This window comes from Plecotus auritus, assembly GCF_963455305.1.
Source record: "Plecotus auritus genome assembly, chromosome: 6".
In the NCBI taxonomy this organism is placed as follows: domain Eukaryota; kingdom Metazoa; phylum Chordata; class Mammalia; order Chiroptera; family Vespertilionidae; genus Plecotus; species Plecotus auritus.
Genome location: NC_137773.1, coordinates 111,489,732 through 111,561,820, shown reverse-complemented (window position 1 = coordinate 111,561,820; position 72,089 = coordinate 111,489,732).

Here is a 72,089-nt window from a genome sequence, read left to right as displayed (position 1 = left end):
GCACACTTGACTTGTGGCCTACTTGTTGCCTTTAAATAAATGGACTCACACTACCCATGTTCCTCTGTCTTGCTCTTTTCATTCATAATTGTGTTTTGTATGTTCCACATCACTTGGCATAGTCATAGTTGTCTATTTTCACTGAACATGCAACAATTTATTAATCAAGTTTATTGCTGGTGAATATTTGTGAGTTGCAATTACTCCACATTTTCACCAACTCTTGGAATTGTTACACTTAATTTTTTTTTTGCCAAAATGGTAGATTAGAAAGATATATCATTGTGTTTTTAATTAGGATTTCCTTCATCACTAGTGAAGTTAGCATTTTTCACAACTTTATTGCTCATCTTGGGTTTAGATTTGCCATCTGTCCTATTTTACTGCTTTTTATTTTCATATTTTGTAACATATATGATATCTTCTGGATATTAATCCTTTGTAAGTAATATGTTTTATTAATATTTTCTCCCAGTTATGGCTTGCCTTTCTACTATCTTTATTGAAACCTAAGTTTCCATAAGTTCTTTATAATAAGAAATTCTTAAAATGAATAGAGTCTAATTTATCAATATTTTTAATGCATGACTTTTATTTTGTGCTCTGTTTAAGAAGTTTACTTCAAAGTTACAACAATATTCTCCTATAGTTTCTTCTAACATTTTAAAATTATTCATCTATCTAAAAAGAGTTTTGGTCTCCCGGAGCTGCGGGCTTGGACTCGGAGTCTGCGCCATCTTGTACGGGAAAGTAGAGCTTATCGGAAGCCTGAGAATCCACAACTGCGGCACCCACGGAACAGCTGCGAGCCCCAGAACACCGCTCCCCAATTGGCGCAAACACACGGGTTCAGAGGAGCTCTGCTCTCCACCACGGAAAGGTCAGATTTCGCCTGGGATAAGGTGAGGTCTCTGGTCCCGGCAGGAGAGAGGAACGTGCGTTTTGCGGGAGCTGGAGGACCAGGGAAGTCTGTGCCTAGAAAAATCCGTGGCTGTTGGGGCTGGTGTGATCTGTGAATGTGGAAGGGGGTCCTCAGAGCTGCTAACAGAAGGGCTCTCTAAAAAGCAACCCATTCTAATCTGACGTGCAGGGACAGCCTAAGAATTTCAAAGGTGTGCCGGCTGCCTAGACTTACGCGCAGCCCCGGAGTTCGCACACTTGGGCTTTTTCCTCTTCAAATCCTTGCTTCTTATTACTAAGCCCAATACATAGGATCACCCAGTTGGGGACACCCTGAGAGACTGCAGGGGAAAGTGTTTTTCTGGAACCTGGGGATCGGAGCAGGGAGTGACCATCAGAGAGCCAGCTCTGAGGCAGCCCACTCCCACAAACCGGTAGTGAGTGCCACAGGGAAAGAAGGCTCTAACACTGCCTAGAGAGGCCACCAATCCAGAAACACTGCCAGCCAGGGGCTGAATCACAAATTGACTCTTGTGTAATCAAAAATAAGGGAATACGAGAAATTAAGACACATCGCCTGCTTAAAATCAGGACTGGCTTACAACACTGAAGAGCAGTGGAATGCAGGGAACTGCAATACTGTCTGGACTGAGAAACAGGAGTGCCAAACAGAACAACAGAGGAAGTGAATGACCTTCACTACTCCACATTTTATTTTTATTTTTTATTTTTTTATTTTCATTTTTTGCATCTTTTACTCAAGAAACCAATTTTTTTTCTTTTTTCCTCACTTGATTTTACCTTTTTAATTATTACATTTTTATTTTCAATCGATATTATTACTACTGCTATTTTATCTTTTTTTTTAAGTGTCATTTTATTTTCTCTTCATTTTATTTTGGGATTAGTGTTCTACATTCTATTTTTATCTTTCCTTTAGCATCGTTTTACTCTATCTCAACTCTACCTTTATGCCATCACTTTCTTCCTAACCTTCCCCTTTTCGGTGTCCTGTTTATCTTCCCCTTTCCTGCTTTAGATTTTCCCTATTCTTTCTGTTTACCCCTTGTTAAAGTTTCACCCTACTTACATATCTAATCTCCAATCCCCTGCTCCAAGTCCTTACACACCTCTCTCTTTGCTGTCTTAACTATCCAAAAAATTGTTTTTCTCTCTGTCCTTTTGTTGTTGTTCGCTTCAATGTAGATTATATCGAATTTTATGCTTTTTTGTGAGATTGCTTTGCTTATTCTTCTTTTGTTTATTTTTTTGTTTGTTTTGTGCTTCTGTTTTCCCTTGCCTCACTCAATATTATTTGGTGTTGTAGTTTGTATTAATCCCCAGGTACTTGTTGCTGGCATTTGCTGGGATTAGTGATTGTTCTATTGGAGTTTTATCCCCAATATATATAGTTTGTTCCCCTTTCTCTCTTAGTCTCTTTCTTGTCTCTCTTACTTTTTTTTCCCCTTTTCCCAATTTCATTTTGACACTCCTTTTTTTTTCCTTTCTTTCTTTTCCTCTTCTTCTATCTCTCCTATCCCCTAATTTGCCTTTCTCTGGTGGTCACCATTATTGGAGGTTATTAATATTGTGAATACATTTCTGTTCAGTGCCTTGTGTGTTGTACCTGGTAGTGCTGTATTTTGTGCCTTTAAATCAACGCAGGAGAGAGAGAACTACATAACCAGACACCCAGAGAAGAGAGACCATGGGGAGACAAAGAAACAGCCCATATGAAAGAAAAGAAAAGCAGGCATCACCAGAAAAGGAAGTAAACGAAATGGAGGCAAGCAACCTTCCAGAAAAAGAATTCAGAGAAATGGTCATAAGCTGGCTGAAAAGAATGGAAGACAAATTCGACAATATGAACAAGAACCAAGAGGAAATGAAGAAGAACCAAGAAGAAATGAAAAATGACATCACTGCTGTAAAGAACTCAATAGAAAGCATCAAGAGTAGACTAGAAGAAGCAGAGGACCGCATCAGTGAGCTAGAAGACAAGATGGGAAAAAATACCCAAGTAGAGCAACTTCTAGAAAAAAAAAAATTAAAAGGCAAGAGGAGAGCCTAAGGGAACTTTGGGACAATGCAAAACAAAACAACATCCGCATAATAGGGGTTCCAGAAGGAAAGGAAACTGAGCAAGGAATAGAAAACCTGTTTGAAGAAATAATGACAGAAAATTTCCCTGATATAGGGAAGAAAAAACCCACACAAATCCAAGAAGCTCACAGAGTCCCAAGAAAAATGAACCCCAAAAGACCGACGTCAAGGCACACCATAATTAAATTGGCAAACACCAACGACAAAGTAAGAATCTTAAAAGTGGCAAGAGAGAGACAGAAAGTTACATACAAAAGAACCCCCATCAGACTAGCAACTGATTTCTCAACAGAAACTCATCAGGCCAGAAGGGAATGGAATGAAATATACAAAGTCATACAAAGGAAGGGTCTGAATCCAAGAATACTGTTCCCAGCAAGGCTATCAATCAAAATTGAAGGTGAAATCAGGAGCTTCACAGACAAAAAAGGACTAAGGGAATTTATTACCACCAAACCAGCAATGCAAGAAATGCTAAAGCGTCTGCTGTAAAAAAAAAAAAAAAAAAAAAAAAAAAAAAAAAAAAAAAAAAAAAAAAAAAAGAAAGAAAAGTAAAAAGAAAAGAAATAGGAAGCGAAGAAGGAACACAGGGGTAAAGAATAAAAATGTCGACAAATAAGTACCTATCAATAATAACTTTAAATGTAAATGGATTAAATGCCCCAATTAAAAGACATAGGGTAACGGATTGGATAAGAAAACACGACCCATATATCTGCTGTCTACAAGAAACCCACCTCAGAAAAAAAAGACGCACACAGACTGAGGGTGAAGGGATGGAAAAAGGTTTTCCAGGCAAATGGAACTGAAAAAAAAGCTGGGATAGCAATACTTATATCTGACAAATTAGATCTCAAAGTGAAGGACATAACAAGAGATAAGGAAGGCCACTTCATAATACTAAAGGGAGCAATCCAACAAGAAGAAATAACTCTGGTAAACATATATGCACCTAATACAGGAGCACCCAAATACATTAAAATATCTCCTGGAGGATATCAAGGGAGAGATTGACAGCAATACAATCATAGTAGGAGACTTTAATACCCCACTATCACCATTGGACAAATCCTCTAAACAAAAAATCAGCAAAGAAACATCAATCCTAAATGACTCACTAGACCAGATGGAATTAATTGACATCTTCAGAACATTTCACCCCAAAGCCACAGAATATACATTCTTCTCAAGTGCACATGGGTCATTTTCAAAGATAGACCATATGTTGGGACATAGGCAAAGTCTCTTAAATTCAAGAAGATAGAAATCATATCAAGCATCTTCTCAGACCACAGTGGCATAAAACTGGAAATCAACTACAATAAAAACAATCCAAAGAAATCAAACACATGGAGACTAAACAGCATGCTATTAAACCATGACTGGGTTACCAGAGAGATCAAGGAAGAAATAAAAAACATCATGGCAACAAATGACAATGAAAACACTACAATCCAAAATCTATGGGACACAGCGAAAGCAGTCTTGAGAGGGAAGTTCATAGCTTTACAAGCCTACTGCAAAAAACAAGAAACGATGGTAATAAATTACCTAACCATACAACTCAAAGAGTTAGAAAAAGAGCAACAAGAAAAGCCCAGTGTAAGCAGAAGGAAGGAAATAATAAAGATCAGAGCAGAGATAAATGACATAGAGACCAAAGAAACAATACAAAAGATCAACAAAACCAAGAGCTGGTTCTTTGAAAGGATAAACAAGATTGATGAACCTCTAGCCAGGCTCACCAAGAAGCAGAGTGAGGACCCAAATAAACAAAATCAGAAATGAAAGAGGTAAATAACAACAGATCCCACCGAAATACAAAGGATTGTTAAAAAATACTACGAACAACTCTATTCCAACAAACTGGACAACCTGGAGGAAATGGACATATTCCTAGAAAAAATATAACCTTCCAAAACTCAATCAGGAAGAATCTAAACAGCTCAATATGCCAGTAACTATGGAAGAAATTGAAGCAGTCATCAAAGAGCTTCCGGCAAACAAAAGCCTGGGGCCAGACGGCTTCACAGGAGAGTTTTACCAAACATTCAAGGAAGAACTAAAACCTATCCTCCTCAGACTATTCCAAAAAATTCAAGAGGAAGGAACACTTCCAAGCTCCTTCTATGAAGCCAGCATCACCCTAATACCAAAACCAGATAAAGACAACACAATGAAGGAGAATTACAGGCCAATATCTCTCATGAATGTAGATGCCAAAATCCTCAACAAAATTCTAGCAAATCGGATCCAACAGTACATCAGAAAGATCATACACCATGACCAAGTAGGGTTTATCCCAGGAATGCAAGGATGGTACAATATCTGCAAATCAATAAATGTGATACATCACATAAACAAATTGAGAGATAAAAATCACATAGTCATATCAATTGATGCAGAAAAAGCATTTGACAAAATCCAACACCCTTTCTTGATAAAAACTCTCAACAAGGTGGGAATAGAAGGATCATACCTCAACATAATAAAAGCTATATATGATAAACCCACAGCTAACATCATACTCAATGGGCAAAAACTAAAACCATTTCCCCTAAGAACAGGAACAAGACAGGGATGCTCACTCTCACCACTCCTGTTCGACATAGTACTGGAAGTATTAGCCATTGCAATTAGACAAGAAGAAGAAATAAAAGGCATCCAAATTGGAAAAGAAGTAAAGCTGTCCTTATTTGCAGATGACATGATATTGTACATAAAAAACCCGAAAGACTCCATCAAAAAACTAACAGACTTAATAAATGAATTCGGCAATGTAGCAGGATACAAAATTAACGCCAATAAATCTATGGCATTTCTATACACCAACAGTGAACTTACAGAAAGAGAGACTAAAAAAGCAATCCCATTTACCATCGCACCAAAAAAATTAAGATACTTAGGAATAAACCTAACCAAGGAGGTAAAAGACCTATATGCGGAAAACTACAGGACACTGAAAAAAGAGATAGAGGAAGATGTAAACAGATGGAAGAACATACCATGTTCATGGATTGGTAGAATCAACATCATTAAAATGTCCATACTACCCAAAGCAATCTATAGATTCAATGCACTCCCCATTAAAATACCAACGGCATATTTAACAGACCTAGAAAGAACTCTCCAAAAATTCATCTGGAATAAAAAAAGACCCCGAATAGCCACAGCAATCCTGAGAAAGAAGAATAAAATAGGAGGGATCTCAATACCAGATTTCAAGCTGTATTACAAAGCCACTGTCCTCAAAACAGCCTGGTACTGGCACAAGAACAGACATATGGATCAATGGAATAGAATAGAGAATCCAGATATCGACCCTAACCACTATGCCCAATTAATATTTGACAAAGGAGGCATGAGCATACAATGGAGTCAAGACAGTCTCTTCAATAAATGGTGTTGGCCTATGGATGAGGACAGTGGGGGGGAGGTAAGGGCAGAAGGTGTGGTGGGAACTGGGTGGAGGGGAGTTATGGGGGGAAAAAGGAGAAACAATTGTAATAATCTGAATAAAGATTTATTAAAATTAAAAAAAAATAAAATAAATGGTGTTGGGAAAATTGGACAGATACATGCAAAAAAATGAAACTAGATCACCAACTTACACCATACACAAAAATAAACTCAAAATGGATACAGGACTTAAACATAAGACGGGAAACCATAAAAATACTAGAGGAATCCACAGGCAGCAAAATCTCAGACATATGCCGAAAGAACTTTTTCACTGATACTGCCCCTAGGGCAACGGAAGCCAAAGAGAAAATGAACAAATGGGACTACATCAAAATAAAAAGCTTTTGCACAGCAAAAGCAACCATCAACAAAACAACAAGAAAACCCACTGTATGGGAGAACACATTTGCGAATGTTATCACTGATAAAGGTTTAATGTCCAACATCTACAGGCAGCTTATACAACTTAATAAAAGGAAGATAAATGATCCAATAAAAAAATGGGCAATGGACCTAAATAGAATCTTTTCGAAAGAAGACAGAAGGAAGGCCAAGAGACACATGAAAACATGCTCAAAGTCACTAATTATCCGAGAGATGCAAATCAAAACGACAATGCGATACCATCTCACACCTGTCAGAATGGCTATCATCAACAAATCAACAAACGACAAGTGTTGGCGAGGATTCGGAGAAAAAGGAACCCTCGTGCACTGCTGGTGGGAATGCAGACTGGTGCAGCCACTGTGGAGAACAGTAGGGAGTTTCCTCAAAAAAACTGAAAATGGAACTCCCATTTGACCCAGAAATCCCACTCCTAGGAATATATCCTAAGAAACCAGAAACACCAATCAGAAAGGATATATGCACCCCTATGTTCATAGCAGCACAATTTACAATAGCTAAGATTTGGAAACAGCCTAGGTGCGCATCAGCAGATGACTGGATCAGAAAATTATGGTACATCTACACAATGGAATACTATGCTGCCATAAAAAGAAAGAATTACTACCATTTGTAGGCACCTGGATGGAATTAGAGAACATTATGCTAAGTGAAATAAGCCAGTCAATGAAAGAAAAATACCACATGATCTCACTCATTTGGGGATAATGAAAAACATTATAAACTGATGAACAAAAAGATAGATACAGAGGCAGTAAAGCATCAAAAAGACTGTCAAATTACAGCGGTAAGGTTAGGGAGAGGTGGGGGAAATAAGAGATCAACCAAAGGACTTATATGCATGCATATAAGAGTAACCAACGGATGCAAAACATTGGGGGGTGAGGGCATGTATGGGAGTAGGGTGGGGGGCAATGGTAAGATATGTACACATATAATACCTTAATAAATAAATAAATAAATAAATAAATAAATAAATAAATAAATAAATAAATAAATAAAAAGAGTTTTGGTGTGGGTTGCTTTGTAGGGAATCACCGTACCTATATAGACCCAGATGTTGAAGTACTAATTGATGAAATAGTCCATTTTTCTCCAGTGCTCTGTACCGCCAGTCCACCACATCCCTGCCTTCTCCTTGCACCCTGTGAGAGAGGACCCCAATTCAGTGTCGAATCAAAATGTTGATAGCTTTCAGTGGTTCATCAGACACCTTACACTGTAGTTCCTTTTTAGACAACTCATATGTTTAGAAAGTTTTCTTTTATTTCTGGTTTGCTAAAAGTTTGTGTGTTTTGTTTTGTTTTTTTGTTTTGTTTTGTTTTTTACTAAGCTCCTTTTCTATGCCTATTTTCTGTACATTCATAGGTTTTACAATGTTAACTTACCTTGTGGTTCTGGGATAAACTTAATCGTGGTTTTACCCATTTTGTGTATAGCAAGATTCAGTTGGCTAGTGATGGTTAGAACATGGGATCTGCATTCATGAATGAGATTGCTCTGCCTCCATTTCTTTTGTACCTTCTAGCTTTGCGCCTCCAGAACTGAGGCGGGCAGTATTTCCACCTCTTCTCTTTCCTGGAAGAAGTTACCTGGGACCAACATTATGCTTTCAGTTTCTGAATTCTGAATGCCTGGTAGGCCTACCAGTGAAGCCACCTGAGCCTGACCTTGGTTGCATTTGTAACTTCGGATCTATCTGCCAGCTCACTAATTCCGTCTTGGGCACATATGTGCAAAGGTGGCTAATGAGTGTTAAATTTTAGTTGTGATTGATTTAGTTACTTCTCAAATATTTTTACAGTTTTCTGTTTTCCACGGGTATTTTCATTTGTTGTTTCTTTCTCTAAACATGGCCAGCACATTTGTTTTCATGTTGTGTTGATAGTCCTCATACCAGGTGCACCTGCAGATCTGCTTCTGCGCGTTTTCCCTCGGGTGTCTTCCATCTTGTCTTACTTCTCTGTGAGCTCTGTCATCCAGCTGTGTGCTAGTCATTGTCCACAGAAAATTATTCGCGGGTCCATCAAGGTCAAAGATAGGTGCGGCCTCCTCCACAGAGCATCTGCCTTCGCTTCTTCCAGTTTCCTGGGGATGTTAAGAGTTGAGGCAAGTTCAAATCATTTGCACAATTTCAGGTTGTGTGTGGTCCAACCAGAATTAGTAACCTTACTGGACAAAGTCATGTAACAGCAATGTGTTGTCACAACTATGCAGGAATATTTGCCCCTTCTCTTTCTTTTTGTTTTTCCTTACCACCTGTGCTCAATTTGAAGACAGTTTTATATGCCATTTCTGGGTGTTGGGGGTACAAAGAGAGTTTTGATTATATGTTACCCTTTGGAGTCCAAAGTTAATTTCGGGAAGGTATTTATAATATTTCCCTAGCATGATGCTATGCATCTTAAAGCATGGGAGTGTTAAAAAGCATCATTATGCAGATAATCCTCAATAAACATCTGTTAAGCATGCAGTGAGTCACAGTGCTTTACCGGGGGCTATAATGAACATTTTTCAATAGCTTTTTATTATTTTAATATATTTTTATTGATTTCAAGAGGGAGGGAGAGGGAGAGAGATAGAAACATCAATGATGAGAGAGAATCATCAATTGGCTGCCTCTTGCACACCCCCTACCAGGGATCAAGCCTGCAACCAGCAACCAGGGCATGTGCCCTTGACCGGAATTGAACTCAGGACCCTTCAGTGCAAAGGCCGATGCTCTATCCACTGAGCCAAACCAGCTAGGGCCAGATTGCAAACCCAAAATATGTTTCTACTATGCACAAGGCAAGGGGTTAAAATGTTTGGATTCAAAGATCTTTAAGAACAAACTCTTGAGAGACTGTTTTGTAGAGGGCTGTCTGGGAAGGCACATGGGCATTTCTTTAAATTGTTGTCAGCTGGGGGGGCGTTATCAGTACTGACTTTTTACCTTTGTCCAGGTGCCGGGGAGCAGGCTTTGATATGTAAATCCAGGCAAGCACCAGGAATACTAGGGCCTACTCGAGAATGCAAATAAGCTCCTTTGATCCTAAATTTTGGTGATACTTCCTGGTATTTGGGGGTATAAAATAAATGTGCTGTGTGGGCTCCGGGGTCCCTGCCTCTCCATCAGAGAGGATGGCGTCCCACCTGGCTCCCAGCTTTGTTTCTTTCTATCTGGTCTCTTTCTTTCTTTTATTTCTTAATCCCCAGCTCCTCCACTCAGGAACCGGACCTGTTCTTTTTCCGTGCTGGACTCGGAAAAGAGAGAACACCTCTACACTGTTTTATTCATCTGAGGTGGGGGAGGGCTATTTTGGAGTAAGGGCAGCAGTGAGACGTTGAAAGAGTTAGGCAGCTTGATGAGCTGCATGGAGATCTGGGGAAAAGTCTCAGAGAGCCAAGCTCCAAGGCCGACAGAATAGTTCTGGTCGTTTTGTAAAAACGCAGCACTTTTCCAGTGAGGAATGATTATTTCTTACTGCTGGCAATGTAGTAATTCTTTCTATCTATAATTAATGAGTAGAAATTGAATTGCATGTGGGAGTCTAATTTTTATTATAGGATGCTCTTCCTGTTTTAAAAAATAATTGTCTAATTTTACCTCCAAGGATTCACAATTAAGAGGTAATTTTCAACACTGCTGTGTTCGTATCTCCTGAGATCACTGGGTGTGAATAACTTCTAATAAACAGACTTCTCTGGGGTAGAATTTCTCATCCTTTGCAGCTCCATGGAACATCATGTCCCAGGAGAGCTGTGAATCTGGGGATGGCAAGAGCCGAGCCCAGACTTGTTCACCTGGAAGTGTTTGTCTACTGTTGGTGGCGACTTACCCCTCCCGTTGACCTTCCTGGGATGGGCCAGTCTGAGCCTGGTGATTCCATCCTGTAAGAGTTGCTACCATTTTAGGGGAAGCATTACAAATGAAAAAGGTGGCACAATCTTTTATTATTTTCTCTACTTGCAATACAGTGAGTCGTTAACAGAACAAAGCAAATTGGGAGGGGGTGACGTTCAGAGTGCCTTCTCCATCTTCACTGGATAGATAGCCTGTGATAGGAATTCAATCACATTATGATCTTTAATTCTGAGCACGTGAATTCCAAAACATGTGTTCTAGCTAGTGACTGCGGAGTTGCATTTAATTGAAATCACTGGTGGTAAAGCCTTCCTTCTTCTGTGCTCACCTCGTAACAGGTGGGCTTGATGGGTCAGTGGGTTAGCGCTGTCCCTGCCCAAACTGTGCACCATTAGGAAGTAGTGAGGTCACAGCTGGATCACTGTTGACCCCTTTTCTCTCTGCAGATGTTTTCAAAGCTTCAAACTACGTCTCTGTAATAGAAAGAGCATATAAGCTGAAGAACAACTTGTTTCTTTCCGTTGTTTCTAGGATTTATGCTTCATTGTGGAAGCAGGGTACAGCCATTTGAAGAGCATTATTACTTAGCCAATTTAGTCTGCAATTGGCTGGAACACACTCTGAGTTCTTGGGATAGGGTCCAGTTGGTGTGCAAATGTAGATCCCTGCCTTGTTGAGGAGAATATGTGCAAAACGGGGACAGCAGCTGCTCAGATGAAATAAGAATTTAACTGGATTTGAACCCTACTGCAGGCCAGGCAAGTTTAGGCAAAAGCCTGCTAATGAGCTCTTTCTGTCTAAAAACTTAAGAAACACATAGATGTCTTCTCGCGGACCTCAAAGCTTCACAAAGCCCATACTACAGTTCCAAACGGGGCTGGTTGAAGTCAGAGAAAGACAAGTACCATATGACTTCACTCACATGTGGAATCTAATGAACAAAATAAACTAACAAACAAAATAGAAACAGACTCTTAGCTACAGAGAACATACCGACAGCTGTCAAAGGGGAGGGGTTGGGGGACTGGGTGAAAAAGGTGAAGAGATTAAACAAAGGAAAAAGATGCTCATAGACAAAGACAACTGTATGGTGATTGCCACAGGGAAAGGGGCTGGGTTAGGTAGGAGAGGGTAAAGGGGAGTAGATGGTGATGGAAGGAGACTTGACTTGGGGTGGCGGACACAATACAATACACAGATGATGCATTATAGAATTGTACGCCTGAAACCTATATCATTTTAGTGACCAATGTCACCTCAATAAATTCAATAAAAATTTAAAAAACAAACAAATGGGGCTGGTTGACAATAAGTCAAAATAAGTAAACAAGATTTCTTGATTGCATTATAAATTGAGGGGAAAATAACCTGAAATGGCTTATTAACTAAAACAACAGCAGAACCAAAGTTAATTATTTTAAAGACAGTAGCAGGTGTCCCGTTAAAAAGGTTACTTCTTTGTCTATATGTCTTTCATTTGAGATTTTCAAAGATGTTTCACACCCAAAGAGAGAGTCAGGATAGTCTCCATTGTTTCTGTCCAAAGTGTCATTGGAGAGTTCAACAACGGTCCTGTGATGCTTCTCATTGATGGCAAAGATGGAAGCAAAACATAAACTGCAGAGACTGGCTACTCATATGGCCCCATCGAGAATCAGAAAGATTCCCAAAATTCTGCCTGGGGTCACGCCCTACCTGATCAAAGCAAGAATTCTTTGTTTGTGACTTTGAATTCGTCTCTCCCAGTGGTCGGCAAACTGCGGCTCTGTTGACTAATGAGTTTGCCGACCACTGGATAGGGGCTTAATCACAAGGAACAACAACAGCCTGTAATTATTGGAATTGAGAGTCTAGGTCAGTGGTCAGCAAACTCATTAGTCAACAGAGCGGCAAACCGCAGCTCGCAAGCTGCATGTGGCTCGCAAGCCGCAGTTTGCCGACCACTGGTCTAGCCTTAGAAAACCTTTGAAGCTGCATTCAGAAAAAAGGGACATTTTGGATTTGGAGACTTGAATCCAATTTGATAACATTTGTTGGGACCACGTCCACTGCTGGGTGCCCAGTAGATGTGATAAAAGCAAGTGTTGTGTGAAATGACAGCAGTGGGGCCCGGTCCGAAAAGCTGTGTGATGTTAGAAAAGGTTAGAAAAGCTGTGTGATGTCCCTGACAGGCACCCATGTCTCATTAGGAAGTAATTGTGGTTATTCAAGGATGTAAGAAAAACGTCATCAAAACCCAGATTGTGATCATCTCTCACACTCCAGAAGGTTTCTCATGCCCTTTGTAATCGCCCTCTGATTCCTCCCCACCTTCCCAGTCTCCCTGGCAGCCACTAACCTGCCTTGTGGCATCCAGAGTGGGTGCACTGTCTAGCACAGCGATTTTCAACCTTTCCCATGTCATGGCACATAAATTAGTTACTCAAATTCTACAGCACACCAAAAACATATTTTTAATCAATCTGACACACACAAAAAAAGGTGTGATTTTGATTCATTCACACTGGATGGCTATTGCTGTGTCAGCTGTTTTCATGTTTGTAGTTGACGATCTAAGGGAAGAGAGGCCTGTGTTCCTGACTAAACAGTCAGGCGTTGCATGTTTTAGAAATTCTGGCAGTGCACAGATTGAAAATAGCTGGTCTAGACATTTCTGTAAGTGGAATCACATGTACATGCCCCCTTTTGTCTGGCATCTTTCACTCGGCACAGTTATTCTAAATTCCTCCAGGTTTTCTGCATGGATGGGCCATATTTGTTGTTACTAAGTGGTACCCCATTGTATGGAGAGGCCACCATTTCTTTATCCTGTCACCCGTTGATGGATAAACAGGTGCTTCTGGCTTGAGACTCGTACAAATAAACGTACACTAAACACTCACGGACATGTGCTTTCACTGAGTACATAGGGGTGGGATGGTTTGGAGGAGTATGCTTAATTTTTAAGAGACTGTCAAAATGTTTGCTAAGAGGCTGCATCATTTTCTGCCCCTGCCAGTGCTATGTGAGCACCCCACATCCTTGCCAAGCTGGGTATGCCATCTTTTTGTATGTTAGGCTTTTTCATACGTGAGCAGTAGTGCTTACTGGTGGTTTCCGTGGTGCCTAGTGATGCTTAGCATCTTTTTATGTGCTTATGTGCCACCTGTATCTCTTTTTTGATCAAGTGTTCTAATTTTTTATTTTAATATTTTGCTCCATTTTTTTGTTTAGGTTATTATTTTCTTATTAAGTTTTAATGGCTTTTAAAGTATATTCTGGATACAAATCCCTTATTATACACGTGGTTTGTGAATATTTTCTCCCTGTCCATGCTTTTCTTTTTCATTCTCTTAATATATCCTTTGAATAGCAGAAATTCTTAATTTTGATAAGGTCCAATTTATCAATTATCCTATGTAATAAAAGGCTAATATGCAAATTGTTTCCTCAGGAGTTAGACTGACCGGGAGTTTGACCACTCTCTATGACGTGTGCTGACCACCAGGGCATGGTGTGGAACGAAGGAAGGCCTGGCTGGCAGCTGGGGGAAGGAAGGCCCCAATCGGCCCTGATTGCCGGTCAGGCCTAGGAACCCTACCCAGGCATGAATTTCATGCACTGGGCTTCTAGTTTTTATATGTTGTACTTTTGGTATTTTATCAAAGAAACCTTTGATTAACTGAAGATTACAGAGATTTCCTTCTATATTTTCTTTTATAAATTAGCTGTGAACCCAGGCTGGTTCCAGAGGTTTTTAGTAAGGTCACCAGGACATTGTCTATCTCTTTCTCATAACACTTTTCCTTTGTTTTGGCATCATGTTCTCCTTGTTAAAATGACTTTCTATCTCTATGCAGCCAGAAGACAATGCTGCAAATGGCCCCCAAGCATGGGTCAGAATAAGCATCTTTTCTGATGAGTGCAGGAGGGAAGATCTTTGATTATGTGCCCACCTTCAAATCAAGCCTAGCGCCTAAGCAGAGGGTCCTATGCCAGAGCTGGGTACTGGTGGCTTAAACTATTCCCAGAAAACCCAACAAAACATAAAAACCAGCAGTCCCCCATGGAATTATGGGTGGAAGTATCTCAGGACCACCAAGCCAGTTCTCAGAGTAGATGCTTGGCTCCGTGAATTCAGCCCGAGGGTTAGCTCTCTGTGCCTACGTAGGACACTGCCTGGCCATCCCTGAGGATATGGGTGGACACAGTCATATGCCTCTTAGGGACTCTCACAACCAGCAGATAATTTAGGTGTTTTTGTAGCTGTCAACAGGCTCCTGATAAATGGAATCAAATTAATTTATGAATTCAGAAGCCGGTCAGGATGGCCCAGATCAGCCTTCTCATCCATTCATCCCTGAAGTCAGAGGAGCAGATTAGACATGTTAGCAATAGCAAGGTTAGCTCTGCTCAGTTGGAAAGGCTCGGACCTCACAGCCCGGGAACCGTTCTCTGCGTTAGAAGCTGGACTTGCATGCCCTGGGCCTCCGCGGTCTGGGGCCGGTCTCTGTCCCACATCACACTCCCTGGCTCCCTGCTCCACTGCCTCCACTGCCTCTGCTTCCCTTGTTCTCAGTGCACACTCTCTGTGGGCCCTCCATCAATGGTTTATTCAAGGGGCTTCTGCCACTTGAGATAGATCAATTTATGAAGAAAAATATAAAAACAGTAGTTTTAAGATCAAGTACAGGTTCAAGTAACTTTATAAACCAACAAATCGTTGTTCATGTACATCTGGCTTTGAGCTGACTCTGCCCGTCACTGACTCTCCGTGTAACGCAGAGCAGGTCAAGCTCACAGTCCCATACCTTCATCTTCACATGGGAGGGTCACATCCCAGCGTCTCAAATGCAGATGAAGTCACACAAGTAAAATGTTTCCCAGTGATCCTGGCTGTTAACACAAATAGAGTAGACAAGCACATTATTACTATTTGTATAACTATTTGTTAACTAGAGGCCCGGTGCTCAAATTCGTGCACCAGTGGGGTCCCTTGGCCTGGCCTGTGGGATCGGGCCAAAACCGGTTCTCTGACATCCCTGAGGAGTCCTGGATTGCAAGAGGGTGCAGGCCAGGCCAAGTGACCCCACCAGTGCATGACTGGGGGCTGGGGAGGGATGCAGGAGGTTGGCCAGCCGGGGAGGGACTTCGGGAGGGCTCCAGGGCATGTCCAGCCCGTCTTGCTCAGTCCCGATTTGCCAGACCCCAGCAGTAAGCTAACCTACCAGTCAATTGTCTGCCCCCTGGTCGTAGCAAGCAGTTGAGTGGCCTTAGCATATCATTAGCATATTATGCTTTGATTGCTTGAACAGACAACTGGATGACCAGACACTTAGCATATTAGGCTTTTATTATATAGGATGAATTTATTATACTTTAGTGTCTAGCCATGTAGGATGCTTTGTGGTAAGCTGCACTATCATCCCCAGATAGTTGAAGCTGCATCCAGAAGGAGGATTATATTTTTCTGACCCACTGACCTCAGACGTGGCCATGTGACTTGCTTTGGCCAATGAAAATGAACAGAAGTAATAAGTATCACTTCTGAGCATGAACCCTAGGAGCCAATGTGTGGGCTCACTATCTCTTCTCTCTGTGCCATGAGAATCAGAAATATGTAGACAGAGTTGTCTCCTTGGCCTGGGTCATGGTGTAAAGACAGGGGTTAATATGCAGTTCATCTTAAGTTCCAAGAACAAGAATTAACTCTTTCACTAAGCAAGTGAGATTTTGAGAATTGTTATGAAAACACAACCTGTATTTTATTTTTTATGTATTTATTCTTTCACAACCTGTATTTTAAAACATTTCGGTTGTATACATTAATATCAACATTCCCCAATTCTAATGTTTCCCCCACCCTGAAAAAATTCTTTTCCTTCGGGCCCAGTGACTAAGCCATTCCCAAAACAAACACAGAGAAGTTTGGTTCTTGTGCTGGTATCTGCCTTTTCCAGTGGAAGGAATGGCATTTCCCAGAGCCTGGGCTTGGGTTGGTACCGGGCTGAAAGCCATCTGTGGGCTCTAGGCCTTCACTTCCAAGCGCGTTGCAATGGTGGGTACTGATCCTTCACACCTCTGCAGAGCAGGGATTACCACCGTGTTTCTCAAATGGTCCCTTTCCAAAAACAACCTATGAATATAAAAATCAAAAGCTAAAGTCTCATTGTTCTGGACTTGGACTCCGTCCCAGACAACTGCCTTGAATTTATTCGTAATACATGAAAAGAACAGGCTTAAGGAAACCTCTGTGGGAGTGGGAAGAGAAGGTGGGACACTGGCATGATCATGAGAGGGAAACTTTTCATGCTCATAAAGCGAAGGAGAGGCCAGGTTGGGCCTTATTTCATTAGAAATTTTATACCTTTGAAAATTAGCCTTGTTTACTGATAGCATTCCATGTGTTGGACCAGTCAATGTCTGTTTGAGTTCCAAAATGTTAATTTCAAGGATGTCAGCTCCCAACTGTGCTTGGGAGCCTTCCTTAGTTTTAGCTCAGGGCTGTCCATGGGCTGGATGCATGGTGAGGTCCTTCTGGCACAGGTTATGAAGGGTCAGAGACCTGAACTGGTCAGTTTGCATGAAAAGTGATCAGAAGTATCAAGGAAATGAGCTGGTGAATGTTTCTTCTTGGAGAGGTCATAAGGATGGTGTTAGTAACGAACCTAACCACTGCCTCGCTCCTTGGGCTTTGGCTGCCATTACAAAATACTTCACCAACAGAAATGGATTTTCTCACAGTTCTGGCGGCTGGAAGTCCAGGATCAGGGTGCCAGTGTGGTTGCGTTTTGGGGAGGGCTCTCTCCCCAGCTTGCAGATGGCCACCTTCTTGCTGAGTCCTCACATGGCAGAGCCAGAGCTCCAGGGCCTGTCCTCCTCTCCTAAGGGCATCAGTGCTATTTAATCTGTTCCCACTCTCATGACCAGGGGTCCTCAAACTTTTTAAACAGGGGCCAGTTCACTGTCCCTCAGACTGTTGGAGAGCCGGACTATAGTTTAAAAAATAAACTATGAACAAATTACTATGCACACTGCACATATCTTATTTTGAAATAAAAAAACAAAACAGGAACAAATACAATATTTAAAATGAAGAACAAGTAAAGTTAAATCAACAAAGTTACCAGTATTTCAATGGGAACTATGGGCCTGCTTTTGGCTAATGAGATGGTCAATGTCCAGTTCCATATTTGTCACTGCTAGTCATAACAAGTGATGCAAGTGTGCATCAGTTAGTCTAGATCTGGTTGGAGATTTCAGATGTTTCATTCTGGAAAAAGTCTGTTCACAGACATAAGTGCTGCCAAAGATGGTTGCCATTTTGAGTGCATGGTTCCTGAGATTAGGATATGTCTCAGAGGGGAGAGATGCATAGAAATTAGGAAGGCTGCTTGACTTGAATGCATCTTTCAGAGAGTCACAATTCTGCAGTTCAGCCAGTTCCATTTGGTAAATTGTATCCATATTTTCAATGTCAATAGAAAATGGGTTACGGAAAAGCTGTATGTCCTGTTCATGGGGATGAAGCTCTTTAAATCTAAATTGGAATTCCTTTTGCAACTTTTCCAGTGAATCCACACATGTTTTGTTTGGGAATGCAACCAATGGTTTTTCCGCTAACAGATTTTGAGTTGTGGGGAGATGGCAGAAATTTTCCTCCTTCACTTGTTTGATGAGGAGGCCTAATTTTACTTCAAATGCTTTCACATGTGATTGCATATCACAGATGAGCTTCCCCTTTCTTTGAAGTTGCACATTGAAACTGTTGAGTAGCTCTGTTACATCTGTCAGAAAGGCACGGTGCCATTTCCATTCTGCACCATTGAGCTCTGGTACTTCTTTGTTTTTTGAAAGCAGAAAAGCTGTAATCTGTGGAAGTAAGTCATAGAAATGTTTCAAAACTCTCCCTCGACTCAGCCAACAGACTTCTGTGTGGTACAGAACATCTTCATGGGCAACATTTAGCTCAGACAGAAATTCCTGAAATTGTCTGTGGTTTAGTGCATTAGCTCTAATGAAGTTAACACAAGATACCACAATTTTCATAACAGAGTCCCACTTCAGTGATTTACTACACAGCGCTTGTTGGTGGATGAGGCAGTGTATGGCTATTGGATGAGAATGGTTATGTTTGTCCATCTCTTGGTTAATGCGAGCAATTACTCCTTCCTTAGACCCACCATGCTAGGAGCACCATCAGTTGTCACACTGGCTAGTTTAGCCCAGTCCAGCTCCAAACCATTCACAGTTTGGCAAACCTTTTCATAGATATCCTCTCCTGTAGTTGTTCCTTTGATGCTTTGCAGTACAGCAAGCTCTTCTGTGACTTCGAAATAGTCATTCATCCCACGAATAAAAATTAGAAGTTGAGCAGAATCACGAACATCATTACTTTTGTCGAGTGCCAAGGAAAAATAGGAAAGTTTTTTTGCGGAGTTTTGCAAATGCTGATGCAAATTGTCTCCCATTTCTTCAATCCTTCGTGTAATTGTAGGTCCTGAAAGACTGACTGTACTAAATAAATCGGCCTTCTCTGGACACATCTCTTTGGCAACAGAAAGAAGGCATTCTTTAACAAATTCTCCCTCCACGAATGGTCTGCCAGTGCATGCTATTAGCTTGGCAACTTGAAAACTTGCTCTCAGTGATGAAATATTTAGCTGCTTCTGCTTCACAAAAGTATTTTGCTGAGTTGTCAATGTATTTTTCAGTTTTAATATTTTATCTTTTCTCACTTCTTCGACCAAACAATCATATTTATCTTTATGTTGAGTTTGATAGTGTCGACACAAATTGTATTCTTTGAGCACAGACACTATATTCTGGCATATCAAACACACAGCTCTTTCCTTGCACTGCATGAAAAAGTAATCATAAGTCCACTGTTCTTTCAATATCCTACACTCCGAGTCAATTTTTCTCTTTCTTGATTTCATTGTTTCCTAGGGATTCCAAATTGCTATTAGTAAAATACCAATATATATATACAGTGCTACAAAAACAATATACCAGCAATAACTTTGCCCATACAGAGACATATAGACTGCACTGCCCATCAATGCAGTCTGATCAGTGTCCATCAATGCAGCCTTGCCAGTCCACATCATTTCAGCCTCACCAGTGCCCATATTGGTGGAACTCCGCTTTTACCTCAGGCTCACACTGGTGCGGTGTGGGAACCGGCACGATTACAGAGCCAGTTCCTCCACCACCTTTCCAGTTCACACTACCCTGTGCGAACCGCACTGCGATCTGTGAACTTGCACAGGAATCTGATCGCATGGGTGAGAAGACCCATGCAATCAGATTCCACTGCAGGAAAAAAGAAGGCACGTATGCCTCAGCTCTTCCTGAAGGCCTGCATATTAAAATGTGCCTCCCATCTTTGCTCGCTCTCTGACAAACAATCCTCCATTGAGTATGAAACAGATTCATTCTGGTCTTTTCTTTTCCTCACAGCTCATGCTACAAGGGTCAGTGCTATGTCATGGTCAGGGATATTTTCATATTCATGGTCAACGTTTCTTATAACAAACTTGTGAGCACACGCACAACATTCAGAGGATTTTATTAGCAAATATAAGGGAAGACTATGAGCACTGGGCAGATTAAAGTCTGTAAATTCGGCTGATCTCAGTTAGTCACGTGGCCTCTTTAAGGACAGAATGGAGACGAGAGGGGCCTCACTCACTGTGGGGCTGCCTGTGTGTTTCCTTAGCACGTCTCATTCCAGGCTGACTTCTGAATTAACCTGCCTCTCCTGCCCTCTCCAACTCGGGCCTCCAAAATTCCTAGGGCAACACATCATGAAGTTAGAGGGCAGAATATCAACCACGAAACCACGAGGGCCGGATGGAGATGCTGTTCTCACCACAAATGACAGATGCAGAGTCCCGGCCCCAGTCTGTGGAGCACCAGGGCCCAGGGTTTCAGTGGAATATCCGTCAGCCACTAGTTTGATGCTAAATGGGGGATTTTGTTTCGGCTCTAAACTTATTTATCTAGCCTAAAACGCAGCCATTGTGCAAATTAGTGGGCACAGGCAAGTAGTATGTGATTTAAGTACAAGTGCTCTTTTCCTTTCTCATTTTGGGGACATAAAAGGAGAATGGAGGGCAGAACAAATAACCCTTTTTATTTGCAGGTGGAGGGCTGGGGCTGGGATGGGAAAGAGAGAGGCGGTTTCCTCTTAGGTTTATTCAGACATCACAGAAACCCATGCATTGCTGAACTACAGAACAGCACCAGGTAACATTAACTCACTCTTTATTCAAAACTGGAAGATAGTACACATATATTCTTGAATTTGTTCTTTTTCTTCTGGAGTTTCCTAAGTAGGAAATGAGCTGGAGAAACAGTACTAGCAGAAAACTAAAAGACTAGTGCCCGGGACCCCTTGATGCCCAGTAAAATATGTGGGATTAATATGTAAACTTTTCACGGATTTTCAGCCCTTCTATCTTCCATTAATTTTACGAGACCTTAGTAATTCTATTCTATTCTATTCTATTCTATTCTATTCTATTCTATTCTATTCTATTCTATTCTAAACATTATTTTATTTTAAGCCGAGAACCTTAGGATAAATATACAGGCTTTGGAATAAAGAAATCTATATTCTAGGATTACCCGTTCACTTACTGGCCAGATAACCATCAAAGGCAAGTATCTTATACTCTCCAAGCCTCAATGTTCTCACCTACAAATAGAATAAGTGCAGGATTATACTCACAGGATTATACTGAGGATCAGAAAAGGCCATGTATATAAAATGCTTTGAAAAATGTAAAATAATAAATAAATATTAGTTGTTCTTATTTATTACCCCAAAATGGTCATGCAAAGCCACCTGAGGTTTGGGGTCATTGAATGTACTCTGGGAGAATAGGGATGATTGGGGGATTCCATTCCAGGAGGATTGTTTATTTGGAGACTTCAGATTTCAGAGAGAAGTCATTTGAATTATTTAACACATTCTTCAGCGCAAAAAGGTAGTCATTAATTCCTCATTCAACAAATATATGCTGGGTGTCTACTTTGTGCTTGATAACATGGCAAATGAGACAGACACAGGGGCGCCACGTGCCCGCCTCTGGGAGGCCACCTGGTCACAGGATGTGTTTCTTCTTCTTAGACCAACAGCTCCGCTGGGGAGAGACAGAGATCAGATATCAGCAGCTAAGAAAGATGACAGATGCATACCTGGGAGAGGCAGAAAGGACAGGTCTGCTGTGTGGCCACAGGGCCGAGTGGGGTGTTAGACGAGAGGGTCTGAGAAGGCTCGTGAGTCAACACACCAAAGAAGGGACCGATGGGGCAACATCGCAGCGGAGGGTAAGAGACTACCGTGTTTTCCCGAAAATAAGACAGTGTCTTATATTAATTTTTGCCCCCAAAGACACGCTAGGTCTTATTTTCAGGGGATGTCTTATTTTTCCATGAAGAAGAATACGGTACACATTTATTGTTAAATGAAAATAAAGGAAATTTATTACCTGTATACGGTACGGTAGTACGGTAGTTGTTAACACAAACCAGACAAACTGTGAATCCTACAGTATCAAGAATTTACTCATTTATTCAATGACAATCATGTCATCATCTTCTGGAACATCATCATAACAATCCAATTCCTGAATTTCCTGGTGAATTTCTTGTGACTCCATTTCTTTCAGAATCAGTGGACCAAATCTCTCATGTTTAGCAATAGCACTGTCTTTAAATGAGTACTTCTTGTCAAGGTAGCCTGCTCGCAGTGCATTTGCAATGCAACTGTCAGTGATTTTCTCCCATGAATTCTTCACCCAAGTCACAACTTCTTGCAGTTTAGGTTTCACAAAGTTTCCACGCTGATTTCTCTCCATTCTATTTTCAATGTAGTCATTAATTTCCATGCACAAATTGTCTTTGAATGGCTTGTTTATTGCAATATCAAGAGTCTGGAGATAGGCCGTCATTCCTGCGGGAATCATTATCTGATCTATTTTTCTTTCGTGAAGAAATGTCTTCATGTCTTTAGTGCGGTGAGTGCTGGCTGCATCCCAGACTAGCAGACCTCTTTGGCTCCCTCGCATAACAAGCGGCAGCATTAAATCGACCCACTTCCTTATAACTGCTTGTGTGGCCCAGGCTTTTTCAGTTTCAAGAATAAAAACGCCCAAAACACGTTCAATCTTTTCCTTCTTGCCCTTAGAAATGATTAAAGGTGGGATTTTAGTGCCATCCAGACGAATTGCCAAAATACAGGAAACACGTGCACTTTCGTAAGCAGTGGAGGGAATGTACGCCAAGGAGGCACCCTGCTGTTCAATTGTTGTTTGAGATGATTGGCCCATAAACACTGTAGTTTCATCCATAGCAATCATGTTGGAAAGATTGTATTTAGAGAAGTCAGTATCATCAATAAAGGACTTGAATGCAAGTGCTCGCTTAATAACTTGAGTATCTTCCAACCTAAACAATGTTGTAGATCTTCTTAAAGACAGTTCACTTTGCTGAAGGAAATTATCCAGCCAGTGTTGTGATGCTTTGAAGTCTTCGGGGGCTATGTCAAACTGTGGTGCCATTGCAAGGGCAAATTCTTGAATCTGAGCCCTACTCACAACCAAAGCCTTTGCTCTCCTGTCAACAACCCATTCACAGATCAGGTCTTCCAGCTCGGAAAATAATGGTTGCCGACCTGATCCACACTTGCGCTTTTTAGAATTTCCCTTGTCCACTTGTTCAATGAGGTTACCATACTCTGCTTGCCATTTTCGGACATATCGGATACTCAATATCTTCTCTTTTCGGAAAGCAGTAAGATTTTGGCCCCAAGAGTCTTCCACGATTCCTTTCTTGTACTCCACGGAGTAGCTTTTTCTTTTTGCGCTCATTTCTAGGGGTTAAAAAAAGGAATTGGGGTATCAAGGTGGGGGGAGGGGGATCACTCAAAATGACACAGGGGGGATCAGAGGGGGAAATCAAAATGGCACAGGAGAATCAGAGGGAGGATTACCATTTTAGTAACCCCTTTTGATCCTCCTGTGTCATTTTGATTGCCCCCTCTGATTCTCCTGTGTCATTTTAAGTGATCCCCCTCCCCCCACCCCTGTGCCACTGAACACCTTCACCAGACATCCCCTACCCCTTTATCAGACATTTACCCCCTGGGGCCTGCCTGGGGACTGTCACTGGGCTTGCTGGGGCTTGGATCTGGGCTGGAGCAGGGTCTGCCACTGACTGAGAACCTTCAGTCATCATGAAGGCGGCCGCGAGCATCAGGTAGTGTCACCAGAGACAGACCAGCACTCACCACCTTTGCCGCGTCCCGTCCGCTCTAATCCTCCTGTTCTTCTACATGCATCTGCGAAAGTCTTCTCCTCTCTCCCGCCCCACGCTCACTGCTCACTCCGACCTCCGCTTCGCCTCCACACAGCAGTGACGTCAGGACTCCGCGTAACGTCACCGGTTGCTAGACGCCAGTCAGGGCGGCCCTAGCGACCAGTTTATGGTAAATTAATTTTCATTCTGAGACAGAGCCTGGGGGCCTTATTTTCGGGGGATGCCTTATACTTCACTCAGAAGGAAACCTGTAAGTAGGTCTTATTTTCAGGGAAACACGGTAGCACTGTCAGCACAGCCCCAAGGCCACGTGGAGAGGCGCCTGTCCCGTGCACACTCTGGAGACACGCGGGACAGGTGGTCACTGACAGTGCTGGGTGGAAGCTCATGTAGAACAACAGTCAAAGCAAAGCCTGTGCAGCTCCGAGAGGTGAAGGCAGGTGTGAAAGGCCACGGCCAGCGTGGCTTTCGGGTTCAAAGGCTTGGAGAAAGAGCTGACGTACAAATGATACACACAAGACGAGATTAATTTTAATTATTATAGGGGGAGGCCAGGGCGAACTCAACTAGAGCAGTCAAGTTCCACTGAGTCTCCTTTACCCAGCTGCTTTTATTTACTAGAATACACAATTGCCTTTTAGGAATGCAAACAGACATATCAATGGTAATGCTTATAGTAAACAGTAAGATTATCAGGTTTTGGGGGTGTTTGCTTTAGGCCATTGAGTCAGCAGTAGGTCATAAAATGGAAATTCACCTTGTGAATTTCAAAGGAGCCACTCAGCCTTCTGGTGCACTCCTCGCATTCATATTAATTACTGTTGATCTTGGTTTCCAGCAGGCAGGACTGGGGGCCAATCTTGGGGACAGGCACAAGAGGGGCGGGGCAGGTCTGCTCCCCACAGATGGAGATCCAGGGGGAAGTGAACAACAGGATTGAGTCCACTGAGAGTCTGATATGTGCCAGGTCCTGTGAGGGAGCTTTAGGCTCCATACACATGTTCTTGCAGAATATGGAGAAGTTTGGTGAGGTTTTATGAAGCTTTTGTCAGTGATAAGAACCATTATTTTACATTGGTAAGACTTCACAAGTCAGCTTTTGTGCTCAAAGGGTAGGTAACAGTGGAAAGATATTCATGCTATTAGATAAGTTGGGAGTTCAGCTTCATAAGCACCACACGGTGAAACGGTGGCCAGCCCGCCGCACTGCCCAGTGGGCCCGCGGCTGTGGTGTCTGGAGGGGGTGCAGCAGACGGAGCCTGGGTCCCCCATGTGGACTCTACTCTAATGCCCCTGGTTCTCATGAGCCGGCTAACTTTTATGCCACTACGGTCTTGCCCACAAAAGTTTTCTAACAAAAGTGATGTTTTCAAAGCCTGAAACTGGTGTGAGCCTGAAGCCCACCCGTCTCCCAAACACGACAATTCCCTGAAATGCCACAGCTTCCCTGATGCTTTTGGAAAGCTGCTACTCTCAGGGTAGCATTTCAAAGCACATTTCACATCCGCAGGTGTCATGTACACTCCAGTCAGCAAACGCTGGTCTGCATAAGAGAGAATGAAAGCAAAAACCTCCATCTCTAACTTCCTGCTTCCCTCCAATCTGCTGTATAACTTCAATGTGCGCAGGTTCATTTTATCCCCAAGCTTTCTCGCTTTGTCTCTTATCTCTCCCTCCCAACTATGCATGGAACCGTCACTGGTCATTGAAAATGGAGATGGCATCTCCTCCTGAGGCTGGTGTCTCCCAGTGTGTGTGGGTTAGCGGCTCTCACCAACAGCATCTCGCCCAGCACTTTGATCAAACATTTCCCCAGATCCTTTCCACATAGCAATAACATGACTCTATGTGAGGAGCAAAATTTTGATGTAGACTTTCCTCCTCTATGGTTAGAAATAAAGGCACTACTTAACTTAAACACTCTGTGTACGACCTGGGGATGCTCATTTTATCAAAAAGGCTAGAAAAGAACTGGAGATGTTATAAAGGAAGAAGGTGTTCAACAAAGAAATTCATACCGATCAGGACGATTTCCGAACAAAGCCGGTTGCCCTGTTACGTTGAACTAACTCCCTGCACCCTGACCCTGGCTTCTGTGCTAATTTGCATTTCCTGGGAGGCCACTGATCCAGGGTTGACCTGCCACCTGGGATTAGCCTGTTGCCTGATTCTTCTACATGCACACCTTCACCCTGGAGTTCATTCATTCATTGGCTCAGTCCCTTCACCTTCGTCTCCATATGAACCCATGGTTCCTACTTGCCCCTTTAGTTTAATAAGCACAGCAGGGAGCTTACTGTGCTCCCAGTACAGCCAGGCCAATGCTTCCGGTGCACTGAATCATCGGATCTCGCACACCTTGCCTCTGTGAGCAGACAGAAACCTCCCTAGAGGTTGAAAGCTTTCCCAGCTTACACAGGCAGGTGGGGCCCCCTCAGGGAAGTCTGGCCCCAGAGGCTGGCTCCTCACCTTGTCCACCCAGTTCCCCCAGGCCCCTCCCTTCTGACAACTGTCAATCTATTCTCAGGAGCATAATTTTTTAAACGTATGTTTTATTGATTTTTAGAGAGAGAGGAAGGGGAAGAGATAGAAAGAGAGAAAGCATCGATGAGAGGGGAACATCATTGATTAACTGCTCCTACACACCCCCTACAGGGGATTGAGCCCACAACCTGGGCATGTGCCCTGACCAGGAATCAAACCAGTGACCTCTTGGTTTCTGACACTCAAACACTGAGCCACACCGCCAGGCAGGAGCATAATTTTTGATGCCATTACCTTTTCTGGCACTTTTAAAGAATATGCCATTAGATGAACTTCTCATCAGGATAGAATTTGTTGGAATACTCTCTCATAACTTGGCCTCCAAATTCCCTTTGAGCCTTACCTTCCCACATCCTATCCCTGTTCCCTCCCCATCCTGTCCTCACCCAGCCAGCAGGTTAGGGACACTGAAAGACTCATCGCCCCTGAACATCCTCGGCATTCTATTTTCTCTGGGTCCTTCAGTCCAAACACTCTTGTCTGCATCCTGGTCATCGCAGCCTTCCTTGGAGGCAGAGTCACGCACTGAAGCAGGAAGCAGGAAGCAGGAGAGGAGAGCTGGGGCAGTGTGCGAGGAGGAGGATGCGCCAAAGATACAGCCACCACCAGAATCGAGGGGAGGGAAGGAAGGGAAGACGAGCAGGCGGTGGGTGTGGTTTCCAAACTGCTGGAAAGTCAAGGGAGGCTGTGGTGTGGCCCTCACCATGGATGTGGGGGTGAGAATAACTGAGGAATGAAAAGCTCTTCAGGGACAACAGAGCCAGGACTATGAAACCGTGCTCAGCCTCTGTTCTTATAAACATGTAATCCTGTTAATAAACAACAGCTGGAAAAAATACAGTTGTGGAGCAGTTTCCATTTGTCCTGGGAACACCATGAGCTCACGGTTTCCATGGAGACACGTCATGGGCTCTGTGGTTGGTCAGCCTCAGGAATGACAGTCTGGGGCCCAGTCTGCCACATGCCAGGACTGCCTTCCACTCTAGTAGTGATATTTTATCAGAATTTGGGGCAGCTTATGATTCATTTGCTTGTCTCTGTATTTGATGAGAGATTGTGTATCTTATCTTACGGGTCAAGGTCAGTGCCCCCTCTGTTTTAAGTGGTAAGTCAAGGTCCTGGAAGTTTTTTCTTTAATTGATACTGGTTAAATGTTTCCACTAACTTTTAGTTCCCTAAAATCAATCCAAAATCAATAGTATTGGAGTAACTCTTATTTTTTTTTTAAATTTAGCTCTAAAGAATTTCAAAACACTGTTGTTCCAAATAAATTTTAACTTGAAAGTTCAGTGGAAGCTAAAACAGTCAGGACCCAGAAGTTGTAGGCAATTGAAAAAGGTGTCTCAATGGAGAATTATTTTTTAAAATGATATTCATATATTTAAATTGTTTATATGCATAGTTCTCTGGCTAATTCAATGATGTACGACGAGGAGGTACAGACTGAATTTTTCTTCTTTCTAAAAAAAACAATAACAACACTCTTGGAAGTGGAACAGAAGGTTGCACGGCAATTTAATTGGGAAATCTTTCAGCACCTTATTACTTTCCCATTATTTTACATCTGTATTACTCATATGTAATTCCAGTGCATTTTTTTAGGAGCTCAAGCTTATTAAGTCCAAAGAGTTCAACATCATTTTCATAAAAACAAATCCATAGTTTCATTCAGTCATCATTTTTCATAATCCTTGATTAAATTTAATAATTATAATTAAAAGTATATCCATGGGTTGAAAATAATTCTTGGTGAGCTCGCAGCTCAACTGGAGGTAGTGATGGGCACAGGTGTCCTGCCAAGTTCATTAATAGTCACAGGACCTAACGTCCTGCTTTACATTCTGTATAATCCCTGGGGAAGGAGACCCCGCTTCCTCTGGCGCCTGGTTAAGTCGAGGTCGGCTAACCCAGCTCTCAGTGCAACGATTTCTAACTCGTTGGGACCCATCGTTGCTTTAAATGAAGTGCAGTGTAGTGACAAGTTCAAGATCCACAACTGTGTCTTCACTTTGATCATGAATCACTTGTGAGTATTTTCAATAGTTGGTTGATAAAGTAGTAAATTCATATTAATGAATCATTAACATTCTTACTAGTAAGTTTAACAAAATCAATTAAAGTTATTCTTTTTCCAAAACAGCAGAGCGATGCAGAGTGGGAGCTCTGGGTAGATGGTTTAGGGCTGTATTTCAGCTGCCCCACTGATTGTGACCGTGGGAAAGTTACTTAACCTCTCTGTGCCCTATTCTTTTTTTTTTTTTAAATATATTTTATTGATTTTTTACAGAGAGGAAGGAAGAGTGATAGATAGTCAGAAACATCGATGAGAGAGAAACATCGACCAGCTGCCTCCTGCACACCTCCCACTGGGGATGTGCCCGCAACCAAGTTACATGCCCTTGACCGGAATCGAACCTGGGACCTTTCAGTCCACAGGCTGACGCTCTATCCACTGAGCCAAACCGGTTTTGGCTGTGTCCTATTCTTAAACTTCAAGATGGAGATACTGAGGGCGATGAGCTGACAGGGCCATGGGATTCCATGAGATAACTGTGCACAGTGCTTAGCACGGTGCCTAACCCACAGTAGAAATTCAGTAAGTCTTAGCTATTATTCCTTTTCTCATTCTCATTCCATTGTAATGTCTGAATTCATAGATACATTCCCTTCACACCTCCGGCTCCCAGGCATTGAGTCAGACTTTAGTCCTGTGACATCTGGAGACCCTTCTCTTGCTGTCTGCTCCTCTCTCCCATTCCCCAAGCCTTCTTTGTCCTTCTCACCTGTCTGTAGGTGGCTCTCATCTTTTTTCTCAGTGAGATGAGGACTCAGTGACTCTGATGATTGTCCTCATTCTGTCCTGGAAGCTGCTCCAATCCATCCTTCAAATGCCCCACATCCATTTATAAGCAAACACTCTGTACGCAGACCACTTCTCCTGGTGGGACTGTAACATGTTGCTGGGTTGACAGCCTCTGTCCCAAAGAGCTCCCCCCCACACACACACCTCCTGAAACACAGCTGGAGGGCACAAACAACTTTGTTGCGTGAAAAGAAACCCCCCTGCCCCAGGGAGTGGGTCAAAGTCAGCCGTTCTGCTGCTGAAGCGAGTCTACGATTTTGGCTGACAGCTAGTAAAGCTGGAAACGTTTCCTTCAGATGGCAATGTCTGAGGCTTCGGAACCCAGAGTGAGTCACGAGAAGTCCTTATTTGGTGAAATACTCACCATTTAGTTTGGCTTTTTCAGATTTTATCAGTTGTTAAAAATTGTAACATAACAGCTGTCATTCAAGTTAAAAATGGCACAAGGCCCCTTGGACTCCCAGGAGAAGTGGCCACACAGAGGGAAATGTGGGGACGCTGGAATGACGGGCCAGTTGCAGAACCTCAGGGGTGAAAAACCTTAAAGTCTGTTACCTGTAACCCAGGGCAAAGAGGCCAAGGTCACTTACTGTTGCAAACGTCTCCCCAGGATCTCCCCAAGCATCTCCCCATGCAAGTAGCTCTCAGGGGTCAGAGCAGAGATACGCCAGCAAGCGCCTGGTGATCAGGCATCCACTGCCCTCCAGGGAAACACACTTCCTGGAACAGGCACTTTAACAGGTGAACGTGTTATTTAATATTTCTTTGTTATTTTTTAACTCAGATGTTCATGTTACTTCTCCTTTTTGTGCTTGAAAATCCTTTACTGATTATCCCATCACATTGCATTGTCTTCAAAGGAGCATTACATTGAAGTTTTTCTTAAAAGTGTCCTTTAATCATAAGGTTAAATTTTTTTCTAGACTGAGTTATATTAATTATTAGTGCACAATGGATTAAAACAAAATAAATTTGTTACAAGTTTTTATAAATAATTGCTAAATATTAAAACGGAAACTTTGGAATACTAGAAATGCCTCTCTTTGCTCTTTGAATAATTTATTATGGAAATTTTCAAATCTCCAGAGAAGTTGAAGGAAGAGAACCATGGCATCTTCCCTCCCTTCACTTACACTCACCAGCTATTAATGTTCGGGCAGACTTACTTGAAGGGGGATTAAGTGGATGTAATATAGAATGACGTCCTGTTTCCCAGCTTTACCCCAATCTCAGATTTCAAGTGGAATCCTATTTGTAAGTTGTAGCTCAGGGACCCTCTTCTTTTTGTAGGATTTAGAGTCCACCCTAAGGTCTCCACCTTCTCAGTTACCCCTGAGACGTCCTGTGGTGTCTCAGGCGTGTATATTGACGATCACCTAGCACCTGCCAGTACCTTCTTTCTCTAACAGCCCTCCAATGGAGAGACACACTGGACCTGCAGAGGAATGACATGGAAGCTGCCCACATCCCAGGTGTGCCCACAGGGGCCTCCCCTTCCCCTGGGTATTGAGAACTCTGACCAGCATCTCCCTTGCTGAGCGCTGCTCGCCCAGCGAAGAAGGCACTTTCATCCCAAGCACTGCTGCTGCTCTGTGCTTTCTCGAATTCTTGACGCCCTGGAGCCAAGTCCATGTTTAAGTGCTTTCCTACCTCCCTTCGTGCTGTGCAGATCATATAGGTCTCACAGTACTGCTTGTCCATGATAAAAAAAATGAAATGTCCCGGCCAGCTTTGCTCAGTGGTTGAGCATCGACCTGTGAACCAAGAGGTCATAGTTCGTGTTAGAGAGTGGGAATTTTTGAGCATGCTTACTACTACCATTCCAGAGAGGCCGTGGACTATGCCCCAGATAGAGTTGTCAGTGCTGACACCAGGCCAGGCCCTGAGATACAGTCTCACAGCCCCTTCCCAGCACGTAGGCCTTCTTTCATAGAACACTGTCAGCTTTCTGAAGAACAGGATGACCCTGTAAATAACATGGTCGTCAATGGCATGATCCTGACGTTGCTTAGGAAAAACTGTTTTGTCTTGGGTTACTTGCTCTGCAAAAACAGGATGTGGTTAATGTGCTTAAAAGTGGTCCTGCACAAAGGGTCGGGGCTGCTCTCTGGACTCCCTGCGTGGAGAAAGGCAGAGCAGTCGCCGGCTGACTGGCCAGCCAGCTGGCCGGCTAATAAAGGCTCCCTAAATTTTAATTTGGTCTGGACTCCAGTGGTCGTTCACTCATGCTGGCTCCACAACAGTTCGATTCCCAGTCAGGGCACATGCCCAGGTTGCAGGCTGGGTCCCCAGTGTGGGATGTGCAGAAGGTAGCCGATCAATGATCCTCTCTCATCATTGATGTTTCTGTCTCTCCCTCTCCCTTCCTCTCTGAAATCAATAAAAAAATATATATTTTAAAAATGAAATGACTGTTTCTTTTCAGCCTACAGCTTATACTCATCACCAAAGATGCAAACATTAATTCCTGGATTGCTGGGGGTGTGGTTAGGGACAGATTCATGTCACCAGAAGAGTCCCTAGTCGCCCTCTTCTCTCTGTTTCCAAAGCTTTGTTACTGGTACTGACTTGTCTGCCTTCCTCCGTCCGCTCTTTGGGAATGTTCCCTCCAGTTGCTCTCATGCATGCTGACCCCAGTGAACACAACACATCTCAGTACCCAACATGGTCACCACCTCAGCTCAAGCTGCTCCCCTCCCGCCAGCGTGCATGCCCATTCACCCACACTCACCCACACTCGAATGGGTGCGCACAGTGCCTCAACGAGACAGGAGTAGTCACATCTCAAGTTAACATGTCTGCAAACATGTTCCAACACAGGAATTCAGAATAAGCAGAAACTAAGAGAGCAAAGAAAGATGTCTATTGACACCTGGGTGTAACCTTGAAATAAGAAGAAATATATGATGTGGGTTTTTGGTGAATTCCAGACACAAATGTTTCTGGGTCCTTTTCCTCATGCAAGGAATGACTGGGATGGTGGAGACCAGAGTTTACCATGTGGATCAGTTTGGGAATTTCTATCCTTCGGTTTGAAACCAATAAAGCAAATGAAAGACTGAGTTTGCCCCAGCTGCCAATGTGGCCCTTTGGTGTTTTCTAGAAGCGCATTGGAAAGTCTTTAAAGCTCGGGCCACTGTCTTCTAGTCGGGCTGCATGAGTGACCTCCTTTTCCTACAGTTCCCATGGTCTCTGTGGTGTCTAGCGTATCCATTTAAAACTCTTTCATTTGCTGAACTTAAAACAGAAACATATTTTAAAATTTTATTGAGTGACTTCACTTTGTCTAATTGTGTTTTCTTTTAGCAAAGCAAAAATAACCAAGGGCTGTTTTAAGAGCAACTAATTAAAACAACCTTTCTTTAACGGTTTCTCAACATAACTTTTACCTTATGAAGATTAAACATTTAAATTAGGGGAATGTCTTTTTATCCCCCCCTCAACACACACACACTCAAAGTGTCTTTAATTTTGACCCTCAGGCCCTGGGATCCTGGAAAATGGAACTCTGCCCAACTTGAGCAATATCTGTTGTAACAATTTCGTAATTATTTCCATTATTTTTTTTTATTTATTCAATATAAAGTAAGAAAAAAATAGTAACTTTACTTGCACAATAAGTCAGCTGGGAAGGGATCCGATGAATGCACCCACTGTTACTAGAGAGGGGACAGTTCTAAAAGAGGGCTGGTGCCCATGGTAAAATTTCTAAATTAAAAAAAACAGGGCATTTGTCCAGTGTCAGGCAAAATCATTGCCTTCCTACCTGTGTTGGCCAGCTGAAATCCCGGAGGCAGAGGCTGGTGGGCGCGGGAAGGACCCACCTTTCCTGATCTCTTTTATTTTATTTTATTTGTTTTGGAAAAAAATGGCAACATTCCACAAAGTCCCACATTTTCATTCCTTTGTTATTGTTAACACCGTGTTCATCTCACTGGCTTCTCATTTCATTGTCTCTGTCTTGTCTTTATACATTAATTTTTCTTTTCTCTTATCTCCTCTCCAACGAAATATCCATAGGACATTCCTTTCTTTTAAATAGGCTAAAAAATGGCCTTCAGATCAAAGCCAGTAGAAGAAATAATGGTTCAATATTCTCTCAATCTTTAGAATGCACTCTGTTAAAGTTTCAGGTTTCTCATTTAGTTGTTTCTTCTTGTAGTTAAAGGAGTTAAATTGCTCAAAAGAATATGTCCTTAAAATTTTTTAAAAGTTAGATTGACTCCAATTCAAAACAATGCTTCCGACTTTGTGTTTCAGCATCTTCAAAGTTCCCTGGAGCAGGGTTCATTTACACAGGACTCCTGTCACTGTAATCTGGGGGTTTTGAGTTTGCAGGATATAAGATTTTCACTCGGCAGCTACTTTATGGGTCACGCATTTGTATGATACATGTTATTATTTACTATCTATTTAATGGTAATCTCTGTAAAACCAAGTTGTTACTAAGAAAGCAATAAAGCGTGGCTCCTGGGTATGGGAAGTCCAGCCAAGACCTGGGATTCAGGGAAGTTGGATGGGGTGGGGTGATGATGTGTGATAAACTTGGGGGGTAGGGGGAATCTGTTTTCCTTGGGAACACCGAGTTTAAATGTGCCTTTTGATTTGACCTTAGATCTCATTAGATTTTATGTTATTTTAACCTGTACTTTAAGAAAATCTGCCCTCTAACACTCTAGAATTATTTAATTGCTTTAATGATCCTATTATCTTCTTGGTGACATACAGGAGACATATGTATGTGAATATGCTGACACTTATTTGCAAATATGTCACAAATTTTAATTCCCACTAAGCCTACCCTAAATGAAGGTTTCAACAATGTGGGAGGCTATCCAGCATCTCATTCCCCGCTGTGAGCCACGGGCTGGAAGAATCTTCAATGCCAGTTCTTTGAGCTGAAGTTCCTGCAGTGGCCGTAGTCACAAAACCAGGTCCTGTTCAGAAGGCTCTGGGAAGAGAATTCCAGTCCAGATGCGAGTGGGTCCTGAGGATTCACTGTCCCTTGTGCAGTCACTCAGTTCTCTTCCTGAGAGCGCATTCACAGGTGGGACGGCATTGGCTCCTGCAGGGACCTCCACCAGGCGTTCCCCGGGGGAGAGGCTCCTGAGCATTTGGACACGGGCAGGTGTGGCATTCCCAGGGCAGGTGTGGCATTCCCAGCAGAAACCCTGCTCCGCAGCGGAATGCCACGTCTCAGCATAAAAGCATGGTGGTTATACTCACAGTGGCTTGTCTGGCTCCTGTCGCCAAGGGTTTGGAAGCAGTGACCCAGGGTGACCCAGCGCCAACCCTCAGGGCTGGCGGGAGCTCTGGGCCTTCCGAGTGGCAGCGCTGAGTCCAGAGTGGGGAAAACAGTTCCACTGACCACCGTCCACCTCCCCGAGCTCCGAGGAACGCCGGGCCCCACCAGGAAGGGTTCGCAGGAGGCTTGCTTAATGGGTCACTTCCTTTATTTTTAGTGACTTAGATGGAAACTTTGAGAATGTTTTCTCAGAACAATGTCTATATCTGAATTAGATACAAGACTGGGAACAGAAAGAAGCAGATCATCTTCGGAGGCTGTGCTCTGTGGACACACTTTGGCCTTCCTTCTGTTTACTCACCAAGATGCGAAACTGCAAGCATTTCATAATCCACGTCAATTTTCCCTGTATTCGCTTAGAAACTTAGGAAGGGATCTCGTGAATTCAGTTCTCCATGCGATGAAGACAGGGACACGTGTTTAAAATGGCAGCGTCTTTTAGAATGCTGTAATTAATCCAGGGTCATTCTCCAAAAAGCAGCTCAATAAAAATATAAATAGCTTCTTAACATTTTTTTCCTCCCCAAATTGCTCACAGTTCTTCTCTTCGCCAGGGGATGTTTTGGGAGGAGCCGTTTGGAGTAATAATAGTTCCAGTGATTTTCCCTGAAGTTTCTCAAAGACATTGTCAGTCCCGTCTTCTATCTCCTATGATAAAGATGCCAACATACCCGCTGGCGGGGCTGGAGGCTGTCCGGCCGCACACTGAAGCGCAGCGCGCTGCACCATCTTGCCATTCCCGGGGCCCAGCTAGCCATTCCCGGGGCCCAGCTAGCCATTTCCGGGGCCCAGCTAGCCATTCCTGGGGCCCAGCTAGCCATTCCCGGGGCCCAGCTGCCATTCCCGGGGCCCAGCTAGCCATTCCCGGGGCCCAGCTAGCCATTCCTGGGGCCCAGCTAGCCATTCCCGGGGCCCAGCTAGCCATTTCCGTGGCCAGCGCAGCCTTCAGCTTTGGCAAAGGCACCCGGTGAGCAGCTTTCTGTGCCCCCTCCATCCTGCAGAGGTTCTGTGCTCGGATTTGATTGTTTACCAATGTGGGTGGATCAGAGTCCCGTGTTAATCAAAAGAGAAGGAGGGCCACAGGTCAGAGGCCTGTGGAAGGTGGTAATTGCCCATGTGCGGGGCTTGTCTATGGTCCGACCGGGCTTGTCACACTGAGCAGAGCCGTGAGCCTGGAGGAGCCGGCCACGCATTGAGAAAGTGACCCTGCTCCTCTCAGTGTGGGCTTATCTCTGCTTTCTCTGATCAGGGAAGGGAAATGTTTTCATTGTTGGTTTCTGTACTTGGCACGCATCCTCCCTTCCATACCTGTAAACAAACTGAGTAGCTGTCCCTGCTGGTAATTAACTGGGGCGGGGAGCAGGGAGGGGAAGAGATGGTGTTGTCCAGGAAATGAACCAGAGTCAGGATGCGGTCACCTCTTCAGAGAACAGGGAGCTACTCCCTAACCCCTGCAGCTTCACCACGTTTTATCCGATTTATCCGCAGCGGTTGGACCCAGTGATGTCCTGACCCAGGTTTGAGGGCTTCCCCTGCAGCCACTCAAAGTAGCTGGGCTGCTGGGAAAATAAGATGGAAAGCCTGGGGCGACTTGGGTTTCCTCTGGATAGACGGAAGGCGCATGCTAACTGCACTCAGCCTTTGCTTCTGGGCCAGGTGAGCACCACCCTAAGTGGCCTCCCCTTGGCCCACGGAGGGAAGAAGGAACTGGTGGGAGAGAGCATGGGCCCCCGTGGGCAGCCGAGGGGAGAGCACGGGCCCCCGTGGGCAGCCGGGAGTGAGCGTGGGCCCTGTGGGCAGTGGGCCTCTGGTTTCAACCTTCCCTGTGCTTCCCGGAGCCACCCACCTACCCCAGGCATGTCCTAGGACTTGGCCAAGCAGGTCAGCCCAGGAAGCTGGGACGGGACACACTTCTTTCTTTCCCACTGCGCTCAGCAGGGACGGTCAGTTAAAGGGAAACAGTATAATGCAGGCTTATTGTTAGGTCTGCGGCAAAGGCCCCTCAGGCTTGGTCCCCAGGCAAGGCCTGCAGGTCGCAGCAGCTCAGCTTTCATTCCACTTTGCAGCTTTAAGGGCTTTGGGACATTAAGATAAGATCCCCAACCCTAACATGCCTCCCTTTATCCAAACAAAACTTAAAACCTAGTCAGGGCGCCCATTATCCTGCAGCAAATCAAAGGGCCCACTGAGCTTTGTTCCTTAACAGCTATGGGTTAAGTGGTTCAGGGTCGAACACACATATAAACAAACACCAGGGCAAGAATTTGTTAAATAACAACTTTGGGGAGAAATTAAAGGAATAAATCTTAAAGTGGAAAGTATTTATATTTTTCCACTTCTCTTAAACTCTTATATCCCTTTGGTTTCCCCAAGAACGAGTTATGTCATGGCCACAGTCCCCAGGGAGACCAAGTCTGGGGGCATATTTGTACATTGCTTTCTTTCCCGTCCTCTAATTCAGTCACTAAATTGCGCCCATTCCCTCTGTGCAAACATAGATTTGCATGGTATTTACTTAGAACTCCCAGGGAGAAGCCATCATCTGTTATCAAAATGCATTTGAAATGACATAAATTATACCACATACCAAAGACACAGTTGTGTCTCCCAGGGGCCTCCCCAAAATGGAATTGTTCTTTCCAGCCAAGCAAATGCAGCATTTGAGGTTATAGAGCAGATGGGAAGCGTCTCTTGGAAGTCATTGAAAAGATGCTCCTGGCTGCTTTATAAGATAAACACGACAAAAGTGCCCTCAATCACTAAAAGTTCCCCTGTTACTAAAGCGACTGAGTGTGCTGAACCCTCTGAACTTCTCACTTGCCTCGTACTTGCCGGGGTAGCAGTCACGTGTGCACCCAGAAACCCAGAATCCTCCTCGTCAGGACTGGGAGCTCACACCAACAGTCCTCAGCACCCACATCCACAGGCAGTGAACTGCGTGTTAACCTAGTTATCTATAATAATAAAAGCATAATATGCTAATTAGACCGGAAGTCGGAGGAAGCCGGGGCTTCAAGGGAAGCCGGTGCTGGCAGCTGGGGGAAGGAAGGCCTAGTCTTGCACGAATTTCGTGAATCAGGCCTCTAGTTTCTTAATAAAACAAGAGCAAGTCCGGAGAAATCTTTGCTTAGTTAGTTTCTTATACTCACGTTGCTTTATGTTTCTGGTTGCTGTTGGAGACTGCATAGGGTAGCATAAGAGCAAGTCCAGTGTTTTGTTTTGGCATAAAGCGTTGGATAAAATGTGGTAAGCACTGCACTGACTCAGGGGATCGGAAGGCAGGAGACAGTGCATATTCTACCAGCTCTTAAAATCACTTTCACAGCATTAAACAGTGACAGCTTATTTACCATTTATCATTTCCCTGGGATAACAGATGAGATTTTAAAAATTTTACATGCTTTATGAGAGACATTTATATTAGTAAATGAAAAATTTTAATCATAGATGATTAGTTGAGTTGCAACAACTTTCTTTAATTTTGTTTGGTAAGGAAAATTTCTCTTATAATATATGCATTACTTAAAAAAAACAACAACAATCTCACCAAAATTCTAGGGCCAATAAAGAAATCCCTGTGCTGGTCCTAGCTGGTTTGGCTCAGTGGATAGATTGTCAGCCTACTGACGGGAGGTCCCAGGTTTGATTCTGGTCAAGGGCACATGCCTGGGTTGCGGGCTGGATCCCCAGTAGGGGGATTGCAGGAGGCAGCCGATCAATTATTCCCTCTCATCATTGATGTTTTTATCTCTCTCTCTCCCCTCTCCCTTCATCTCTGAAATCAATAAAAATATGTTTAAAAAAAATCCCTGGGCCGGATGGTTTGAGGCAGGGATGTGAGAGGGGGAAGCATGTGATGACGGCCTTTAAGGTTCTGCTCTTGTTTCAGATGAAGGCGTGTGCTCCCGGTTTTGTAAATAGCAGAGAGCTTGTGATGAGCAGGTCCTGTAAGAAAACAGTCACAGCTACTGAGGGAGGAAAAGTGAACTTCACAGGATTGCTATGTTCACAGTGTTCAAGGTGATTGTGGCACGTATCACGTATTTTGGAGTAAGCCAACATTGAGTGGGTGGAATTAATTTTTTCAGGTCATTATTATCACATTAGATGTTTACCTTAGGGCTAGAAGCACAAAAATGATTGAAATTCTGGCCCAGAGCAAGGAACCCACATAAGGCCCAATAACAAACATATTATTGGGTAAGAAAAACAAAGGCTTACTGTTTCTTTTGACAATGACACCAACGTTTTTAAAGAAAAGGGATGTATTGGCTTTGTGTTAATGGTTTCAATTTAGAAAAGGCTGAGATTTGTCCACTAGGAGTTCATTTATCCCCTTCATTCTCTCAGCGCCCCCTGTGGGGAGCATTCACGGTTATTCTTCTTGAAGGAGTTACAAGGGCCATGTGTCCTGTTTCAGTTCCGGGTCCTCAGCTGTCTTCCCTACTGTGAGCTAAAAAGAAAGAATCGGCCTGTTCTCTTCCGCTAAGATCTGTTTTGCAAAGGCCAGGCATTCTGTTTATTCTCAGGAAAAGATGGACGTTGTGTGCAATGGCTCCCTCCTCTCCTAGGGGAACGTGCGGAGTGTTTGTGTGTTTATAAGAAACGCTTTCTGACACTTGGGTGAATTAAAGACTATTTGGGTTACAGTTGATATGGTGGGTGGATCGGGGCTGTGTCGGTATTGAAGGCACATGCGGTGAATTTACATGCTGACCACCTTTTTCGAGCATCTGAAAAGTGAAGGTGACTCTTTCTGAAGAAGCTTCTAGGCACCAGACAATAGTGAGATAACGGAATACACAGTGTGCACCGGAGGGGACAGTATGGGAAGAGGCAGGGCGTGAATGGACCCATTTTCTTCACCAATTCATATTTTCTAAAAAAAAAAAAAACACAAAACAAAAATTCAGCACATAAACAGTGCCGTATTCATGGCCTTTACATATGTTTCATGTCTATAAACTTACAAGCTATAAAACAATTACAGAAGGGAAGTGTGGCCTGCAAGTTTTTATAGGAAAGTCCCCCTCTGGCAGCTCACATTGGACCACATGGAAACAGGGCAGGTTCACACGGGCTGAGTGCATGTGCTGACAAAGCAGACATCGCTGATGGTGACTGACTCTGTTAGAAAAACGATGGTTGACACTCACTTCTTAAAATCCCGAGAATAATGCTGAGGCGCCCATCCCAGCCACACCTGCAGGCAGAGCCCAGCAGGACACCAGCCACACGGCTCCTACTTCCCGGGCATCGGCTGCCTCCATGCGGCTGGGCGCCCACGACAACCATGTCTTAGGGCTCTGGTCCTAATTGCACGGAGGAGACTTTGCTGTGAATGCACACAGATCTCTCCACCCCGGGGAAGGGCTCAGGGCGTGTCTCCCCAGCCCCACCTGTCTCCCGTGTGAATCCTGAGCTCCCCACGGTGCCCGGGACCCCGTCCACCCCTGGCCCTCTTGGTGTGCAGACCATGGCCAGCCCCTCCCATGCTGCCTGTCCGGGGACCCCCAGCTCAGTCTCCGGGCCAGGCCTCCCGGGCAGGTCTCAGCCAGGTGTACTCAGGTGTGCTGACAGGGGGACCACACCTGTCTGCCGCCCACAGGGGGATGCGCACCCACAGGTCCCTGTGCAGCCCCGCCTTTCTTCACCTGGCAGAGAGGAATTGCTTCTGCCATTGCTCCTCCACGGTTCCCAGTAGCATGCGAATTCTTAGATTCTGGGAGCTGAGAGCATTGCAGAGGCCACGGCTCCGTGGATGCTTTACGTTTAGTGGCTGGTGGCATCTTGGGGGACCATAGAGGCCACTTAAAATGTGCTTCGTGAAAGAAGCCCTGACGAACAGAAACAAATGCTAGGCTGGTTCCTATTCCTCCTAGCATGTTTATCCTAAACATCGCAGCACCTGAACTTGCACACAGCGAGCTCTCAGAGCCCGCAGGACTCACCTTCATCCCAGAGACCTGACCCATTTACATGAAATCATCTCTTTAGTGAAAAATGAAAAGGTAGACTTAAGAAAATCACTTATGCCCCCTGCCAGTGTTGCTCAGTGGTTGGCCAAACAAAGAAGGGTCATGGGTTCAATTCCCTGTCAAGGGCACGTACCTGGTTTGCAGGTTTGTTCCTGGCCGGGGGCGGGCGGGGGGGGGGGGGAGGGTGAGCGAGTTTGTGTGGTAGGCAACCAGTCAATGTATCTCTCTCACCTCTCTCTCTCCCTCCCTCTCAAAATCACTGGAAAAAATATCCTTGGGTGAGGAAAAAAAGAAATAAAATAAGTTGTGTAGAGCAAAATTGTAATGTAGATGCTTCAGTATCCCTCACTGTTGAAATGTAAAATTAAAGCTTTTTCCCTAACATTTAAAAATAATGTTTTACTAAATAAAAAGAATAGGTTTAGTCTAAGCTGTCACAGAGACATCTAGTTTTCCGTTTGTTTATTTATGATGTGATCTCAAGGCTTCACTCTGGTACAGACCAGAGTTAAATGAAAAACATTTCAGATATTCATTCTGATGAAAGAATTTTCTGAAAACTGATGCTTTGTTTAACTCTTCAGGAATCCAGGCTGGGAGACTGCGGTGGCATTTCTCTCGGGAGAGAGTTGCCCAGGGAGTCACATGTGTTGTTTGAATTTATATACATTAAGTAGGTAGGCCTGGGGGGCTGATCCGAAGTTAGCTTGGCTTCCAAGAGTCTTTCCTGGCGTCCTGTCTGGAATGCCCCCTCCCCCCAGCTCCTGGGACCGTCCTGAGCCCCCCATGGGCCTGGTCCTCTTAGGCATGCTTCATGGTCCACATTTATCCCTCTTCCATAGGCGAACTTCTGATTCCAATTTCCTTCACCATAATCTAAACACACATACTCACACATATACACACACTCTCACACACACGCACACACGCATGCGCGTGCACACACACACACTGTAACTATAACAAGTCCTTCCACATGTGTAAATGGATAATTAATGCCCCACCTAGTTCAGGAAACATTGATATTCTCACCTCTGCTCACACTTAATACAAAGAAGTGCTTCTGCTGGTTAGAATCCATTCCTCAGGCCCTGGGTGGAGTCACCAGTGAAATAAGGACCTGGAAGGCCTAAAAAAACTGTTTTTAGTGATTTCAGAAAGGAAGGGGGAGAGAGAGAGAGAAATAGAAACATCAATGATGAGAGAGAATCATTGATCGGCTGCCTCTTGCATGCCCCCCACTGGGGATCGAGCCCCCAACCTGGGCATGTGCTCTGGAATCGAACCATGACCTCCTGGTTCATAAGTGGATGCTCAACCACTGAGCCACACCAGCCACGCTGGAAGGATTTTGTTGAGTGTAATTCTATCAGTAAACAAGGCTGAGCCTGAAAGTAACGCAGAAAGTAAAACTTACGTTCCCCTTAGTGTCCTGGAGTAAGATGGCTAATTCCACCTGTCCCTTTCATGCCGTTCTCACTTCAGACGCTGGGTCAGGGCCTCTGGACCATCAGTGGATCTGGGATCCTGGAAAGTGAGACTCTCACTCAGGAGGTCATCCTAAGGCTCTGTATCCAAGGCGCTTCTTAGTAACACAGATGCTTCTGCCTTGGGGAACTACACTTTTTTTGGCTAGCTTTTATTTATTTTTTAGGTAAAACTGGTATATCACATTATATTAGTTTGTTAGTTTCCAGTATACAGTGTACTAGTTTGATATTTGTATACAGTACTAAGTGATCACCACACTTAATGTAGTTACCATTCCTCGCCATGCAATTGAGTCCTTTCACCCTCTTCCCCATCCCCCAACACCCTTCCCCTCTGATAACCACCAATCTGTTCTCTGTGTCTATGAGTTTTGTTTGTTCATATTTTTTTATTTTTAGACTAGAGGCCTGGTGCATGGATTCGTGCACTGGTTGGGGGTGTGGCCTGCGGGGATCGGCCCACTGTGGGAGTGCCGCTCATCCCAGTCAGCCAAGCAATGCACCCAGTGTGGGAGCACACTGACCACCAGGGGGCAGCTCCTGCATTGAGCATCTAGCCCCTGATGGTCAGTGCATGTCATAGCGACTGGTCGACTGGTCATTCTGGTCGTTCTGCTGTATGGTCGCTGGGCTTTTATATATAGATTCCACACAGCCTATCTAATAAAAGAGTAATATGCAAATTGACCATCACTCTAACACACAAGATGGCTGCCCCCATGTGGTCAAAGATGGCTGCCCCCATGTGGACACAAGATGGCCACCACAAGATGGCCAGCAGGGGAGGGCAGTTGTGGGCAATCAGGCCAGCAGGGGAGGGCAGTTGGGGGGACCAGGCCTGCAGGGGAGGGCAGTTGGGGGGTACCAGGCCAGCAGGGGAGGGCAGTTGGGGGGACCAGGCCTGCAAGGGAGGGCAGTTGGGGGTACCAGGCCTGCAGGGGAGGGCAGTTGGGGGGAACCAGGCCTGCAAGGGAGGGCAGTTGGGGGCAACCAGGCCTGCAGGGGAGGGAAGTTAGGGACAATTGAGGCGTCAGGGGAGCAGTTAGGCATTGATCAGGCTGGCAGGTGAGTGGTTAGAGGTGATCAGGCTGGCAGGCAGAAGTGGTTAGGGGCAATCAGGCAGGCAGGTGAGTGGTTGGGAGCCAGCAGTTCTGAATTGTGAGAGGGATGACCCAGATTGAAGAGGGTGCAGGCTAGGCTGAGGGACAATCCCCTCCCCCCGTGCACGAATTTCATGCACCAGGCCGCTAGTACTGAAATAATATGGTGTTTCTGTTTCTCTAACATATTTCACTTAGCATAATAGTCCCAAGATCCATCCATGTTGTTGCAAATGGTAAAATGTCCTTCTTTATGGCTGAGTGGTATCCCATTAAATACAATTACCACGTTGTCTTTATTTATTCATCCACTAACGGACACTTAGCTTGTTTCCATAGCTCAGGTATTGTAAATAATGATACAGTGAACATAGGTGTGTATGTATCATTACTCTTTTCAAATTAGTTTTTTCACTTTCAAATTAGTTTTTTCACTTTCTTCAGATGAATACAGTAGTTCCTCCATATCCATGGCATTGCTTTCTGCCATTCTGTTTTTGGACCACGGTTTACTGACATGGATGTGAAGGTGCCTCTCTCTCAAGTTTATCCACACTGTAGGTGCTACCCGCCCTTCAGTCACTTAAGCAGTTGTCCTGTTATAAGATCATCTGTGTTGCTTGTGTCCAGGTCACCTGGCTTACATGCCACACTCACAAAACCTTTATGACAGTATTTGGTTATAGTGTTCTATTTTATTACTTGTTACTGCTGTCAACCACTTCCCCTGCCTACTTCACATTGCTGAGCAGATTAGAGGCTCAATGTCCTGAAATAAAAAAAATTCTGTGAAATTTTGCAGAACTGTATTTTGAGAACTTGCAAAATGCTCTACTATATAACATGTTCATAATTATTACATGATTGCCATCCAATAAAGAAAATGTATTTTCAAATATTCAGCTATTTTAAAAGACATGGTCCTCAACAGATTTTGAATGATTTCTTTTAAACTTCCAAGAAATATGATATTTTTTTAAAAAAATAAACAATTCCAGAGTGTAGAAAGCATTTAAATAAATGCAGTGAATTTAGCCAATCCTCCTTAATTAAACACTGACAAAGTTTGTTCTATAAAAGAAAATTAAACACAAATTTAGTTTGTAAATCAACTTACAAACATTCAAATAAAAATACCAGCTAGATTAATTTAATTGTATATAAAAATATAGCATTTTGTGATGAGATAAGTATCTTCTGTAATTTAAAAATTGCTTAATAATATGAAAATTTGAGAATCCATATTATGTTAGTAGACCAAATGATAAAGAATTTTGATAACTTTTCATATCACTTTTTATTTTTAAAAATATCGCAGTGAAGTATAAGGAGATATACATTTCTTTAAAGTGATAAGAATATCGAAAGTCAAAACCAACACTGAATTTAATTATAAAACTTCAGAGAGAGAGAGAGAGACATTCTGTTTATTTAATTCAGGATTAACATGAGAATTCCTACTGCAGTCTTTGTGACTCAGTATTCCTCTGGAATTTCTGTGTGTGTTTTTTTTCAATGAAAGTAGACAAACCAAAAATTTCATATTGGAATATGAGAAAGTAATATTTTTGAAAAGGTAAAATATTAAAGTGTCCTTAGAATTATAGTACAACCTCACTGCCATTAAAATGCTATTTTACAAGAATCCTAAAACTGGAATATGTTTTTAGCATAACAGAAAAATGTTAATTTATCAGTAACTCATTGAACAAATATGGGCCATGCATTGTTTCTGGCACTGGGGATGGAGGAGTTTTTAAAAATCAAGTCCCGGCCCGACCAACATGGCTCAGTGGTTGAGCATCGACCTATGAACCAGGAGGTCATGGTTCTATTCCTAGTCAGGGCACATGCCGGTATTGTGGGCTCAATCCCCAGTAGGCGGTGTGTAGGAGGCAGCCGATCAATGATTCTCTCTCATAATTGGTGTTTCTATCTCTCTCTCCCTTTTCCTTCCTCTCTGAAATCAATAAAAATATAAAAAAGTAAAAGCCAATCCCTGGCCTCATGGAGCTTACTCTTTAGGGAAGGAATGCAGAGACATAAATAAGTTAACACATGTTTCTATTCATATTCATGTTTAACCTCTCAAAGATATGTCAGTATTTAAAACATCATTGTCAGTTGACTTTGATTTTCATTATTGGCTTTTTAATATAGAAATATATATAAAAGATTGGAAACTTACATATCAAAATATAAACTGTGGTTATTTCCAAAACATTGTAATTGTGAATAATTTCACAGTTTGTATGCTTTTCTTGTCTTTCAAAATTACTTCTACAGTGAATGTAGAAAATACAAAATTCAGACATTTAGAATTTATTTTAATGTCCAACATGAAGCATCAACATTTTTCATGCCTTTTCGATTCATTTATAATCCAAAATGTTAATGATCAAATGGCCTATCATAGACCAAAACATATCCATAAAGACCCATTGTGGTGTGATTGCTGTTATGCTGTGCTGAAAACCATACCAGAGTTAAATGAGAAATCTGTGCTTCTCTGAAATTAAGATATATTAGATTAAGAATAAAAAACAGTAAAGATGAGATCAGCTGCCAGTTACCTCAGCATCCAAACCGTCCCCTGCCCCCAAACACCAATTGTCCTTTGCTAGGCTGCAGGAACATTACTGTGGTCAGACATGTGACTACCTGGATATGAGTGTGTGTACTGTCCCCAGAAGGCATAATCTATATAGATAAAAGCCAAACTGACTGTTCGACCATTCAACTGGCAGCTATGATGCACACTGACCACCAGGGGGCAGACACTCAATGCACAGGCATGGAAACATGGAACAGACTCATGAATCTCAGAGGGAAGGGGAGGGGTGGAAAGAGATTAACCAAAGATCTTATATGCATACTAGAGGCCTGGTGGGGTCCCTTGGCCTTGTCTGTGGGGATCAGGCTGAAACCAGCAGTATGACATCTCCCAAAGGGTCCCGGATTGCAAGAGGGTGCAGGCCAGGCCGAGGGATCCCACTGGTGCATGAATCCATGCACCAGGCCTCTAGACCAATATATTATTCCGTAGCTGCAAAGCCCAGTGCAGCTCATTCTTATCCCATTGACTCATGGTTATGGATAAATCTCAGTAAGTATTTTGTGCAACCATAACCTTAGAAATAACAGATGACGCTTCGCTTCCCTGACCCATTTGCAAAGCATGAGGTTCCAGCCAAGTACAGGTACCTCGTCTGTGAGATAAGCTAGTATTCTGAAATGTCACAGAGAGTGAGAAACAGCGTTGTTTTAGAAGGAAGATGGGGGTTTATACACCTGTGCCATAGCACAGTGCAGCGGCTGTGTGGCAAAATGGAAAGGGGGTCAGGGCTTAGCGTGCTGGCAGATAAAGCAGTTACCTAGACAGATCCGTGAGAGGGGGTGTGCTCCCTGGTAGCAGGCACTGCAGAGGCCACCAGGTAGCTGGTAACCATCTTGCAGGGTTTGAAGGTTGTGCTTGGCATGAGATCGTGGTGGATGGGAGCAGTGAGCAAAACTCTTCCTCTGATTTGCTGCCTCCCCCACCCATTCCAGCTCCCAGCGCTGATGTGCTGTGCACCTGCTGTGACAGACAAGCATTTATCAAGCCTGATGATGACACACAGGTCTGACCCAAGAGGTGATTGACATTCTAGTTAGGGAGCTAGAATTGTAAAAATTATTCCCTCAATAATTAGATCCTTAATTTTTTTGTCTGTAGCAAGGAGAAAGGTAGAAGAAAGGCGGTAGGAATGAATGATAGTCTGGGGTTGGGGCCAGGTTTATGCAGAGGTTGCCATAGGGTAAGATTTCTCATAGTTCTGCTGCCGAAGGAGGGCAGGTCACAGCGCCCCGGGTCCCAGGCAGACGCCACAGGAGGCACCGTACTGTGGCTTCCTCATTTAGGGAGTCCTCCTCCCACCTCACCAGGCTCCCCTGGCCCCATTCAGGTCAGCATCCCTGTCTAACACGCTCTCCTTGTTCTGGGTCTGGGGTCGGTTGGGGGCGGGAGTGGGGAGGGGGTAACACCTACTCAGGCAGATCCGTTCCCGTGAGAAGGATAATGACCCAACAAACCAAACAAGCTAAAGCGACAGTAACCTTAATGTGGGAACATGACATCAGGTCGCAGCGCCTGGAATGGTTCTTGGCGTGGAAGTGGCACTCCACAGCGGCCACCTGTGTTCGTTAACTGACTTAGCTTGGGACACAGCCACAGGCGTCATTTGCATACCATCTCTGGCGATTTCCCGCTATCATGGCAGATTGGGGTGGTTGTGACCAAGATCAAGCATAGGACCACAAAGCCCAATATCTGTTACTGTGTATGGCCCTTCACAGAAGAAGTCTGACCCATCCAAGAGGTGCAGACACAGGCCCGAGGCCTGAGTGAAAAGAGCAAGGGTCTTAGTTGTCAATGGCCACATGAGAAACGGCCTCAAGGCTTTGGGACTTCAAACAGCAGACACGATAGTCTCAGTGTCTGTGGCTTGACTGCGTGGAAGAAGGACTAGAGAAGATGCAGCTATTTCCCAAACCCACCAGAGCTTCTCCCGACTGGCACCAGCCTCCCATGAGTGAGGATATGCTGTGCTTCGGCCACCTCTGCAAACTGCAGGTCTCGGGAAGATTGGTTTGCCTCTTGCTGGCTCAACTGACCATTCCATAGAAAATGGGCTCATGGCCCGGCCAACATGGCTCAGTGGTTGAGCATCGACCTATGAACCAGGAGGTCATAGTTTGATTCCCGGTCAGGGCACATGCCCAGGTTGCAGGCTTGATCCCCAGTAGGGGGCATGCAGGAGGCAGATGATCCATGGTTCTCTCTCATCATTGATGTTTCTGTCTCTCTCTCCCTCCCCCTTCCTTTCTGAAATAGATAAAAATATATTTTAAAAAAAAAGTCAGGGGAAGAGGTGTCCCAGGCCTGTGGCAGGAATTCTGGGTTCAGGCAAGCCTGTTTGGGTTAAAGAACAGCCAGACGTGGACTCTAGAGACTGGAACATCTAGCGAGAACACAGGAGGCCCTGGAAGAAGGAGAGCTGCAGAGCCTGGGACAAGCACAGAGTGAGGGAATGGGGAGGGCCCACCAGGATTCAACAGGGCCAGGTTTCTCAACCCATTTCATCCCTGGACCTTTCCCTTACCATCATGCACGTGCCGCCCCTGTTCCTATGCACCCACCGGGAGTGGCTCCTTCACGGCTCCTACTTCCACCTCCCGCGCACAGGCCAGCCAGGTTCCTGCTGGGCTGGAGAGGGAAGCGCCCAAGTCGAAGCACCTTCTCTTCCCGTGTCACCCAGGCCATTGGAGAGGGAGAACAGAGGAAGCCCACAGCAACCCCGCAGTTACCGGGAAACCAGCCGACATGCCATCACAAGGCGTCTGTTCTGAGATTCGGAGCCTCAGTCCCGTGTTTGGAGGATCTGCACCAGCTCTCACTGGATTTGTAACAGGAAACACCTGTTACATGAACTCCACACGGCATCGTCCGTGTACTGCTCCACATTTGGCTGACCATTTCAACCAAAACTGCCATCAGGGTGAGAGTAGCAGGTGGAATTTGTTGGAGCATAAAGGCGAAGTGTGTGTGTGTGTGTGGGGGGATTGGCATAACCATGAGAGCACTGTGGACAGGACCGGACAGGTGTATCAGTCCCGAAGATGGTAACATCCCCACTGGGAAGGCCAGTGGCCAGTCTGCAGGACACAGCCAGCACTGCTCCTAATGGAGCTACCATGGAGGTCAAGATAAAGCAGATCGTCGGAAGTGACATAAAGAACACAATGATCATCTGATGACTTAAAGCAGCAGAATACCCGTGGCAGAAACACGAGCAGCTCAATGAACCCATCGCGGTTGCACTTTCCTAGGCTCCATGGGATCCACAGCACAGGGCCTCACCTGCAAGGGAGGTCCGGGCATGAGGCCTTCGTGCACTCACCGCCGCCAGCATCCACTGGGCTGTACATTGCAGGATGGCCCTGGGTTATCCTCCAAAGAAGGAAAACTGGCCCCGGAACGGTTTTACTGCAGTCACTGCACAGCCCGAAGGAATCCTCCGAGAAAGAGAAGGCTGCAAGCTGCCGCTTGTGCTTTCCGTGCGTCAGAATTGCTTTCCTCGGATGGGCAGGTGGAGGCAAACATTACAGACATCTGTGGACGTCTCCTCAGAAAGCCTTGACTTGCCGCAGTGTGTTATTGGCCCAAAGAACAATGTGAAGAAATACAGCTTGTTTTCTGTTTCAAATCAATGTGGTGGTGGGTGGAGCCACTGCACTGCCTGCTGTAAACCTGCAGACAGTGGTGGTTTAAGTGTGATGACGCAGAGTTTCGGATGTCTCCTTTCTGCTGTGGATCTTCGACAGCTTACGACCTCTTGTGTACTTACTTCCTGGGGACCGTGAGCAACTGGCACAGCCACAGAGGAGGAAGTAGGGCATGAGCTAGTTTGTTCCAGAGTTAAAATAAGTAACTAAGTAAGCATTATTATTCTACTAGAGGCCCGGTGCACGAAAACTTGTGCACTTGGGCAGGATCCCTCAGCCCAGCCTGCACCCTCTCACAGTCCAGGAGCCCTCGGGGGATGTCTAACGGCTTAGGCCCTAAGCCGTTAGTCAGACATCCTTAGCGCCGCCCCGGAGGCCGGAGAGGCTCCCACCACTGCTGCTGTGCTGGCCAGCCATGAACCAGGCTTCTGGCTGAGCGGCGCTCCCGCTGTGAAATCACACTGACCACCAGGAAGCAACTCCTGCATTGAGCATCTGCCCCCTGTTGGTCCGTGCATATCATAGCGACCGGTCATTCCTGGTCATTCCGCTGTTAGGGTTAATTTGCATATTACCCTTTTATTATATAGGATTGGTCTGAAAACCAAAATATCTGTTATTTTCATTTTCACTGTTATGGCCTTTTCACATTGCTAAACCTCAGCTTGCTCTAGGAATGTTCTGGAATGATACAAAGCAGATGGGAATGTGGGTGCATGTACTCATTGCACACGCACATCAAATCGGTGTACATAGTAGCATGTGTGGTCCTTCCGTGAAACCTGGAGCAGGAGGGATTGCTGTGGTTCTCCTGGCCTATTCTGAGCAGCTGCCATGCTTTCTTATGGAGACTACAGGCCAAGGCTGTCCTTCTTTTGGCTTTGGGCTGGATTTGTGCACTACATCTTGATTCTAAACAAATGAATGGAAATTTTTCTCTTAAAAAAACTCACCTGTAAACTAGGTGTGCTCATACTTCTTTGTGCTTGTTTAGTTGACACATATGGAGAGAGAGAAGTATAGGTACATGAATATATAGGTGTATAGGTGAATATACTATTTATAGAGAGAGATACATAATGTCTAGGTGTAGGTATATACATATAGGGGTGTATATACTCGTAGATGTGGGCATATACACACATGTACATATACTTACTTCTGATGAAGTTGAGAATGTTCCACACGTTCCTACCCCTCTTTATTATTATTCCTCTAGGCTGGCGCATTTCTACTGTCCAGAGGCCCTTCGGGAGAACAGTGGTGCAGCCTCTTTGTTCGCAAGCCTCTTTGTTTATTACGTGTCACTTCTTTGATTCACCCCTTCTTTCCTTTCCCAGGTTGCAGCTTACCTGTTGGTTCTGGTTATTTTTCTTTGTTTTAACTTTTAAAAGTTTTGAAGTTTCTTCTACCTCAAAGTCTTTAAATGAAGATTTGTTTCTTAAGCAATTTCCTTTGAAGTCAAAGGAGCTGAAATAGGATCGGAGATAGCGATCAGGAGACTGGAGGCCAGCACCCCCCCCTGGGATGGAGGACCGAGACGTTAACATAAATCAATAAGCAAACAAATGCTTTGTTTCCAGGGCACAGGCACTGTTCGCTTTCATATCTCAGAATAAACATCTCGTCATCACATGCATTATTCAAACGTAGAAAGATAAATGTCTGCACTGGCTGACACTCTGGCTCCTCTGATAAACGAGAAGGGCAATCTTTGCAGCTTTTCACTCGTTTTTTTCTAATTGGAGAGAAATTTACATATAATCACAATTGCTGTATGAAATAAGAGAAATCTGTTTTAATCATTTAATAATTCATTTTAAAAGCCATGTATTATGGCTTTAAAATAGTGATTTCCCTTTAATTAACAATTGACATTATTGTAACTGAAATTTTAAAGTATTATTGAAGTTATATTAGGGTATACTATTCAAATCATCTGTTACGTTATATTCCATCTATTTCATATTATTGTCTCTACATTTTCATGCCAAACTAAAATTCTTCCTTTTATTCAATATACTAGGAGCCCAGTGCGTGACTTTGTGCACCTTGAAAGGAACTTTGGGCTGCGAGGCTGCGGTGGGCACAGGGGCTGGTCTTGGCCCATCCTCCATGCCCCTGCCTGGCCCCTCCCACCATTATTTCATGGTAACTTTTTTAGTTTGTTCCAGAGTTAAAATAAGTAACTAACTAAGCATTATTATTGCCCCAGTCCCCTGTCTGCCAGCAGCCCTGCTCCTGCTGCTGCCGCTCCCATGTGCTGATGGCCAGCCCCACTCGCACCCGCTGGCGGCATGGAGCAATTGGGGCCAGCGCCAGTAGCAGATGTAAGCGGGGCTGGCACCGGCAGCGGGTGTGAGCAGGGCCGGCACCGGCAGGGGGTGTGAGCGGGGCTGGCACCGGCAGTGGGTGTGAGCAGCAGCTCCAGTGTTGGCATCAGGTGCGACTGGTGGCTGCCGTCCCCGATCACCCCTCAGGAGCAGGGGGAGGTAGAGAAACTCTGAGGGGTGATCAGGGCCAGCAGCTGCTACTTGCACCTGCTGATGGCACTGAGTGATCGGGGCTGGCGCCAGGCACCAGCAGCGAGTATGAGCGGTGGCTCTGGTGTCAACAGCAGGTGTGAGGGCTGGGCGGGACCATGGTGCATGGCAGCAAAGAATTTTTAGTAACTACCAGAGTCTCACACCAATGACAGAAACTGGTGCCTCGCCTTGGTCTGACGCCCCCTCTCACCTGCTCCACTATCCCACTGCGGCTGACACCCACCATATTCCACGCATGCCCCCTGGTGGTCAGCGCACAGCATAGTAACCGGTTGTTCAGTTGTTCAGTTGTTTGGTTGTTCGGTCTATTTGCATATTAGCCTTTTATTATATAGGATACTTGTGAGTATTATCAAATTTTGAGGTTAATATTAAGGCCTTTAAGATTATTGATTTAATAAAGATTTCAAAATCAAATAATGTTCATTTTATTTTATTTTTCATCACCATTTATCTCCTCTGTGCCCTCTTCCCAGCCACTCCCTCTCTAGCTCTCCCCCACAATCACCACACTATTGTCTGTGTCCATGAGTTCTCTCCCTCTTTTTTTCTTTTTTGCTTAATCCCTCCACCACCCCCACAACTCCCTGCCCCCAGCTGTCTGCCTGCTCTCTATCTATGAGTTTGTCTCTATTTTGCTGGGTAGTTCAGTTTGTTCATTAGATTCCATATGAGTGATACCATATGGAACTTGTCTTTCTCTGACTGGCTTATTTCCCTCAGCATAATGCTCTCTGGGTCCCTCCAGGCTGTTGCAAAGGGGAGAATTTTCTTCCTTTTTATGACAGAGTAGTTTTCCATGGTGTAACTATCCCACAGCCTTTTTACCCACTCATCCACTGATGGGCACTTGGGCTGCTTCCAAACCTTGGCTATTGTAAATAACACTGCAATGAACATAGGGGTGCACATATTATTTTGAATCAGTGTTTCAGGATTCTTCAGATAAATTCCCAGAAGTGGAGTCGCTGGGTCATAAGGCAGCATTTTTAATTTTTTGAGGTAACTCCATACACTTTTATTAATTTAAAAATTGAACTTTGTTGGATCAGACTTAACCATCATAGATATTAATGATGTGTTGTGGTTGCAATAAAAAAAAAACACTATTTGAAACTAGGAATTTAGACTTTCTAACTTTATCAAAGACATTATTTGTTTTCTAAACTTTTCTTTAACAGTGGGATTCCTCGGGCACACAGGGCAGGCACGCTCCCAGGACATTGCTTCCTGTGGCTCACGGTGCGTTGCTCCCGCTGGCTGCCTCCTGACACGAGGCCGTAAGTGTGCAGGGCAGATGGCGCGCCTCGTGTGCCCAGGTCCTGCAGGGGCTGAGCGTGACGGTGGGGACTCAGCTAATGTTTGATGGATGCATGAGCATCTGCATAAGCCCGTCTGGATATTTTTGAAATACCTAAGCCTAATGTTCATCGTATGTTTCTCTTTTTGCCCAATGCAGTTATTAAAATTTGTGTAGCAGATTCTGTTCTAGGGCCCTGAGGTGGAGAGGCAGCCAGAAAGCAGCACACATTTGCACAGTTAACTCTTCCCATGATGTCAACCATGTGACAGCAGGAGGAAGCATGTGTTTCAGTCCAAGATCTAGATGAGGGAACCCCAAAATTACAGTTACAATCAGAGTTTCTAAGTGCAGTCTGGAAGCTCCAAATGGGACAGAGGCCCACCAGATGGAGGCCAGTTTTCCTTCTTGTATGAAAGGATTCTAAAATCTCTACGCGGATGCTCATAGCCTCAGGCTCACACGAGATTCTTCTGCTACCCAAGAGATCATTACTATTTTATTGCAAAATGTCACAATTATTTCAGGCTTGCTATAGTACGTGCATAGACTGTTTCATGCTGTTCTGTGTAAGCCCATTTTGCAAAGTTTTGCAATAATAAGGGAAAATACAAATTTAAATATGTGCATATGTAAAGAATATAAGGAATATTATTACATATAAATGCTAAACAATGTCTATAAATGACATCTGTAAGGATTTCAATTTTCAGCAAACTGGGGTTTGGGGGCGATGTTATATGAAAAAGAGAGGGTATGTTAAGTAACTTTTTGGCAGAAAAATTATGCCTATCTTTTCAAAGCCTTTTCATTGCTTTAGATTTTTTGAGCAAATTTTTAAAGTGATTTGTAATGTATATGTTATACCACGTGCCCATGCCCCCAGATTGAATGTTTCTTCTTCCTGTGTCTCCTAGTTTCACGGTTCTTCATGAGCCACACGCTCTCTTTCAAAGAAGGAAAAATAGCATTGCCCCCATGGTGGGACTCTGCCTGAGGCCTGGGTGTCTGCAGCCCAGCAAGGCTCACTTTTGCCTGCTCTGGGAAGGCAGGGTGGCTCATCATTTCACATTTAAAGCACTCCTGCTTCAAAAGTTCTAGGATGGAGTAGAGCTGCGTATTTTGTTACTCTTTCAATGAGCAAGGGAAATAGGTAGATCTTATGTCAAGACTAGAGGCTCGATGCACAAAATTAGTGCACAGGTAGGGTCCCTAGGCCTGGCCGGCAATCAGGGCCGATCAGGGCCTTCCTTCCCCCGGCTGCTGACTGCCAGCTAGGCCCTTCCTTTGTTCTGTGCCGCCCCCTGGTGGTCAGCGCATGTCATAGTGAGTGGTCAAACTCCCGAGGGGACAATTTGCATATTAGCCTTTTATTATTTAGGATGTACATCTGTTTGTAAACAGACTGTTTTATGGGTCTCATTGATGAGTCATTGGTTCACCTACTGGGTAAGTGACTTCCAGGATCACAATGGCAAGTTGTGAAAAGCATTACAAATTGTTAATTTCTGTTTTCAGGGCCATTTTTCTTGACTCCGTGATCTGAGACTTTGGTTGAAGCATAAAGCAGCAGGTTCATGGAGAGACACTCTCGATATAGCAGGAGGCGCACCTCGTTAGAAGGTTAGTGTTGGGGACTCAGGCTCACAGCGTCGGTGAAGTGAGTGGCCATCCTCAGAACCGAGCCTGCTGGGACCATGGCCCCCAACGGAGGACATTATGTTGACAAAATTGATAAAATCAACAATATCAACTATTCACAAAGCGGACACAAACCCAGCAAGCACGTGGTTTCCTTTCATTGCTCAGAAGTTGTGCGTCTGTAGGGAGGTTAAGCTCTGAGGAAATGTGCCTTCCCTTGCTTTTGCAACATAGTTTGTTTTCTAACGCATGCGAATGAAGCCCAATAAATGAACACACACCTGGTGCTCAGGCTGTGAAGAAAATCAGTTATAAAAATACCCTCTAACCCTTACTCTTTATTGCGATCTTAACTTTTATGTACGCGACTTAGCAAAACAGGAAACTAACTTGATTTCCTGATGCTTCTCAGTATGAGTTGCTGACCCCATCCAAAGCCTGGCATCCAGGTGTCAGTCAAGGCAATAGTTCCGCCCCTAACGTGTTTCATGGGGCTTCCAAGGTTTAGCGCACTTCGTTCCTAGCCTTTAGAGTGGCACTTGTCACTGTGAACATGATGCTGGCTTTGCTTGTCTTCATCCTATGCTGAGAACTTCAGAGTTTTATCCCAGAGGCGAGGGGGAACCTTTGATGGTGGTGTTTTGAAATGTCAAGGTTACTTTGAAACAATGGATGGAGGCAAGCATGGAGGCAGGGAGATGGTTCAGGAGGCTGCAGCTGTCTTGTGGACAGAGGACGGTTAGGCCCCCATGGTTGATGAAGATTAATCAGATTGATAGGCCTTGGGGTCTGGGGGCCTGTGGGGGTCAAGATTGAAGAGTAGGGTCATATAGCTCAGTGACTGTTAATGAATCCAAGAGGGAAAACAGATTTTTAAAATAATATTTTGAAAGTCTGTTGATTTGGGGTTGCAATGGGACATGTAAGAAGAAATGTCCAGTTGGTAGATTTTTACATGTAAACATGCTAAGAGAGGTCTGCGTGGAAGATGCAGTCCTTTGCACAACAATGGCAGAGGTAGTTGAAGACATAATGTATATTGTCTCACCTGATGGAAGACTATAGAATGGAGAGCAAATAAATTGTAGAGCAGAATGGCATCTCTGATACAATGGCCTCTCCAAAATAAGACTTTTTTTGCTCTTTTCTTTTCCCACGCTTTTTGATCATTTAAATAAACTTACCCACAAAACAAAAGTGTGAACTCTAGTTATTGAGAATGACATAAATTTATAATTATTGCTAATAATTAATATTTATGGGATATTTGTGGAGTAGCTGCAGGCACTGTTAAACATTTTTACATGTACTATCTAACCTAATACTACAGACTTAGGATAAGGAAATAGTATCATCTCATTTTTCAGACGGCAAAGTGGCTTGAGAATACCTGCTCAAGTTCTGACAGTGAGCAGGTGTGAAAGCTGAGGTCCAGAGCCTTACGCAGCCTGCCTCTCACCTGATTGGATGTTGTGATTTGTGATGTAACAGTTACAGTCCCGCAATACTGGACCCACATTGGCAAACCCACTCTGGCTCTCTGGAACTGGAACTTCTTGCCTTGATAGATATCTTAGTTTTAGATAGTTTCACTCACTGAACTCAGTCTCTTCTCATTTTGTTTTAGGTCATATTCTCTCTGTTAGCATCTTAAATTGCTTCCAGAGGAACACTAATCACACTCAACATGCCATAGCAGCCTGGAGGCTCCCAGAAACCAAGCAAAGGGTCATTTTCCCATGGTGAGGTCTCCACACAACATTAGTAAACATATTTCATGTTGTCTTCAAACATTAGGAGGACTCCTGAAGTTACAGAAAGCCCCTGTATGTTATCCCTGTTTTCACAGAAGCATAGAAAACTAATGTTAGTGAAACCATGGTTTTATTTAAGCATTGTATCCATCAGTAAATCTTAAGGTGAAAAAGGAGGGCTAAAATACAATAATTTATTTAGATTTTTCAATATTTTGAAAGATGAAGACTGTATTTCTTCCTATATAGCACTTTCATTTTATTTTTTAATTTTTTAAAATATGCTTTCATTGATTTCAGAGTGGAAGGGAGAGACAGAGAGAGAGAGATAGACATCAATGATGAGAGATAATCCTTTATGAGAGGCCTCCTGCATGCCCCACACTGGGGATCGAGCCCTCAACCCAGGGAGGTACCCTGACCAGGAATCAAACCATGACCTCCTAGTTCATAGGTTGACACTCAACTACTGAGCCATGCCAGTCGGGCACCCCTGAATTTTTCTTTTAAAAATATTACAGAAAAATCATTTAAAGCTGCAAAACTGAAACTAAGAATTCATCTGTTTCTACTTAGTTCTAACAACCCTCAATAAGAGGGGGAATATGAAGTTATTTTTCCAATACAGCATCCAGTACTATTTTACCATTGTTTTCAGTGTGATGGTCAAACAGAAGGGATGAGTTCCTCATTTTTTCTATTTTCTCACAGTGGAGTAACAGACTCAGCCGCACCATGGCAGGGACTCTGCTCATTCTTTCTCACATGAATCCCTGGTTTCCACCAAATTCTTGACCCATTTTATGGGCCTTTCACAACTACTTGCTGAATGAGAGAATTTAGAATATTGTCACATTTTAGGAAATAATTTAAATTCTTGGTGTTTCATGTGCACCCGCTTCTGCTGACATTATGCATGCTCTTGGATTGATGGGCGGGTGCCCTGCACCTCAGTAAATAGCACAGGAGACGCGTGGGCAGAGAGGCTCTGTTGTGGTGAACAGCGTTTCCCGAGACGAGCGTGGGGCTTTGCGAGGAATGCTGTGGTTCTGGTGGCTCTTCTGCCGATGGGCTTTAGCGCCGTTTTTCATCTAAGAGTTGGGGGTTATCTAGGGCTTTGAAAGTCATGTTTTCAGCAATTTCAATTATGTACATCGTGGGATAAGCACATTCCACTTTGAAAGTCCAGGAAAATTATGCTTAGTGGTTGGAGACACAACTAGGAACCTGTCTTTAAATGGCTTCAAAAAAAAACTCAGACCAGTACAAAGGCATGGAGAATCGAGTAAAATTTTTTTTATTTAAAAATCAACTTTTGAAGTAAAGAGATCAAACATTTCATTTAGAACTAGTATATTGTTCCACATAGCTGTTGGTTCTCACTGTAAAGGTTATAAGCATTTTTTGCCAGTCGTATAACTTGGATTTTGAGAGGACCAACCATAATACCGCATCCACAGTATTTCTAGGGGAATTAACTTGATGCTGCTCAGGAGTTTTGCCCATGGAAAGGAGGCTGGGTTACATCTCAATTCTTGGCCAAAATAAAGCTGCTGGCTGAGTTATTGCAGAAAGGAAAGAGATCTTAGAAAGGTCGATAAATTACTATTTAAACAATGTACTCATGATGTGTGTTATAAGACGACATTTTTTTGCTAGAATAATTCATGCTCATTATTTACTAGAGGCCCGGTGCATGAAATTTGTGCATGGGGGGGGTGTGTGTCCAACAGCCCAGCCTGCACCCTCTCCAATCTGGGACCCTTACAGGGACCCTATGGGATTGGGCCTAAACAGGCAGTCAGACATCCCTTTCACAATCCAGGACTGCTGGCTCCCAACTGCTCACCTGCCTGCCTGCCTGATTGCCCCTAACCACTTTGGTTTGCCAGCCTGATCACCCCCTAACCACTCCCCTGCCGGCCAGATTGCCCCTATCTGCCATCCCCTGCCAGCCTGGTCACCCCTAAAAGCCCTCCCCTGCTGACCTGGTTGCCCTGAACTGTCCTCCCCTGCAGGCCTGGTCGCCCCCAACTGCCTTCTCCTGCTGGCCTGGTCACCCCTAACTTTCCTACCTTGCCAGCCTGGTTGCCCCTAACTGCCCTCCCCTGCAGGCCTGATCACACCCAACTGCCCTCCCCTGCAGGCCTGGTCACCCCCAACTGCCCTCCCCTGCAGGCCTGATCACCCCCAACTGCCCTCCTCTGCAGGCCTGATTGCCCCTAACTGCCCTCCCCTGCAGGCCTGGTCACCCCCAACTGCCCTCCCCTGCAGGTTTGGTTGCCCCCAACTGCCCTCCCCTGCAAGCCTGGTCCTTCCCATCTGCCCTTCCCTGCCGGCCATCTTGTGTCCACATGGAGGTGGCCATCTTGTGTGTTGGAGTGATGGTCAATTTGCATATTACCTCTTTATTATATAGGATACATGCAAATGAAACAGTAAAATGAAAATAAAATTCACCCAATGTCTACAATTAAAAAGAGCCATTGTGAACAATCCATGAATATCAATTCAGATATCTCTCTAAACATAGTAGTTGGAGAGTAGTACGTACATTAGTTTTACACCAATTCCTCTTCCCCTTCCATAGGATACAGTGCTTGTAGCACTGGTTGAAGGAGCAGTAGACAATACCCATAGCGATGTTTGGGGAGTGCAAGCATCATCGTGACTGGGCGGCAGTGACTCGGAACCTGGATGCTGCTGTCTGTGTCTGCTGAGAGTCACCGTGTTTGTGCACATGCTGGGAGGGGGAGGCACAGGCAGCCTTTGTGTGGGACTATCTGTTAAAGCTCGTTTGTGTAGTGAACAGCCTGGGAAGGTAGAGTTGGTGTTTTCCTTAGCAGCAAAATGAAGGGTTGCTTGCTGAGTGTTTAATAAAGATAGCATATCTCTCCAGGTAAAAAGTTTGGGCTGGGTTGCTTGTGGCACTTGTATAAAAATCGGGCCCCACTAGGCTTGGGATATCTCAGCTGTGATGCAAAGCCATGGCATGCACAGCATCTAGCTCCTCTCTGCCGTGCCGCTCAGAGGCCACATGGAGCCAACATGGGTACCGAGATCCTACTTCCCGCAGTGCCCTGAGTAGTGGGTCCTTTCTCTCTGACCCAGGAGACTCGTGTCTTCCACCAGCCCAAGAAGCTGTAACAGGCTCACTTATTTGTATAAAAGTAGAATAAAGCATCAAACCCTTCACAATTCTTCACAGGAATGTGATTTAAAATAGAAAAGCTGGAGAAATAATATAAATATCCATTAATGGTGGGCTGATAATAAGAAAATTGGTAATTCTATTAAACGAAACAGTATACAGCCATTAAAAAGTGTTCAACATTTAATTTACTAACATAAAAAGAAAATAAAAATATATTACTAAATAAAACATGTACTTTAAGGTTTATTGCATATTGTATGTTTCTAGTTCTGGGGAAAATGGCATAGTATTTAAGTATCAATGTTGTCTACATACATTGACAAACCCTGGCTGGTACACACCATAATCTTCAAGTAGGTAATTTCTTGAGAATGGGTATGAGTGGCAGATTAGCACAAATGATAAAAAAGTGCATTTAATACAAGTCTAAATGTTTAATTTTAAAATGTCATATGAGATTTTAAAATTGAAAACATTTCAAACACTAACAAACCATAATAAGAAATTTGACTTTCAAATTAGATCCATGTGGCTGTGACTCTCGGCTATTACTGTGGCTATCTATCTGTGTGACCTCAAGCAAGCCATTTGACCTCAGTGAGTTCAGTTCCCTCATCATAAAACAGGCATATAACGTCCTCATCTGCTGGTGCGAAGGATTTAAAGTTAGTGCAAGGCTTAGCACAGCTGCTGGCACAGTGGGCATTCAGTAAATATATTAATATAGTTATTTTTAAATTTAAAAGAAATTTATATGGTAAAATGAACTTTTCTGGCTTTTTAAAATGTCCTGTCTTTTCTAAAATTAACACAACAACAAGAAAAGGCAGGACAATACATTGGTCTTCTGTTACAAATCCTGGGAACAATTTGTAGGTGGTGTTATGAGAGATGAGTGTTTTTCTGGGAACAAATCCTAGGGTTCTCAGGTATCAGCAGAAAAGAACAATTGAGGGAAAATGTTGAGATGTGGAAGATCAGCTGATCCTGAGATGTTAATTCTGTTTCTAAGTTCAAGTTTTCCTCGGTATATGCAAATCCTGATCATTGTTCTTTCTCACTCAAAAGACTGATTCTCTTTGCTTGAATTTATTAAAACTTAGTCCTTCTGTGTGTGTGTGACAGGAAGGGGTGCTTGCTCCTTAAAAAATTGTTATAATGTTGAAGTGAGGGCCATATGGCCTTCCAGTTTTTGGATGACATTGAGAAGTGCAATGCAATTTGCAAACAAAATGGCATACATCCTGGAGCGATTAAACTAATCCTTTTTTAATGACAAAGAATGCTTATAACCAAGTTCCAAATCACTTCTCCAAAAATGATCAATAACAAGTGCATACAGTTAATGTCAAATAAAGGAAAAGGGAAAGAAGTGCATTTTTTATATTGCAGTCTGAGAACACAGATTTTAACCAGGTCCTCACTTAAAATAATGTTTTCCCCTTGTAAAGGCAATGAGTGGGAGTGTTTCAATACATCGTGGCAAGCTCCAAGTGTTTTTAAAAATGAGACAGCTAAGCATGCAATGACATGAAGGGACTTCCAGAATACAGTAGGTTAAAAAAGCAGGTCAGTTATGCTAAGCGAAATAAGCCAGTCAGAGAAAGACAAGTATCACATTTCCTCACTCATAACTAATGAACAAAATAATCTAAGAACAAAATAGATCCAGAGACATAGAAGCATAGAACAGACTGAATAATTTCAGAGGGAAGGTGGGGGTGAGGGATAGGGGGAAGAGATTAACCATGGAGCTTATCTATACTAATAATCTATACTAATAAATGGGTAATATGCTAATTAGACCAGACATATTTCGGACGTCCTTCCAGACAAAGCCACAGTGGAGGGGAGGGGGGGGGGAGGCAGAGGCAGTTAGGGGTGATCAGGCTGTCAGAGAGGGCTGTTAGGGGGCTATCAGGCCAGCAGATAGAGGTAGTTAGGGGTGATCAGACAAGCAGGCAGGCAAGTGGTTAGGAGCTAGCAGTCCTGGATTGCTAGGGGACCTGGTTTGGAGAGGGTGCAGGCCGGGCTGGGGGAACATCCCCCTCCCATGCACGAATTTCATGCACCAAGCCTCTAGTCCTATATTATAAAAGGGTTATATGCAAATTGACCCTAACACGGAACGACTGGGAGCGACTGGTCGCTATGATGTGCACTGACCACCAGCGGCAGACACTCAATGCGGGAGCTGCCCCCTGGTGGTCAGTGCGCTTCCACAGAGGAGCGCTGCTCAGCCAGAAGCTGGCTCATGGCTGGCCAGCACAGTGGAGGTGGCAGGAGCCTCTCCTGCCTCCACAGCAGTGCTAAGGATGTCTGACGAATGGCTTAGGCCCACTCCCCATGGGAGCCATTAGTTGGACATCCCCTGAGGTCTCCTGGGCTGCCAGAGGGATGTCTGACTGCCACCTTATGCCCAATCCCTGGGGAGCAGGCCTAAGCTGGCACGTGGATATCCCCGAGGGTCTAGGACTGTGAGAGGGTGCAGACTGGGCTGAAGGACCCCGCTGAGTGCACGAATTTTCATGCACCACACCTCTAGTATGCATATATGCATAGCCCATGGACACAGATAATAGTGTGTTAAAGGCCTGGGAGGGGTGGGTGTGGGGGGATCAGTGGGGAAAAAGAAACAAAGAGGATATTGGTAATACTTTCAACAATAAAGATAAATTAAAAAAAAAGAAAAAGCAGGTCATGGATCTATATATATAAAAAGCCTATGGTCGTGACACCCTCATGCCATAATGTCTGATCAGCAGGAGGCTGCATGCGCAGCTAGGCACACACTGGTGAGTGGGGACTTGATGCCCGGCGGGGACTTGACCAGGAGTTGCACTGGGAGAGTCTCGCGGCGCCGGCCACGGGGCGGGACTCCAGGTCTTGGGCAGGACTCTGGGACTTGGGGCCATCCCGCGGCGTGCTGGCACCACGGGGTGCACTCGGGGTAGTCCCGTGGTGTGGGCGGGGTCCCAGGTCTTGCACGATTTCGTGCACTGGGTCACTAGTAATTATATAAGTTTCCTAATGAGAAAGAAAAGTCAAAATGTGCAGGTGTTAAATGTTCTGCCTCTTATGCTTTTTTTAACTTTAGAGATTTTTATTTATATATAGTTTCAAAAACTAACCAGAATATTTCTAATTTTTATCCTCTTTTCTTGATTTTTTTGCCTAAAAAATGATGAACCCCTTCATTCTGCATATCTAGGCCTTTTTCCATTCACAAATATTTTCTTCTAGTCTATCTTCAATTTTCACCTATTCAAAGGTGGGTTATGAGAAAGCAGAAAGTGAATAACACACGTTTGTTTTAGGGTTTTTCTGTAATCCTTGCTCACATTTATTAAGGGTTCTCTATATGTCAGGTTGTTGTAAGGGAAACTCATTATGTCCTCACAGGGAACGTTAGAAGCAGGCTATTAGAAGCAACCACATTTTACAGATCAGAAAGTGGAGGCACAGAGAGGTTCAGTACCTTGCTGCAGGTGCCCAGCCTGAAAGAAGCAGAGCCAGGTTTGAGTCTAGGTGGTTTGACTTGAGTGCACACTCTAATTAATCATTCACTTGAGAACTTCCGAGTAGTTACCACATGCGATATTGTACCTTTTATGGGAACATTGCATGTGGGGCCTCTGCTTTCTGTCCCCCCAGATTTTCATCTCTCCTCTTACTTGCTTTTCTAGGGGAGGATGGAGGATATCGTTTTCTCTTCAAGCTCAGAGGGGATAAGGTGAATTTATCATTCACATTGCTGATTCAGCCTTTCAGACCATCAGTTCTGCTTGCATTTGCCTCTAGTGTGGATTTGAAATCTAATAAATCTACTGTTATTTTTGTCTTGAGTGGAAATTTGTTTGATCTCACAGCTCTCACATTTATTTTCATTTTATTGCTTATTAATCTCATAATTAGGTTTTATTATAATGTAGGAAGTTGTACTTAGCTACACATGGTATAGCTGGGGATGAACTGAATAGATTCCTGCTGGAATAACTAGGAATCTCTCTCTGAATGTCATAAAGCCACATGGCCTTAAAAAAGAGTGATGGAGGGCTCTAGCTGGTTTTGCTCAGTGGATAGAGTGTTGGCATATGGGACTGAAGGGTTCCATTCCAGTCAAGGGCACATGCCCGGGTTGCAGGCTTGATCCCCAGTATGGGGCATGCAGGAGGCAGCCGATCAATGATTCTCTCTCATCATTGATGTTTCTATCTCTCTCTCCCTCTCCCTTCCTCTCTGAAATCAATAAAAAATGTTTTGTTTTTTTTAAAAAGAGTGAGGAAGGTACATAATATAAAATCTATAAAGCACACACACACACACACACAAATTTTACATAAGAACTCTGCTATCTATAACCATGTTCAGATGCTGTAACCTCTCATCATATTAGATGTGTCCTTGTGTTTCAGTTTCCAGAAGCAGATCTATGAGACCAATATAACCAAGATATCTTTTAAGTTATTTCTTACATTTTTGTCAGAATTTTTAAATGTAGTCAAATTAATGTCTGATGGCAAACCGGCCCTGCTGCTTTCTATAATTACTGCTGTCGGGTTGCTTCCAGCCAAAGAGGAACTGTTTCTGCATTTCCCCTCCTCTGTCCTGCGTGAGTATTTGTCACTGCAGCTGGGACTCATTTATTTTCTAAAGCCGCAGCAAAGCGTGTATGGGATATTTGATCAAAAACAACATTTTAACAAGACCAAAATAGCCAAGGCAAGGGAAAATGGAGTTATATAACAATGTTAGATCTTTTTTTGGAAGCAGCATTGAAAATGATTACCCATTTGTATAGCTCCCAAAACCAAATAATAATTATGGTGGCATTGTTCTGTTGTCCGCATCGTTCAGATCTGGACTGGTAAACCAGAAAGAGAAAAGTGAATTATCCCTCATTATCTTGTTTGATTTGGCTCTTTAAATGGTCAATATTGCTAAATTGCCCTTTGGTGGGAAGAAATTAGATTCTATCATAAGCCACTAAAGGTCTCTTTTCATGGATGGGTGTGTTTGTTTTTTTTAATTTTTATTTATGATTTGAGAGAGAGAGATATATCAATTGGTTGTCCACTTATTTATGCATTCATCAGTTGATGCTTGTATGCACCCTGACAGGGATCCAACCTGAGACCTTGGCACATGGGGACGATACTCTAACCAAATGAGCAACCTGGCCAGGGCCTGGCTGGATGTTTTGCTTTTGTTTTAATTCGCAAGGCCCAGATGCTGTGCTAAAGAGATAATTATAAATACAATTACTGGTCATTTATGCCATGAACATAACATACCAACGGATCGTTCACTCAGAAATTTGCAAGGCACTCTTAAATATTGAAAAACTCCAGGAGCTGAAGTAAATTTGATTTGAGACAATAAGAGTTAAGGTATATACTTCTGACTTATATTTGTGCCAAATGTATCTCTTTTTTTTTATATTTTTATTGATTTCAGAGAGGAAGGGAGAGGGAGAGAGAGATAGAAACGATGAGAGAGAATCATTGATTAGCTGCCTCCTGCATGCCCCATACTAGGAATCAAGCCAGCAACCCAGGCATGTGCCCTGACTGGAATTGAACCTGTGACCTTCTGGTTCATAGGTCGACACTCAACTACTGAGGCACACCAGCTGGGTATGCCAAATATATTTCAATTAAGATAACTGCCCTTTCTTATGACTTTGTGAAAGACCACCAAATTTCAATATAAGGACACTTTGAATAATAATCCTATAGATTAAGCCCAGAGTTTAATAAATAAAAATATATATATAGTATGAAGTCTGCATTGCTGGGCACTTGAATAAATTTGAGGATTAAAGAAATCTTCCTTGTTACAACTTCCATTATCTTCTAACTAGCATGATTGGATTGGATGAATTAAACACTCTGTTGAGACAGCGGTTGGTTTTCTTAGCACTCCCCATAGTCTACTCTGGGGAGTATTTTTCCCTTGTACTGGTGGTCCTGATAAGGTGATTGGGCATGAGATTGATCACGTGTCTGGGCCAATCATGTCACTGAATCACTCTGTACTCAACTACTGAGGCCAAGCAAGCCTGTGGCCAACACCAGGACTGAGGCCAGTTTGGTTCCTCCCTGATGCGTTTCTGAGTTAGAGATGGTGATCACGAGCTGAATCAATAGCACAAAAGTGACCTAAAGTCATTGGAGGTGGAGTTGCTGTCACATGGATGGAAACAGGCAAGGGAGGAGGGGGGCATGGGTAAGAGAGCAAGATAATTCTTTCTGATGAAATCATTGAGTCCCTGAGGCTAGCCACATCCTTAGATGCCTCAAAAGTGAATATATTCCTTTTATTATTTAAGCTCTTTTGAATGGTATTAACGTTCCAATGAACTGAATAACGTCACCAATTACTGAGGGAAATCTGACTAATAAAACATTGTTTGCCACAGAACTGGAAATAGAATGTTACTTTTGGCATTGATAATACCTCCTGTGTGGCTGAAGTAATTTGTGGGATTTAGTGTTCAATGTCCCTGGCAATATGGAACTATCCAGCAGAGAAATGCATACCTAGCAGGAAAAACAAGGCTAAGTAATGATGACAAGGCCTTCTAAACATTAAAGGAGCATCTGCATATGTGGACAACTGTATCAGCCTGGTGGTAGGTTAGTACGTAATAAACTTCCAAATGCTTCGACAGAGGCTGCATGATGTTGGTATAAAGTAAGAGGTAAATTCACCAACTGAGAAGTAACCCGTGTCAGTGTTCAACCAAACACCCATCACAATGGAAGTCAGTAATGTTGACTGAAGGACCCCAGGTGTCTTCACTGTGGTGACACCTGTGTCCTGGCAACATCGGTGTCCCCATTGTGCAGGAAGTGAGTGTTGTCAGGACAAGTAATTTTTCCCAAGGTCCTATACCTCCTGGTTCTCACTCCACACCACACAGTCTCTGATAACAAATGGCCACCCAATAGATAAGTTTAATTTGTAGAAATTATAGACGTTGGAAAAATAAAGAGAATGTCATTTAAAAAGACAGTGCACAACATGTATAAATATCGATGTGACTTTGGAGTAAGAAAGGAAAAACCTGAGTATTCTCTAAAAGGAAAGATATTGATTTTTTGAGCACACAAAAATGAAAATGTCAGGTAATCATAAATATCAGGTATAAAAAGTGATAAACGTTTTTAAAAAGCTTAGGACAAATGGTTAATACAGTTTATATACAAGGAGCTCCTATCAATCACTGAGAATGTCAATCCTTCAATAGCATGGTGAGCAGGAGACATGAGCAGGCAGCTCAAAAAGAAGTTCATTAAATAGCAAAACCAAGTTACTAAGTCACATATTAAAATGATGAGAGTGGGGTTTTCACTTTCCAAAATGGAATGTATGTTTTTAAATAATGTATCTCACCAAATTACTCGCGAGTGGTCCCTGGGAAAACAGCTCACCCACACGGTATGGAGAGTGTCCCTGGTACCCCGCATACAGGACAGCTCCACAGTGTGTGTCTACAGCCTTAAAAAGGAGCCGCACCCTGGACATGGTAACCTCTGAGAAGCAACTACTACTAATAGATTAATAAGTAAAAATGGCCTACGACTTGGAGGAAAAGAACTCTTTGCCATGTTATTTACCATGAAAACTTTCACACATGGACAGCTCAGTGTAAGTGAATAACGGAGTGCTATCTAACCATTCCTGTCCCGTGGTAACGAAGTGGCGAGGGCCCTGTCTCCAGGTGACAGAGTCGGAAGCACAGACTTCCTTGGTGTGGTGGAACCCATGCCCGCGAGACAGCCTTCTCACTGCACGTAGCTGGAGCACACAGGCTATTCACTGCGGCGCCAAAACAGGACTTCCGGTCTGAGTGACATTCCTAGTTGCCCTCTTCAATACACAAGGGGAACTTAGTGACTTCCTCAGATTTGATTTTTGTTTGTTTGCTCTACTAGTAGCCAATCCCAAGGGCCTGCTTGCCCAGGCCCAGAAGAGAGAGGGTCTCTGGGGCTTACAAATGGACAGTCGGTATTCTGGGCTGAACTGTGCCCCTGCCTTCCCCCCAGGTCATAGGTTGAAGCCGGAGCCTCTCTAGAAGGTGACCATGTGGAGACAGCGCCTTTGAGGAGGTGGCTGAGCTAAGATGAGGCCATTCGAGTGCACCCTGATCCCCTCTGACAGGTGTCCTTGTGAGAAGAGTGAAGGTGGACACAGAGACCCCCCGGATGTGCTGCACCAGGGAAGACCTTATGAGGACACAGGGAGAAGGGGGAAGCAGACCTGACATCACCATGACCTTGCACTTTTAGGTGCTAGAACTGTGAGAAGATGCGTTTCTTTGCTGAAGCCCCACCTGTGGAAGTGTGTACGGCCGCCCCAGGAGATGACATGTTAGAGGGACAGTCACTCCTTACCGTCCTTCACACACCTGTTTTCTTCTTTCTGCTTTTCTTCTTTATGAGTGAATTTTGTATCACTGAAAATATGTTTTATTGTATTCTTAAGAAGGCTATTTTTAAAACAAACAGAAGTAACCCCTACGTTTAACAAGCTTAAGTTCAGCTAATGTGTCCTTACGCCACACAACAGTGCCTTTGTCTAACAAATCCTAAAGAGTCAGTTCAACAATATGTAATTCAATCAGTCAGAATAAAAATGGGAAATGAAGTATTCGTATGCTTTGCCCAACTGAAAGGATTCCACATTCTTAGGAAAAGCCTTAAGGGTGACTTTTTAGACCAGAATTGGAATAGCTCTGACTTGGACATGGTTCTGTGGCTCCATCAGTTCCATTTTTGATGATTCTTTCTCATCTTCCAAATCTGGTGAGGTTGGTAACGTGCACCCTTCCACAAACATGGCCTCTATTAACTACTTTTAATAAAATTATTGCCCAGCCGATGTGGCTCATTGGTTGAGTGTCAACCCATGAACCAGGAGGTCACAGTTCAATTCCCGGTCAGGGCACATGCCCGGGTTGTACACTCGATCCCCAGTGGGGGGCGTGCAGGAGGCAGTCGATCCGTAATTCTCTCTCATCATTGATGTTTCTATCTCTCTCCCTCTCCCTTTCTCTGTGAAATCCATAAAAGCATATTTTAAAAATAAAAGCAAATAAATAAAATTCTTCTCTGTGCATACATGTTGGGGTCCCAATGTTGAGAGACTAACGGGGTTCAGGAGAGATTTGGATGTGAGGGTGAGTCAGGCGGAAGCGAGCTGCCGAAGTCCGAGGCTCTGGAGCACAGCGGCAGTGACGGGTGATGAAGGAAACAGTCTGGGAGACAGGTGTCCAGGTCCCCAGGCAGAAGAAATAAACTTGGCTTGGAGGAAACAAACCAAGATTGATGTGGCTTTTGATCAAATGTCAAAGTACAGGATACAGACAATAAGTAAGTGAGCCCACAAGCCACTGAAATGTTTCCCAGCTGACACCGCCAATGACATTTCCTACTTATCATTGGAAAGAAAAGCCATTGGAAAATAAAAGTGACTTTATAAATCACGGTGCCCTTCACCAACCAGCATCTACCCTTGCTGGGCTCCTGTGATAAAAAATCACGTTGGAGGCACTGAGCTCTCGGGGCTGCGGGGAGACTGAAAGGGTTTCTCAGAAAAGCTTTCATCCTAAATGGGTGTGGAACTGCACAGCCCAGCTGCAGACTGAAATGGTTGCTTCCCACAGAGAGGGACTGGGTTTGCCCGCAATGCCTTTCTGTGCAAATGCACTGGCTCACCTGAGGAAAGGAATGAAGTAACCATAATGATAATTATAAGAATGAAGGTCATGGCTGCTGCCGTAAAATTGGGAATTATTAATTATCACAGCTCAATCATGTTTTGGTTTACAGAGGAGGACAGCAAGGGTCACAGAGTTTCTGTGCATGGCTCATTGCCTCGGCTCTGGCAAGTGGCAAAGGTGGGATTCGAACTCGTTTGTTTGACTGGAGCGCTGACCTGTCTTTCTCCTTCGCATCACTCCACTCTGTGCCCAAACTTCTTTCTGGTCCCTGAAATACTGATTTCATTCCCAGAATCTTTGCATTCGCTGTTCTTTCTGCCCAGAAAGTTCCTCCTCAGGAAGTTCTGCTTGTGCCTTGCTTTCTGCTTCCTGATCTCGATTCAGATCCCACCTCCGCATAAGGCCTCTCTGCCCGCCCGTTTAAACGAGTCCCATTTCACCACATGAAGCAGTTTTATTCTCCGCAGGACACTCAGCACCGACATTTTCTTATTTTTAGTTGTGAATCTGATTTTCTCTCCCCATCACCCTCACCAAGGGATAAGCCCTACCCCCTACAACAGGCCTTGACACATAACGAAGGAGGTGTTCGATGGATATTGCAGAACGGATGATGAGTGCCATTTAATCCATGTGAGATGTATTTAAAGAAGGCATGATGGTCTTTGATTGTATTAGCATGTTGAACTTCACTGAGATTACACAGGAAAAATATTTTTCCGGTGACCACTGAGGGCTGGACATCGAAACCAAATTAGTCTCCTTCCCAAACCCATGTTTGCAACCAGTGAGCTCCTCTGTCCTGAGAGAGGTGACAGTTTCAGGCGTCACCAGCCCATGTGGCTAAGGCAGTGGTCGGCAAACTCATTAGTCAACAAAGCGGCAAACCGTGGCTCGCGAGCCACATTTAGCTCATGAGCCACATTTTGCCGACCACTGGGCTAAGGTGCCTCCTTCAGGAATGTCCTACGACAGAGGAAATGCCCTTCAAAAACAGTGCATCTCTAATTACTCAGAGGTAATTTTGGCTCAGAGATATAATGAAAAGGAGAGAAAATCTTCATTATGTTTTACATTGAAAGTTTTCATAGCAGGAAGACAAGCAAATGAAAGTCAGGAAGTATTACTGATGCTTAATTGTGAAAAGCTAAAAGGACCACGCGCTAAGCTTCATACTCGATCGCCAGGACTAAGTCGCTCACTTGCATCTCTCCCCTGATGGTTTGCAGGGCCATTTCCATTTTCACACGATGAAGGGGGTGCTTTCGAGGATGTTATGAAAGCTAGCAGGAAATTAAAAGATAATGCTAGAAAAAAGGAATTGATTTGTTAATCCATATATCTGCATTTATGTCTGTAACTAGATCTATCTATCATCCATCTACCTACCAACCTGCCTGCCTACCTACACACAGGGGTGCATTTTCCGGAAGGAACAGCAGGAAGCTCAGTCGAAACTGCCAGTAACTAGCTCCAGAGGAAAGCAATCCCTTGTCAGAGACAGAAAACTAAAGGCATTTAAGTTCCCAAAGCTGAGAAAGGATATAAGATTATTTGCACATGGAGTATTGCTTCCAGAAGGAACGACATATGACGTTAAACACCACTGGGGCGTCACTTTCTGAAAGCCAGGCTGTCCCCAAGAGTGTGGGCGATCCTGCTGACCTGTGCTAGTGTTTTCCATGTGTCTCCTCGCCGGCGCACAGTAGGGTTATTTTACCCCTGGAAGGGGCCACTCAGGTTTATGTTGCAAGTTGTGCACCTACTAGTATGTCCAGTAGCTCCCACAGTAACACGGTAAATGTGCAAAAAAAGCTGTAAATGTCTATGTCCATTTGGTTTTCCTAGGGGAGAAATTCAGATTTGAAAAGGAAGTTTCAGGGATATTTATCTAAAGTCACCATATCCAGTATTTAGAAAACTCTAGTTTTCCTTTTTTTTCTTCAGTGATTATAATGTCCAGGATTATTTTTCTTAAGGTTTAGTGAAAGGAGTTATACTAAAACATACAGAAGGATAACCACCCAAACAAATGGCAGTGAAGGGAGAAGAGGTCTGGGTACTGCCATTACATTTATTCATGGTTGTTCCATTCCTTATGTTCCTGGACCACCTTACAAAGCTACAATGCATAACACTCTGTGGTGTGTGTAGTGATAGCAAGGTATGTGGTGTGTTGGCTTGCTGTGTTCCAGGCACTATTTTACATGCTTTTTCATGAATCTCCACAGAGTATTTATTCTTCCTGTTTTGGTGATGAGAAAACTGAGGCTGAGAGATGTGAGGAATATAGTACAAAGTGACAGTTGGTGAGCATTGGACCCAGGGTTCCAGCCCCAGCTAGTGTCTGGCCCAGAGGCCAGGCTCTGAGATAGAACAGCCAATGCACGAGGAAATATTT